Raw genomic sequence first — 72089 nt, 5'->3', positions numbered from 1 at the left:
AGCAGATAAAGATAATTCGTAAAAAAATACCTAACCTTTAAACAAATCAACATCTTGATGTATAGAGTGGTTATGATTAAGTTGTTTTGGACCTTGGCAATGATTACTTCTTTTGGGAGTGTTTACGTTTAGCGAAAAAGGGGTGTGTTATTGGCGCAGATTTCTGCTGGAATACTTGTACAAAACTACTACGAAAGTAACCCAACTCAACTCAGCGCCAATTACCAAGGGCGTCCATATGCAAAATTTTAAGGGGGGGGGCTCAGATATTTTCACCGTGGTTTAGCAGGATATTTTCCCCATAGAAACCGATTTCAGTACAGATTAGAGTTATTAAAGTTTGACATTTTTAATAAATTATTCATTACTGGCTGGAGAAGAAATGTTTTTACATTTTTGCAAAGAAAAAAGTACTAAAAGCAAGGAAGTTCCAATTTCTAAGGTGTGGGGGGGGGCTTGAGCCCCCTCTTGTCCCCCTTTTTGGGCGCTCTTGCCAATTACCTTTCCCTATTATCCCATTAGAGGTAAACATTGTCAAGGTTATAGCTCAACTTATCGGAACCACGCAGTATAGTGTATATAAAAATAGTCAGTAAAACATAGTTCCAAGTTGAGATTTTGTAAAGGTTTTTTGGAGAAAAGGAATTAAAAATTATAAGAGATGTTCAATAAAATTTCTTTTCTCTTTCTCTCTTATTGACAAAAAATACACAAATAAATAAATAAATGACTTTAATAAAATGGGTTCCGTTGCTTATTTTTAGGTTCGAGGTAATGAAGATTTATAGACTGACTTTAATACTTTGCTGTGGTTCTATATTTTTTCAAGTAAGTAATTTTATTTTTGCTTCACCACTACTTGTTATTAAAATTTTAGTATGATTAAATGTAATAGTATTTTTGACGTGCTCGTAAAATTTTTTATCAAAATTCAGCAAATCAAAGTTAGTGAGCTTAGTTCAACAACTGTGAAAAAGTTAATTTACATCATAAGTAAATTCCTTTATTCCATGATTTTCAATTATTATTAGCTTTTACATTACTTAATTCTGATCCGCCCAAGTCATTAGTTTAAAACAGGGCTGCGGAGTCGGACGGAAAATGGCTGACTCCGACTCCTGGATTTTGAAACGTACGACTCCGACTTTTTTTTTTCTTCAATTTTTTCCTTTCACGGGAAGAGGAAAAAACCCCTAAACAGTGATTGAAATATTATAATTTTTTTAATGAAATTTTCGCATCATGCTTTATTGAAAACCTAAGATGCATCCAACGTTAGAAATTCAATTTCAAAACTAGAATTTTCCAATTGTTATGATTTTTAAAGTAAGATTTCTCAAAAACCCATTTTATATATATGAAAAAAAAAAGAGGAATAATTTGCTTTCCTTTTAATGTCAAATACGTAATGTTAATCAACTCGTGGGAATTCAATTCTTGAAAGCTGTAACTTTAGAGAAAGAAGTTTTCTTGCAAAGCTTCCGGTTGACACTCATTTGGGGGGGGGGGGGAGACCCCAAGTCAATTTAAGAGTTTGTAAAAAAAATATAGGTACTTAAATTCTGAAATATTTAACCAATAAATCTGAAATTATATTTCCTCTACAAAATTTCAATGAAATAGGGTACTATGTTGCTGGGAGAGGGTGAATTACATATGCGTCTGGAGCAATTTCACGCAAAATGCGGTATTATACAGCTTTGTATGAATAGCTTCGAAACTATACCTGTATTTCTTCTTCTCACAATTTTGAACTTGCATTTTACTGCTTTAGAATTAGCTTTAATATAAAGATTTTAAGATTAACTTCCATTGAGCATTGTAATCAAGATTGTGTTTCATACCTTTTGATGAGAATCAAGTTTATAGAATAGTCTTTAGATTTAAAAAAACATGCGTTACATTTTATTGAATCTTTTGGATTAGCGCTTTAGCGCAAAAACTTGCTTGAATTTGCCGCCCTCTCAGAAGTTTTCACTCAGGCTACGGGCCCCGACTTGCCCCAGGGATACATTTCTTTTACAATTTTATAACTGAGATCAAAGTAAAAAGTATATTATTATCATCATTTGAATGTGATTACTTCCGATTCTAAAACTGCTTCTGCTTACAAAATATTAGGGAACAAAATCTTTGCTGACAGTTGCTAATTATTATAAAAAGTTATAGGAACAAGAAAACCAGCGGGTGAGTGGAGATAGCTAATACAGAAAGTGAGAGTTCGATAAACAAAGAAGTCATAGCTAGTTGCTAATGGCAATTATTTTCTTATTAGTAGGTCTTTATACAGAAATTGAATCAATTTGTAGTCAGTTTTTTTTCCTTTTTTTTTTTTTTTTTAATGTAAGGACAGTCAGTGAAAATTAGAAAAAAAAATAAGCCGGAGTCGGAGTCACCACGTTTTCCAACGACTCCGACTCCTTTTCGCTAAAATCAGTGCGACTCCGACTCCGACTCGACAGTCCTGGTTTAAAAGCATTTCTTCACCATATAGTTTTATCCTTCAAACAAAAGACATTTTCAAGAGTAAACGAATCAAGTCTGAATCAAGACACAATTAAAATATTTCAGCAATTTGATAAATGAAAGAGTTTCGTGCTCATCACTATCTTAAAAAAAAAATCTTTTTACGTATTTTTCGCCAATTTCTCTCACCTTTGAAACACTTCTTTCATGGCGGTCATGTGCTCACTATGCGTGCTGTGGACAATAGCGAACACAATAACCTCGCCCCTAAAGTCACGTGATTTCTGATACGCCTTTTAAGTTTTACCACACGACCCGAAAAGAATATAATCTCACATAGAACGATAGAAGATTCAAGTTTTTCATAAATGCACGATCTGAAATCTCATTTGCAGAAAGATAAGTTGTGTCTGTGTCCTGTTTCATTTTAATAGACAGAATGAAAAATGAACGCTTTGAAAGCAAAGTTGGATTTAAAACTGAATGAAATTCCAGTCGATGCGTTTGAAAGTCGAAATATTAAAAGTTGTAACAGATTGCTTTTAGACCATGTCGGGAGTACAGTGTGATAAGAGAATAATAAAAATATTCCAATTCAATCAGAATTTTAGAATTGAATTTATCATAGCTTTTTCCTAACTTGTTCGGACGGTGTCCTTTTTCAAGAGTAGCTCTTAATGCAAGAAATGTTACTATAATACACCATTTTGAAGCGTCATATAAATATCGAACTTGGAGGTTCAAGAAGGCATCTAGTTGGTGTTTGAGAGCCCGATAATGCCTAAAATATCCCCGGGAAAATAAACCCAGCCAACACTTACCTAGAGCCGAATTTTCACCGTCGCCCCCACAGATTTAAAATCTGCCGTCTTTTTTTTAACCCCCCCCCCAAAAAAAAGAACGCAATTAAGGCTTCTAAAAATAGTGTTCCCAAACTTAAAACTGTCAAACTTTTGAAGAAATGACGACGTCTTTTGTTACTTAATTTTGAACGTTTTTTATGGTGCTTATAGGCTCAATTACTGTTCTAGGGTTGGTTATTAAACAATTTAAGTAAACTCTATTTAAATAACATTTACAATCAGAACTAATTTGTACCGTAGCTCAGTCAGCTCTCGCACTTTTTTTCAATTTCAAATAAATGTTTACATTTTTTCTGAAATTCAAGCAATGTTCGGCATGAAAATATGTTCAGAAGACTATAGGACTCCAGGACTTATTTTGTTAGAAATAACGCCCTGTTTACAATATGGGTATTTATTTACATATTTATATATTGTTATTATTTTCTCATATCACCATAGTTTCATTAAACTTGTTCTCTTTCAGTCTTTGAAGTTTTAAATCGTTTTCTTATAATGACAACGCAACTGAATTATTGTAAAATGATATAAACTACTGGTCCTAGTAGGGAAAATCTAATGATATTAAATGGGAAAATTAACAGTAACCAAGAGTTGTCCCGAATGCCAAGCATGATTCTCTTAAGAGAGCACTTTCACTCGAATAACACTACCCAACACTAAAAATGCATCCGGCTCATAGTTCCGAAGTATTTTGCCTCGCTAAATTCGAAACTCACGATAAAAAGTCGAGGTTAGCTCTAGTTTTCACTATACAGAGCCAACTAGGGTAGTGAAATCTCACTTATGCTTTTTTTCCCCGGCGGATAGATGCACCTCCCATGGGACTGACCGTCTTCTAAACTTCGAGTTCTGGTTGAGATAGAAAATCTCACTTCACTACATCAAATTTAAATGAACTTCAAGAAACTTTAATTCCGGGGAGAGAAATGCTCAAAATGAGCCTCTAGTACAGGGGTAGCCTCTAGTACAAGTAACTTTATGTAAGTTCGGAACGCTTATTGATTATAGTTTGCTTTGCTCGTTAATCGGCTGGGTTTCGGTACCTTGGTTGCTTGGCGATATACGCGATAAAGAATGGCGTTGATGAATTTTTTCACATTTTAATGCAACTGTTAATGCAATTTAATGCTTTATATTTCTTTGGAGAAATATTTTAAATAGCGAAGGAACTTTTATTTTATTGTTTTTTTTATTATTATTTTATTTTTATTTTTATTTTTTATTTATTTATTATTTTTAATGGTATGCGCGGGAAGAAGAGATTTTCATGTATTCAAGGGAAATTCTTTAAATTCTTAGCACGGGCATCGCCATGCGGGTACAGCTAGTATTAAATACAATCGAGAGACGTATCACGTATTTGTATTCAAAAATCAACGGGAGAAGCTACATTTAAGATCCTGAGATTTTGGGGTCATATTTAAGATAATGGGTTCACGCAAGAAGCAATTTGTTCATGCAAAAAATGGTAACAGGACACCTTAAGTTTTTGAGCAATATTTGTTCTTCAAAAGTTTCCCAACATATGAGAACCTTACATGATAACCAAGTAAATGGCTCAAAGCAATCAATTAATAATATAGAAAACATGTTGAACTAAAAAACTAGAACTTAGAAAACTATTGTTGGGGCAACAGGCCCCACCCTACTCATTGGTTACTACCCAACTCATATGTTTCTATAGGCACGGCTCCTGTCCCTCCAAGCCTGCCTTTCTTCTTGAACGGAGACGTTGTGTATTAGTTGTGTATGTGTAGGCTTTTGTGTGTGCGTAGACCCGTGTGTACGCACGTTGGGCGTGTGTGTATATGTGTGAGTGCGTATGTGTATTAGCGTGTATGTGTGTAGGACATGAACGCCACTGATCAGGATATGTTACCGGGGGACGGAGTTGCGCCTGCAGGTGACGGTGGCGGTATGAAAAAGGCACGGAACATCAAAGACGGTAAAGTGAGAACAATAAGCAATCGTGATTGCTCAAAAAAAAAAAAAAAAAACTTGTCTTGCAAATTCAGAACGAAGTTCTCTAATTGATTCGAAAGCTCCCCATACCTTCCCCTCATTTTGAAGTTTCGAAAATTTTCCTCCGAGACCGGTTTCCCTAATGTTATAGTCTAAAATTTTTCCGTCTTTTGAGTTTCAATTTCGAAAAATTGCCGGGAAAAGTTCCTTCTATCCCATCTCCCCTCCCTTTCCGTAATTTTTCCAAAGATGACCAACAAGAGCGTTTTTAAGACTCTTATTTCAAAAAAAAGTAAAGGGAGAAAACTTCGAATCTTCAATCAAAAAGACTGCCTATTCTGGAACTTCGGATTTCGAAAACGTTCTGGAAGAAAGTTTCGAATCGCATTTTTTCCCCTAATGCCATTAAAGATGGACGGCAATAGCGTTTTAAGATTGAAATTAAAAACAATTTCTGGAGATAAGGCCACTAGACCTTCTCTCTTTATCTTCTAACATCATCGAAGTTAGTCTAAAACTGCATTTTTGAATTACATGAACTTTATTATTGTTGGGTAGAGTCGGTAGGGGTTGCCGTTTGAATGCAGTTGTCTAGGCGTTTGTCAGTGAGTTTTTCTACACTTAGTTTTAATGAATTTCATAGTGGAAAAGTTGAATTTCGTATAGATATGTAGCAGTGCATTTTATAACATAATGACCACTTGACAGTCAATGTCGCCTAGTGAAAAAAAATCTCTCCCAGAAGATGCGAAATCAAACCACTGGGCGACTTCAGAAATTCGGAATGTACTTATTCATTATTTTTTCTAAATTGCCGTTTTTGGCACTTGATTGAAAAAACTAGTGAAACGTGCTTTCCCCCTAAAAGTTTACAAAGATGGCCTACAGTCAAGTTTTTACAATTTCAATGGGAAGTCCACAAAAATCTCTCCTCTCCCAAATAAACAAAAATCGTCTAAAATTGTGTTAAAAAAAAATCCGGGAAAAGGTCATCAAACTCTCTCTCTCTCTCTCCACCCCCCAACACATCACAAGAAATCGTTTACAACTGTATTTTTATGACTTTAATTCCGAAAATTTTGCACAGGAAAGTTCCTCAACCCCCCTCTCTCCAATACCATCGAAGATTGTCAAAACTTTTGAATTTTTGGAGCTTCAATTTCGAAAAAATCGCCGGAATCGAAAACGTTTTCGAAAATGTCGTTAATGAGGGCTTTCAATTACGTTTTTTAGAATTTCAGTTCCGAAAACATTCCAGGGGGAGAGCCCTCAATCTCGAGTCCTTCTCCTAACGTCAATGAAGACCCACTAACTTACGTTTTTGAAGTTTCAATATTGAAAATTTGAGGGTTTTACTCCGGATTCAATCCCTTCATTTTTTGGCTACCAAAGACTGCTAACCATCGTATTTCAAAGCTCCAATTTCCAACAATTTCCGATGGAAAGTTCCAAACCCCATTCCTTCCCCCTACGTCATAAAAATTGGCTTACAACTGCGTTTTTGAGACTTCAGTTTCAAAAAATTTCCGGAGAGGAGCCCCCATGTCTTTCTTTCCGTCTTTCTTTCCTCATCTTTCAACATCATTCAAAGATTGTCTAAAACAGCGTTTTTGGAACTCCTAACATCGAAAAGTTTCTGTTCAAAAGTTCTGAACCCCATGTCTTCTGCTACGTCATCAAAAGATGGTCCTACAATTGCGTTTTTAGGAGTTCAATTACAAAAAAAATTTCCGGGGGTAAGTTCCGAACCCCCTGGTTTTTAGCAACACTAAAATTGCGTTTTTGAAGCTATCATAAAACAACTGGGGAGAACTCATGTCTCTCATCTTTTCCTTCAAGAACACAAAGATAGCAAATAATTGTGTTTTCGAAAATATACCCTTAAATTAAAAAAAAATTCCGGAACGGGACCACTAAACCTCTCTTTTACTTTTTAACCTCCAAATAGTCTAAAAATGCGTTCCGAACAAAAATTTTCGGAAGAAAGCCTGCAAACACTCCTTCCTTTGCGCGAATATTAAACAAAACTCATTCAACAAACAAATCCAAAACTATCTTCAAATTTTATTTACAAATGCAATTTTAGTATTTCATTATGTTCGGTACGTAAACTGGTAAAAAGAGATGCCATTTTGTTGCTGCGAAACCTTTCTTTTATAAGGAAAAAAAAACAATTGAGGACCTGAATAACAACTGAAAAAACTTTACGAGTTTTCAAATGAATCAAAAGTTAAAGGGTTTAATTTAGATAATAGATCCAGAATATTAGTAGAAACTCTTTTTTCAGTTTTTTTTATTCTTGTGTGTGTGATACTCGAAACACTTATAACTTTCATTCAAACTCTTTGAGCAAAGCACATTGCACATTATTCGGGGAAAAAAAAAACATGCTACAAATTTTTAACTTTTTAAAAAATATTATTTTCATTAGTCCACCCTCCCCCCCCCCTTAATGAATTAAGCTAACGCCCCTCTCAACAGGATCGTCTGGATCCGCCACTGATCTCTCCTCTAAAATGATCGTTTATATCCTTTCCGCGATCCCCCTCCCCCCCATTGGCATGCGCCTTCAGAAAAATTGGGGTATGCGCCTTTTTGAGGACCCAGTTCGACCCTGCTTTTGATTTATCAAAACTTTCACCAACTTCAGATGTCACTCGTCAACATCTTTTTAAGGTTTCCACCAGAGTTTTTAGGGTCAACACCAGATTCAAACTTGATTAGGTTTTAAACGTCCCCCAGAAGAGTGGGGTTGGCATTATACTTCATGCAACAGAATGATTCCTAAGTTCATGAAGATTACCTCTGCTTCAAGTGAACTTCTCCAATTAATATCTTGCAATTGAAAACATTATGTGTTTCAAACTGCATCTGTCGTAAAGCTAGGTTCGATTGCACGTCTATGTGTGGACACTGTAGTGGAATGCACTTTAACAATATTTCGAACCAAACCAATGAAATATTAGAAGATGGCCCCTTATATAAGACTTAAAAATAATAACCAAAAGCAATATTAAACGTTAATATCCGCTGTGAGAAAATAATCTCAGTTCAAATATACTGTTCCTGATTTATTTAAAGCTTAAATAGTTAGCCAAGCGTTAACATTGTTTATGGACTATCGTCGACACAAACGAATTATAAACTTTTGTAACAAATAATTGCATTATGGTAGTAAAAACTTTAAGTGAACGTCATTACATTGTTGATCCATTTGAAGAAAATTATTATTATCACATTATTATCTATAAATTTTGTTCAAACATTTATTTCCAAGACGTAATGATAAAAAGCTATTAATTTATTGAAGTTACTTTTTGGTTTTTGTTGTGAGTTTTCTGCATATGATTAAGTTGGTAAAATGGTGAAACTGAGCTATCTACATAAAAAGTGTATGTTTCAGAATTTGTGAATAACAATGGTCCCCAACAATGTTTTCAGAAACCAATTTCTAAATGTTTGGCTAACAATTTGTAACATTGTCATTAATCGTGCTTTTCGAGTTGTAACATTTCACAAAACAACGGGACACACGGATCAGCTTCGCGGGCCAGATACGGCACCTGGGCCGTAGGTTGGGCACCACTGGTTTATAATATTTTTAGGAGTGAAATAAAAAAAGGAACATTCCGGTAACATCATAAATTTTCAAGCTGCACGAGTATAATCATAGTACTGAACTGATCAGTGTGCAATGTTTCGGAAGGAGGGGGGAGCAGCAAGAGGGTTGGGGTCGGGACTTTGTGTTTTTTAGTGTTTTCTTTATTTACTAACGTCCTGTCAAAATTCAGCTTTCTCTTAATTAGTTGCGACACGAAAAGAGTATATAATCGTAGTACTGCTCTTGCAGTGTTTCGGAGCAGATGGAGGGGGGGGGGGCAAGAGGTGGGGGGGTCGGGACTTGGTGGTTTTTTTTAGTGTATACTTTATGTACTAACATCCTGCCAAAATTCAGCTTTCCCCTAGTTAGTTGCGACACAAAAAGCGTATAATCATAGTACTGCTATTGTAATGTTTCGGAGGGGGTGGGGGGAAAGCAAGAGGCGTAGGGGGTCGAGACTTGGGGGTTTTTTAGTCTATACTTTATGTACTAACATCCTGCCAAAATTCAGCTTTCCCCTAATTAGTTGCGACACGAAAAGCGTATAATAATAGTACTGCTCTTTCAAGGTTTCGGAGGGGGTGGGGGGTGGGGGAAGCAAGGAAGATGGGTGGGGGTCGGGACTTTGTATTTTTTTAGTCTATACTTTATTTGCTAACATCCTGCAAAAATTCAGCTTTCCCTAAATTAGTTGCGAACAAAGCCTATTTTTTTATCTTCATTGACTGGGCTGCAAGGGAAACACATGGAGGTGCAATCACGTTTGTTTGGAAGATGACTGTTTGCAGCGGCGGACTGGTCTGCTAGCCGATGCGCCCTCGAACGTCCTCTGTGTGCCTTCGGGGTTTTTTTTTTTTTTTTTTTTGGCTCCCTCAAACCTGTGCGACTTCGTTTACTTTATTTATTTATTTTTGGCGTCCTTGAAACCTGTGCGCCTTTCCTTTTTCACGCTATCAAACGTGTGCGGTTTCGTTTATTTTTGCACCTTTAAAATCTTTGCGCATTTGAACTCAGTTCTTTCGTGCCCTTTGGTAGCTAAGGTTGGCGCCCCTCTTGGGGGACCCAGTGAGCCCCCTGCCTGTTTGTCGATCTTTGTGATTTATAATCCTCTCCAACGAGATTTTTACTCTCTTTTCCCGTCTTTCGATGTCAGCGCCAGTGATAATGATTCGCATGCATGTCACTATCCAGTACTTCGTGCTCGTGCGTCAACAAGAAAAATTTCCTGAGACAAGTTAGAACTGGGGAGTAAAAAAACAAAACAATGTGATGTTGATTTAGTGATACATCCCTAGCTAAGCATCATCTTAATAATAATAATTTAAAAAAAAGGCTTTTTCGATGTTAATGTAGTGTTACAGAATTTGCCGTCCTTAGCAAAGTGCCGCCCGGGGCGAGTGCTCCCCTTTGCCCCCCTCCCCCTGCGCTACGCCACTGCCAGACCCCTCAGTTAATCTCAACGGTTAACTGTGCTAACTGGGTGTTAGGACTTAATGTTTCCCCAAATTAGTCCGACAGGCGTAATGCCGATACTGGAAAATTATAGTTAAGACCTACTCTCCCGTTACCGTGAAAGACGGTCCGAAGCATATACTAGAGGTTATTCAAGCAACAAGACATTTACCAAACAACATTAAAAGAAATTCTTGATCCCATCATTCAAAGAAACTCGCTCTTTTGTCACCCAGAAAATATGATGTGGCGATGATATTGGAGCTACACACAGCACACAAGGACGTAGCCAAGGGGTGGGTCCATGGGGTCCGGACCCCCCCCCCCCCTCCCGAAAGACCCCTGTCATTTTTTCTCAGTTGTTGCATCTCGCATCAACAAAATTTTTCCGAAAGAGAATTTTTTTATAAAACCCTGCATTTTCCCCTTAAATATTCCCATTAATCGGAAAATTTCTCAGTCCTTGAGTCAATTCAGAACACGAAAGAACCTCGTGCACCAACTGCAGGTTCCCAACTTTCGTCTGCCTTTTACTGTCGCGCACTACGTCGGAAACCGGGAAATGTCGGTATCGTCTTTCAAACCAGCTGGGTCGTTGTGACCTTGAAATTCAGCCCCTCTCCTTTGGTCCATCAGATTGCCATCGGCAAAGTTAAAAACAAGCATTTATTGCCCCCCAGTCTCATTGTATCCCAGTCTCATTGTGCCTGGTTTTCTTTATTTCTGTCTCCTTTCTTTTTGGATTTTCGCGGATTTCATTAGACGCATGTTGCACGAAAGACAGCCAGAGTGAGGTGCGGTCCTGGTGAATCAGTAATTGAATTCCGATTTTTTTCTGTTTTAACACGCAGTTTTTATCTACATCATACTTATAGGAAACATATCTTGAAGAAACATATATGCAAAAGAAAATTAAGTTTACCCAAACTAGGTAAGAGCCAGTGCTCCCTTTTAAAGTTTTCTTAAAAATACAAGCAATTTTACGTGTTAATGTGTTTTTCCATTTAAAAACTAATTTTAGATTCTAAGCCAGTAGCGAAAAAAGAATTCTTCTACACATTTCATGTGCTTGAGGATGAGAAAAAAATTATTATTGATTTTTTTTTTTTTCATTTTAACTCTTTATATTTTTGGACATGGTTCATTTCAGATTCATTTTATATTTTGATAACAATTTTATTTGAACTTTTAGATTATTTTAAACATTTCTCTCCTTTCTGAGTAACAAATTACATAGATTTTTTTTTCTGATGTTTTCCCCCAATATTTAAGCATGATCATTGAACATATTAAATGCCCAAAAAGAATTCGTGTTTGAAGGTAAAATAAATAAAATAAATGAATAAATAAAACTTGAAGTTGATGTAACGAATTTTTTGCGGAATCAAAAATTTTATAGAAAAATAATTGAAAATTACTTGAATATTTTTCTGTGATCAGTTTATGAAATTACAAGTTCGGCCATATTAAAGCATGTAATAAGTAATTTATTACGAATTAATACTCTTAAATCTTACTGAATTGTGATTCTATGATCCCAAAAGAAAAACAGTTAGTTTTTTAATTGAAGAAAAGTTATCTCTCTCTCTCATCTCTTATTCGATGTTGTCCCATAAAGCATATTTGTATTCCAATTGTACTGAGAAGTTATTTAATTAGCATCTATGCATCCATCTTTAGTAAATTGTGAAGGTAGCATTAAACGTAACAAAAAACAGGCATATGCATTTAACTATAAATTACTAGGTGAAAATTACCGCTATTTACTGCGTTACAAGCAAAGAAACAAAAAAGGTGAATACGAGATAAATTTTTTTGAGTTTTTCGTTTCTATATCGCTTTTTTTTTAAATTTTTTCGACTCTTATTTTCTTCAAGCTAAAGATATTTGCTATTTCTTGCAATAAAGTGTTTTGCTAACATCGTATTAAAGAAAAAAAAATCATTGCCTGCGTTGTAAAATATGATATGTATTGTTGTTAAAATTAACAACACGTTGTTAAAATAAAATTACACAGATGCTTAATTTAATTCATTAGGTATACATTCCATTAATCGGCATGTAAAAGATCCCTTAGGCCGTTTGACTGTGAATACTCTTGACAAAATTAAATTCCTTTTGCAGTTTCGCATCGAAAAGAGCTCAGGTGTCTCCATCTGGTGGAAACTGGGCATCAAATTTTTCTCTGACATTCACATCCGCGCCTTAATGGTGGCATATGAATGACTGGATGCCATATGGTTGGTTCTCACTTGTTCCGCAAAAGGCTAAAGCCTCTAACACAGCCCCATTAGAAAAAAAAAATGATAAAAAACGGCAATACGCCTTTTCCAATATTTAAAAGTTTTTCGAACAGCTTTTACCCTTTGAGGAATAGTGACTTCACTTGAGAACCCCATTTATTTCTTGCTTCTCTTTTTTTATTTCAGCTAACTGGAATCATTGTGTCAGTTGGCTGAAGAAAAAAAATTATATATATAAAAAAATGGTTGCATCAAAGGAAGCCTCCGTCTCTCAAAGAGTTAATAGTTTGTTCAAGCTTTTAATTGATGAAAAGGAATGATAATTATAAAACGGATAAGATTGGAAATATCATTCTATTTCGCATTATCAAAAGAATATTATAAATGTAAATCAATAAAAACTAATTCAAGCTTTTTAAATGAAACCTTGTTAATATTTTCGTTGAGAGAGTTGTAGGATTTTGCCTGAAATGTTGTTCAAATCGGACAGGGTTACGTTATATAACATTCATATAGTTATACATTCGACTCCATAGATATAGATTCATTTATCCTCATATAAATAATGCCGATGATCGAGTAACCCGCGTGTTTCAACAATGAATTCGCGCCACGGCATGATATGTAATTTGATAATATGTTTTGGTAATGATTAACATTCAGGGAAAGGCTTTATTGTGACAAGGCTGAACTCGATCCGGTAACTTAACAGTTCTACCGATAAGACTGTGTCATCTCAGAGGAATGAAGAAACGAAAACAATGTACGCTATCTACCGGAGTTTAGGGTTAATCCACTGGTGTTAGAGTTAAAATTTCAACTATCAAAATATTACCAAACAGGCAATTGCTTCGTTCAAATGTAGAAGAGTTGAAGCAATTTTCACCCGTCATACCTTGATGGGCTACTTTCTAGTTTTCAAATAAAATGGCATAAGTACAAATGCACATATTTTGTTGAAATATATTACAAAGCTTTAATATTTTATTAAATTATCGCATGCATTTTCCAAGTAATTTCTAGAACAGTTTTCGTTTTCCGTTTTTCTTTTAATGTGCCCTTTTTATTAATAGAAAATATATCACTCATTTTCAGGAGGACAGAGGTTCACCCATGCTTGGAAACTTTGTGTGTGATAGCTTTCAGTTTAATGTTAATTTACAAACTTTCAATAATTAATTTACCACTTAATATAAAATTTTTGTTAACTAATTTTAACTAATGGCTCTATTAATTTCAATTATTTAATTAATTTTAGTTAATTATCATATTTTAATAATCAGTTTTAATTGGATTTATCTTATCTTGTGTAACTATCAGCTACTAATTCTGCTTTAGCATGCCTCCTCTTTTGAAGTTCGTGCAACCTTGGACCCCCCCCCCCCCCCTTAACAAAGTTCTAGCTACGTGCCTGCAGCACATTCGAGAATTAGGCTACATGAGAATACTGTAAGTCTGAAATGCGCCGCCAGTAACGTCACGCTAGATTCTTCAATCTTTCATTAATTAATTTTCAAGCCGCAGATTATCCTGAACTTATTGATCGGCTTAGGTGTAAACTGATACCACTACCATTTCTGTTGTCAAATATGGCAACAGAAGACTTTGAACTTCATTGAAAGTGGCCATAGCTTGAATATTTGATACCGCACTCGATCGGTAGAGATATGAGCAAAACTTGTGACAGAGGCTGCGAGAAACTGTTGCAAGCATGAAAAAAACCCAGAAGGTTTTCATAATATAAATAACAATAAGATCAAGAACATGTGATACGAAGTCAGAATTTAAAGAACTTCAGCATAATGAAGTGGTTTATTGGGTAGGGTGATGAGTTGGATTGGACTCGACTTGGTGCCACCGCCACCTGCTTTAGGCTCATCATTTAGGGGGTCAGGTGGTCCATTGCCCCCCACCACGGCTTTAAGAAATAAATATATTTACATTTGGGTGGGAGGGATTTTTCTGTTTTCCATTGAAACTTTCATTGAATTTGCATCTTTTGACTCCTCCCTCCCCCCCCCCCCCGAAAAAATTTGAAATGACGGGCTGCATATGAACAAACTTTACTCAGCTAGGACTCTGGTAACAGTTTTGGGACTCCTGATTGGGTAGCCGACGCAAATGCGTCAGCCATGTTTTTTTAATCATCCAACTTAAGTGAACACATTTCCTCCTCAGCAGCTCTTAATTTACGTTTGAATGATTTTAATCCCCCTCCCCTTCGAATAACGCCTAGAAGGTCTTGTTTTGAGTTGAAACAATATTTAGAGCATGCAAAACATGATATAAACAAGATGGATGATGTTTTTACTTGGTAGCCAATAAGTAGTCTCCAAGTTTGTGTATATGGTCTCTAACACAGTAAAGGTTGTCTATATGCTGACGGGCCTGCACGTGGTGAGTCCTGAGTCATTTCATCAAAAGACAAATGTATGTAAAACATTAAAACGTATGTTTGATAGTTTATTTTTATAGCTTTATGTCAGCGTAAGAATTTTTGAAATAGTAATATAACTTTTACTTTAAAAATGGTATTATAAGGCTTTCTGCGCAAATTCGAATGATCGATAATGTTCCCCCAAGTTTTTTTTATACATTTTGGTAACTACAAAGTGTATTTTTATACTATTAGAAATGAAGTAAATAATTTTTTGAAAAAAATATTCGTCTTCAAAAATCGCCATTTTTCATTTTTTTTTTTTTTTTTTCAACTTGAGGGCTCTTGTGCGATTTCAAAAATCATTTATATTTTTTTAAAATTATTTTTCCCGTTATTAGGAAGCCAATGCTTAATAGTACACAAGCCAGGTCGGAAAATAGGGGAGTCATTTGACCCACCGGGAATCTTATTGTCAGCCGTAGTGTAGATCATAAAAAGAGTTCAAGCACCACGCCATAAATTTTGGGAGGTACATTCGACTACACCGGTAGCAGGAAGTAACACATCGATGAAGGGTATTTTGGTATAAAGAGGTTTTGTACGGCATATAGTTAATTTTGAAGATAATCAATTTAAAGTCATTTTTAACTCATTGCCGTACAAAAAAATGGGTCAGGAAAAGCCCAAAAGTTTTAGGTTTCCAATTATTTTACGGACTTTTTCAGTGATTTTACCATGTACGGCATTAGTATATTTTCTTTTCTTTTTATATATAATTTCATTGTTTTTCAGCGCCGTACAAATTTATTGGTACGGGGGTGAAAATATGGCGGTGCCAACCCCTCTTTTCAGAACGAAGGTTGCGGGTCATTTGATCCATTATAAATTTTCAAGATTCTAAAACTTCTTCAAAAAACAATATGGTTTGATATAATGCCGTACATTTTGGGTGGTACATTTGACAACACCGGAAGCAGGAAGTGACACATCGGGAAAGGGGTTTTAGGATAAAAAGATCTTGTACGGCATATAATTGCCGGACTAACTAAATAATTAATTTTAAATAATAAACTAATTAATTTTACAGATAATCAAATAAAAGTCATTTTTAACTTATTGCCGTACAAAAAAAAAAAAAAAAAAAAAATCTGATTTTACCATGTACGGCATTAGCATATTTTCTTTTATTTTTATGCATAATTTCTTTTCTTTTTTTTTTTTTTTTCAATGCCGTACCAGTTTATTACTCGACCGGATTATTAGCATCCATATGGATTTTGAGTTTTTTTGTGATGTGATGTTTCCACAGTGGCTTGATCGGTAAGGCGTCGAACTCGTAACCGAAGGATCCCGGGTTAGAAGATTCTCCGTGTTCGTTAATGGGGACTGGGACGCGTTAAATATGTCGTGGTCATAAAGTTCTTCAAGGGAATCAATACCTCTAGGGGCGCTGAACCAGGGATTGCTCGGCTTCTGGTCTGGATAAAAAAAAAAAAAAGTTATGTTCAGGGCACCATCCAACCGGTAAAATCGCAAATAGTGGTAGGTACGGGCGACCCTGGAGTGTGACATGTTTTGTGTGACTAAAATCGAGAAATATTTTTTAACAGTTTCATTGAAATTCAACGAGTTTTCTTTACGAGCCTGCGGGCCAAATATAGACTTTCCTTCTCAATAAAAGTTTGAAAACAGAAAACACCTTTTCAAATTTCAGTCGAGATAAATCCTAATATAAATTATAGCCGATGATCGAGTAATCCGCGTGTTTCAACAATGAAACTCGCGCCACATTATGATAATTTGATAATATGTTTTGGTAATGTTTAACATGCAGGGAAAGGCTTTATTGTGTCAAGGCTGAACTCGATCCGCTAACGTAACACTTTCACTGGTAAAACAGTCATTTCAAGGGAATGAAGAAACGAAAACAATGAACGCTATCTACTGGAGTTTGGGGTTAATTCACTGGTGTTAAGGTTAAAATTTCAGCTTTCAAAATATCACCAAACAGACAATTGCTTCGTTCAAATGTAGAAGAGCAGAAGCAATTTTCACCCGTCATACCTTGACTGCGACTTTCTAGTAAGAAATAACTACCTCGACCTTTACCTATATAATTTGTAAACTCTTTACTCTGTCTCTTAGCAACACTTTAACAGACTTCATAAATAGTACTTCACTCCAGTCTTGGTCCTTAAGCTCTTTAGAAAACTTTCTATTGTAACTGGTTGGGTACCTTACTTACGGCATCGCCTTTCAATCGCCATCAAGCATGCATCTTTCATGCTGCAATGCGTTTCAGATGCACTTTCACAGTTCGGCAAGAGCGGAAGTCTTCGAACAATAGGACAAGCAGTTGTAAACACATGATCCTCTTGGACTTATACCCCACTTCCTGAAGCTATTATGGTGGAAATCGCGGCATCCTTTGCTGAGTTTTATGATTATAATAATACAAATTGCAGTTTTTGGAGCAAGGAAATGTGTTCTTGTGATGTCTTCTTCAATATCACACATAAAAGAACATGAGTGAAGGCTCAATAACAATTTTGAGAAGTCTTGGCGTATGAACCAAACAGCTGAATCAGGTTGTATATAATGTAATTCATTGAGGAACATCATAGAAATTACAAAGATGCAGTGTCCTATCGTTCGCCAAGTTAAAAAAAAAAAAGTTTCGCATTACAGTTGTGTTGCTGCTGGTAACAAAAAATGAAACATTGTAATGAATTTAATGTGCCATAAAGTGACCTAAATCTATAAGGATTAAAATAATCACATTACAACTTGCCTGATATGTAATGATTTTTCAAGCTTGCGCCTTTAGAAAAAAATTACACACACATTCCCCTCAAGATCTCAATTCTAATTACTATGCTTAGCTTCACAAATATGTAATTTTGTTGTATTTCTCATCCCAAGGCTTGCATCCTATGCTTGCACCTGTCAATATCATAGTTAGCAATATTAGGATAGACAAGTGTATGAGTTTTTCTTAATGCTTTTAAATTGATGACTTAGAGGAAACTCTCAAAAACCTGGACTATTTTCGAAGTTTGATGTTTCGTATGTCCATTATCCGCAGTTCTATTAAGTTAAACTTTGAAATTGATTTGTTAACTTATTTACTTATTTCTCAAATGTCAGCTCAATTGACCATTATGTCATTAGACTATGGGATCTCTAATGATTACTGACTTTATTATCAAACTAGTGGTACCCGCACGGCTTTGCCCGTAGTTGAAAATTAAAAGGCCATTCGGTTCGCCTGTATATTTACATATAATGGATGACGAATTTCTCGCCAATTGGTTATGTTCATTCGCTCTCCCATTTCACGTCATGATAATTTCGTAATTTACTCGTCCATCTTATGATAATTTTGCTCCGGAAAATGTTCTTAAAATTGAAATAGAAAAAGAATAAAATGAATTTTCGAAAAATAGCTTCGAAAATTCGATTTTGTTCTTTTTCTATTCCAATTTTAATAACGTTTTATCGAGCGTGGATCATAACGTGGACGAGCAAATTATCATAACGTGGACGAGCAGATTACTATAACGTGGACGAGCAAATTACACAACGTGGGCGAGCAAATTAACGTAGTAAATTGGCGAGAAATTCATCATCCATTATTTGTAAATATACAGGCTAACCAAATGACCTTTTAATTTGCTACTACGGGCAAAGCCATGCGGGTGCCGCTAGTGTTAAATTACGCCTGATTTTACGTCACAATTTTTCAGAAAGTCCGCTTAATACGTTATTCTTAAAACAAATCAAAACAAATTTCCTCAACAAGAATGTTTTAAACTTTTTTTCTGAGAGTCTTTATTTTCATGATCAAGTCTTTTTTAGCTGTTTGAAACCGTTCTGGCATTTTTTCTGCTCAGTGTCATTGTTTTTATTGTCAAAGCGTGAAACTTCAAAACAAATTTTATTCGCCTATGCAAACCAAGAAGCAAATTTGCAAGAAAAAAAGTTAGGTGTTATAAATGAAATTATCGAAAAACAGAAAACTAGACTAAATTTCTTTCATTGGGAAAATGAAATCTGAACGATACAGTGGACACAGGGTAAGTGAATCAGTGGTTAATTGAATCAACTGCTTTAATGATTCAAACTGTCAAAAACAGAATAAAATCCAGCTTTATTGAATTTGTAGCTTTTTGAATCAGTCGCTTTATGGAATACTAGTGGTACCCGCACGGCTTTGCCCGTAGTTGAAAATTAAAAGGTCATTCGATTCGCCTGTATATTTACAAATAATTACGAATTTCTCGCCAATTGGCTATGTTCATTCGCTCTCCGCTTCCACGTCATGATAATTTCGTAATTTACTCGTTCATCTTATGATAATTTTGCTCCGTAAAATGTTCTTAAAATTGAAATAGAAAAAGAATAAAATAGAATTTTCGAAAAATCGCTTTGAGGTGCACACCTCCATGCCACAAACTAACTTGGTGCCAAATTTCATGAAAATTGGCCGAACGGTCTTGGCGCTATGCGCGTCACAGACATTCTACAGACATCCAGACAGAGAGACTTTCCGCTTTATTATGAGTTATGGAATAAAACCTGTTTAGAACAAACGTGATTCATATAAGTGGCGGCTACTGGACCTTTAAATTTGTATTCCTATTCCCGATTTTACGAATGATATAAAATTTTGAAAGGCTGCAGGAATGAAGTAAAAAATAAATAAATAAATCACTCCGATGGGAGCAAACCATCGGGTCCGAAGTAATTTCAGGGATTGTTTATCATTCTTTTGGTTCTTAAATATCGGTTTTCTAATGATTAGAAGAAAAGATATTTGGAAGAGGCCGAATCCTCTGCTCTTTTCATTTGATCCACTGATTGCTTACAATATCCCGATATTGTATCTACCATCCTGTAAAAGTTATTTTTAGTTTTTCTTAAACAGACGTTTTTAAGGATCAATGCAACTGAAACCAGCTTTCATATTAACTCACACAAACTGAAGGAAACTTTTCAACAACTAAGAGAATAACAAAGCAAATGATTCAACAATGACATTCATTTCGTATACTTCTCTTTTCAGTTCACCTTATTTGTAACAGTGAATCCAAGCAATTAATAGATGATGTTGAAAATAAAATTAAAAGGGAATTTGATCCATAAAAGAAGTTTCGTTTTTGTTCAGTGACTGGAAAATATTACAGAACAAAAGTGCTTTTTTAGACGTATAACACTGGTAGAATGCAACGTCTTAAATGAATAGACATTCGAAATAGTTTCGTTGGTCTGAAAGGTAAAACAGTCCCACAATATTGGACTGAACTCAGGAAGCGTTCTAATGTATTGTGTATTTATTTCATATTTTATGCTTCAAGTTTTTGCGTGACCACTCTCTACTGAAATTAAAAAAGAATTTAGTTAAAATTCGCACTTCAACTCGACAAAAATAAAACCCCTCGTAAAAAGGAAAAAAAAAGTAGTATGTGGATACCAACCCAACACCACTGTACTTTCTTTTACGCCTATTAAAAAATAATGTTGCCTCAAGTGCAGAACCTCAAATATTGCACTCCTAGATACAAGGTGATATACTGAATTCATCGCATTCAAAACTAAATTTTCCAGTTCCGTTTGCAATTTCGACATTAAAATTTAATTAAAATTCTGTAAGACAGTTTTCTTATTATTGTTCACAAATATAGACTCTGCTAACAAGACATGAAAATTCAAATAGTACTATTTTAGTTAGTAGTCTGTGATCAAAAGATCATCGCTGTGCGGGCTAGCAGTACCCGCTCAGCGATGCCCGTGCTAAAAGTTTAATGGATGGAAATCCGTTGAATAAACAAAATTGACGCCCTCTTCCCCTCTGATGTAAAATGATCATTTTTCTTTGTATAAAATGCGTACACACCTTTTCAAAAAAAAAAACATATTAAAGTTTCTTTGGAATTTAAAACTTTTCGTCAAATCATTAAATCAGATTTACAGTTGCTTTAAAACTGTATTTAGCGAGTAAAGCGGTTATTACTGCAATTTCATATTTCGCCAAATAAACAAAAAAAGACATCAAATAATATCTTTCAAATGTAAAAATTGCTCCGCAACTTTATTGTTTATCGCCAAACTCGCCCAGCAACCACGCTATCATAATCCATCCGTCTAACGAAAAAAAAAAAAAAAAGTCCAGTGGAACATTCAAAAATTATCGTCAGAAAAAAAGCAGAAAATGTCGTATATTCCACTCGGATAAAAACAATGAATTACATTTACGGTTGCTTTAAAACAATAATCCTAGACTGAACTGCTCAGGGCCTAACGCGCCAAGCGACCATGCTACCGGAACCCAGCCCTTTTACGAGTGAAGCGGATGCTTTTTCTTTCGCAATAATAAATGTTTCGCCAAACAAACAAAAAAGTATAAAATCACATTAACAGTAGCTTTCAAATCTTTATATATTAAGAGCTGCGATGCCCGGCCTTGAGAATAAAAATTGCGTCAAGGGACATATATTCAATAATCAGGCTTAAATAAAAGAAAAAAACACCATGCAAAATTACCCTTCTAAACAATGACGACAGATATTAAAATACTTAAATTAAAATGCGAAAGATGAATTTTAAAAGCGTAACCATGGAAACACGAAATAAAATAAGTTTAAGAAATTAAATGCAAAATAAGAAAAGAAACAGTGGATTCAAAAAGCGTAAATGTGGAAACGCGAAAATGAAATGGTTGACAACCTGAATCAAAATGACATTTCTAGAATTTGATTTAAAAACGCTTGTAACTTTTTTTCCTTTGAAGATAGAAGCTAAGTTTACTCCAGAGTCCTAAGTAGTTCCCAGCTTTTTACTCCACTGGAGTAAAAAATGTCGCTTTTTCCAACGGTGTCAAAAAGAAAACTGTGGGACAATTCCTTCACTTTTGTTGATAGATTTAATGAAGAAAGTAGTGCCTAAATTTCAGCTAAGCATAAAAAAGGTCGAGCTAAAAACGCAAATTACTCCCGCCGTAATTAAGTTAGAGCATTGAAACAAATTGTTTAGAACGTGGAAAATTCTGCCCTTTTCAACGATATATAATATTAATATGTGCAAGTAATTTTTCACTCCCATATTCGGGAATTTATGAAATTTGGGCCTAAATTGGAATAAAAAAAAGAACTATTTACCGGATTTTTTCGAATTATAGCCTATGTTACTCAGTAAGAAAGCACCTTTCATATAGTGAAAGAATTTTTCAAATAGGTGCAGGGGTTTCGGAGATTACCTCGCACATATAAAAACACAAAAATCCGCGATCTCTCTTTTTAATATTAGTATAGATTATGCAATACTAGCATTCCCGTATCCGGCATTGCTCTGGTAATGGAATTAGCAGGGGATAACAGTGTTTGGTGCGCCTAGTCATCAATCCCCTATAATAATTACTTATTAACTATATTTTTTCTACTTTTGGGAGAGTCCCGGGGCCCCTAGACTCCTTATATATATGTCCTTGTCCTTAACTGTCATTAACGGTCCTTTTAATGTATTGATTCTCTTTACCCGAGCAATGCCGGGTACGGGAATGCTAGTATATATGTGTTATCTCAGGACATTGATTTTTATCAATTACTTTTACGATGTGAAATAAAACATAAATGTTTTATGTATTTTATCTGTGATGATGGAGGGGGGGGGGGGACAGACACATATAACATTTTCCTAAAGTAATCCCATGTACTCGTTAAAAGAATAAATTTAAAAGAAAATATAAATAATTCAGTAAATAGGTTCAAAACTGAATGATTTTTTTTTAAATATTTCATCATTATTTATTTATTACTAGTGGTACCCGCATGGCTTTGCCCGTAGTAGAAAATTAAAAGGTCTTTTGGTTTGCCTGTATAATTACAAATAATGTATGATGAATTTGCCCATGTTACGGTTCCACGTTGTGATAACTTGGTAATTTATTCGTCCATCTTATGATAATTTTGCTCGAGAAAATGTTCTTAAAATTGCAACAGAAAAAGAACCCCATCGAATTTTCGAAAATCGCTTCGAGGTGCACACCCCCATGCTACAAACTAACTTTGTGCCAAATTTCATAAAAATCGGTGCAACGGTCTAGGCGCTATGCGCGTCACAGACATCCAGACAGACTTTCAACTTTATTATTAGTCTTCTTTACTAATAATAAAGCTGTAAGTCTCTCTGTCAGGATGTCTGGATCTCTGTGACGCGCATAGCGCCTAGACCGTTCGGCGGATTTTCATGAAATTTATTACAAAGTTAGTTTGTAGCTTCGGGGTGTGCACCTCGAAGCGATTTTTCAAAAATTCGATTTTATTCTTTTTCTATTTCAGTTTTAAGAACATTTTCCGGAGCAAAATTATCATAAGGTGGACGAGTAAATTACGAAATTATCATGACGTGGAATGGGAGAGCGAATGAACATAGCCAATTGGCGAGAAATTCGTCATCCATTATTTGTAAATATACAGGCGAATCGAATGACCTTTGAATTTTCTACTACGGGCAAAGCCGTGCCTAGTATAATATAAAACCATAATGTAATAAAACCATATAAATAAACAAATGCTATTAAACTAGGAGTTATCAGCTTCCCTGGTAAGTCGTTATAGTATTTCTTCGAAATAATCTTATATTAACTTCAAATTCAGCACTTGTTTGCTGCGACGAACGTGGAAGCTTTAAAATGTAGCAATTTTTCGCCTATTTTCCTGTATAAGTTTTTAAAAATGAAAAAAAAAAAAAAAGCATGAAGTGGGCTTTAAATTGCAAAAATATATCCCTAAAAACAAAAAATAAATAATCAAATAAACAGTGAAAAATTAAGTAAACCGAAAGTTTAAAATTTTTTAATATCATTCCTCTATTTTTTTCAACAGTTTTCAAAAGGAGATGGCACATCGTGGAGGTCCGGTCCACCGGAAGGCTTGCCTGAACTCAATAAATTAAGTGTTGATTGTGGGAAAGAGGAAATGACTATATATCTAGAATTTACCTCACCGTATGACGGAAGTATATATTCCAAGACAAACGGACAAATTCCAAGATGTATTCACGTAGCACCACACTCGCACATAACAGAAGCTACATTCACTATCGAATACAACAGCTGTGGCACGCGTTCTGATCCACAGGGACGATATTACGAAAATACCATCATCATACAATACGATGACGTTGTCATTGAAGCCTGGGATGAAGCGAAAAAAATACGATGTGAGTGGCATGATGGGTATGAAAAATCTGCCTATAAAATGCCGATTACAATCTCAGATCTTGATGTAGTCGAAATGAATTTCCAAGGAGATGATGTCGACTGCTGGCTGGAAGTCCAGGACGGAAAGGGTCCCTGGTCAGCCAAAGTAGAAGGTCTAGTTCCACTAGGAAGCCCACTTACGCTAGTAGTAGCAATTCAAGACAGTGAAGGTCAATTTGATATGCGCGTTAAATCTTGCATAGCTCATGATGGACAAAAACATCCTATTCATTTGACTGATGAAGATGGGTGCGTTCTACGACCGAAAATGATGTCATCTTTTCAGAAAACTTCAGAGACTAAAGGCACCGCAAGTGTAATAGCGTTTAGCCACTTTTATGCATTTAAATTTCCTGAAACTGTTGAGGTGACAATTCAATGCACTGTCGAGATCTGTAGGCATGGATGCTCAGACACATGTATGCAAGGTCGAGACGCATATGCCGCAGTTACTGAACACGTTTTCAACGCACCAAACATCAAAGAACAAGAAATACCAACTTACAAAGACTCTCATGCCTTTTCAACTGTCGTTGCTTCAAAGCCAAACCAAAATAGTAACGTGAGCTTGAACAATTCAAAAGATACGTTTAGCAATCAGTCACTTGATTCTCAGGATGCAGATCCTTTAAAAAGTAGTGCAAATTCGCATAATTATTTCTTGAATAATTATCCATACGATTTATTTGATGTGTTAGAGGCTGAAGACCGACAAGACAAAGATTTTAACGATTTTCTGCCTAACGAAAACGAACATGTGAGATATGATGAAAATAAGGATATCTATTACTCACAAATACCCAACATTTTGAGAGATGTGAATGAGCGAGGGAAAAACTTCCCTTCCACTCAAATTATTCATGATATTTCAAATAATACCACAGAGAGTGAAGATATTTTCTCATCAACAATGACGCCTACATCTTCAGAACTAACAGAGACAAATAATGAAGCTTCAGCACAAAAACTACCAATAGCAGAAAAACTGCTGGATGAGAAAGATGAAGTTTCAGATGATAAATTTTCCACAGATAATGTGATCCTAAATGGTCCTCAAACAAACATTTTGTTACATGAAAATATTAGTCCAGAGGAATCCACCACAGAAAATGGCTCATTTGCAGAGAACACACAATCAGAAGTGCTTCATCAACTATTAGATGAAGGAATTACAAATGATGAAAGTGTCAGTGAATCAACGGATATATCTGAAAGTAGATCACCAGAAACCAACTATGAAACTTTTAGGAATACGAATGACTATAACGAAGCTCTCATTGAAAGTAAAGAAGCTTTGACAGATTATTACGAAGTCGTCGAGTCTAACAGGAAAATAGATAATGATGATAGTACAAATGAAAAACTTCATGAAGATCTGCCACATTTTAAAACCAAGGCTAGAAAACCGAGTGATAATTACGAAGCAAGGAGGAACTCCCATCATTTTAATTATCGACCTTTTGTTCCACCAGCACCATTGCCTCCATTAACTTTATACAATGGATTACCATTATATTATTACGGTCAACCTAACACAAATATAGAGTTTTTTGACAGGAATGGCAAAGACTACTTTGATAGTTATCCACAACAAAAAGATTATGTTAAATCCAAGCTTCGTAGACCAGGGAGAAGAAGGGGAAGACGGGAAATTGGAGAAAAAGAGCAGTTGGGCTTGAAGCAAACATTGCGAGTAATTGCCACAACAGATTTAGACTTTATAGCAGGTGATGTAGAAAATACAAAGCCAACCTTTGTTGGAAAATCTGACGATTATCCTGATGTATGCATAGCAACATCCAGTTTTGCAGCTGGTTTAGGGTTATTGCTATTGGCTAATGTTTGTGTTCTATGTGTTGTTGTGTTTTTAGGGTATCATTATTATATACATAGAAAAGTAAATGTAAAAAATACCGAGCTTCTTTGCACAGAAATGTCTTAAAAATACACCATTTTTGTCTAAAAGAAATCAATGGGCTTATTATAGTTGTCAAAATTGAATTTATCATACACACTTCACCATGAAGTCATTTAAGACACAGAGTAAACAAAATATTTTATTTCACTATTAAAACAATTACAACATTTTTAACAGCATTTAAAGAGGAAAACAGGAAGCAGTATGCAAGATGTAACACAAAATATTTAATGCCTTTGAAACAAGAAACACTCTCATTAAAAACTTATGATACAACCAGTTTCTTTTCTTTAAAAATGATACATTTTGATTTAAATTACAGTTAAGGCAAATTGGAACTATATTACAAAATATGTAAATGTATATATATTTTCAAACCTTATTTTTAACTTAATATTTGAGCCATTCCTACACAGTTATGGTGCAAATGAAATCGGAGAGAAATTTTAAAGACAATTGATACAAATTGTTTTAAACTCATATTTAGCAGATAAATTAATAAAGAGAAAAGACAAATTTGAATTAAAGGTGGAGAACCAGTAATGGTAAAAAAATACATTTCAAAATAAGGAATGTAGTTTAAAATACCACAAAGAATAATTGACATTAACAAAAGTACAAAGATTAAAAACATTGCATACATATACTTTGAAAAAGATTCTAAGTAAAACCTGAAATGGGAATGTATTAGGACTAAAAAACATATCATGCTCACAGAAATACATTTAACAATTATATAAAATATGTCATAGATAATCATCCATAAAATTTATACAAAAACAATTTCTCAAATGAGGGGCAAATATTATGAAACAGCAAGTCAAAACATTACTTAAAAATACTATTAAGTGGTAAAAACAATGGTTTGGCTGTAAATAATACAAAATTAATGAAAATAAACTGTTTATCTGTTAAATTCTGGAATGCTTAGATAGCTCTGAAGAGTTGAAAAATAATATGCAAAATATTGCTAGGTGGAAAAAAAAAACTTGTTACACAAGTAAACATCATTGTATTTAGTATTTGTGTATTATTTAAGAAATAATTCATTTTAATAAACTACCATTTGCTCTTTAACTGTGGATTTATATAATTACACAAAATGAATAATGTAGTGTATCAACTTAAAATCTACTAGTAATTTTTATCAAAAAATGTATATTTCTGCTTAGCAGTTAAAAGAAAGACACTTAAAACAAATCTAAATGCAAGTCGGCATTTAGATTTGTTCCCCCCCCCTCCCCACACAGTGTGCGGGAGGGGGGTGGGATTGACAAAAAAGCTCTAATAAGGCATGGAAAAGTAGTTTTATTACCTTTTCATGAAAAAAAAAGAAATGTAAGCAATCACAAAACTAAATGAAAATAAACATATTTAAATAAGTCAAAATACGGAATTTATATACCATCTATATAATATATTTTGGCTTTTTTCTCAGAACAGTTTATATCAATTGATTTGAAAGAAAATTAATGCCTTTTACCCAGAAATTTTTTAAAGAAAGTAGTGTTTTCAACATGAACTGTCTATTTGTCATAGTTGCATGAAGTAAAAACCTTTTAACAAAAAAAAAAAAAAAAAAGCATGGTCAAATTATCAAAATGTTCCCTAATCATCAACTAGAGACAACATTTCCCCCCTTTAAAACAAGCTACAACAAATATCCTCTCATGGCATGTCACCTTACTTGCAAACTCCTCCACATTTCACTAGTAGAATTTATAATTAAGGAATACAATTTATGACACAATCCATACCATGAACACAAAATAGAACATATTAATTCTGATAATTACAAATAGAGCTCAAAAATATGGATTTTATTTGTTGTGCAAGAGTAATTTGCATGGCACAGTACACAGTTATTTCGGAATACAATGAGCACGCCCAAAAATAATGAGCAATACAGTCATGAACGGAAACAATGGGCGCATCAAGTATAAATGAGTAACAGAAATGATCTATTAGTTGGTGATACTCACACTCCAAAAAGGAATACATTATTCCAAATTTTTTCTCCTTGACCTTAAAATAAACTAATGACTTTCACCCTCGAAGATTGTTCCTTAGAACATCAAAGAAACACACACAATTCCTTGTAAAAATTTCATTTACTCTTGAGTTATTGGCCCCCAACTATGCCAGTTTAATAAAAGTCATTTTGGGATGCTTTAATTGCTAACAACGCTCAAATTCCAACACTTTTCTGTCCCTTTAAAAACAGCTTTCTAAAATGATCCAAATGGAATTTTCCAATTTAAAAGTTGCTTTTCCTAATAGAAAACAAATTTTTAATTAAAAAAAGCTATATTTTGTTAGCGCAAGCTTAAAAATGCTTGAGATTTGCATAACACTTCCACAAGTATAATTGTGAAACTACTGCTATTCAAAACAGAAAGTCTGAGTATGTGTGCAAGACAAGAAGTGTCCCACATAAAAAAAATGGTCTCTGATTATCTCAATAACTTTGCTCATGGACTCATCATAATGAAAAGGTCAGGAAAATCAGACGAAAATTTCAGACAGCCTATTTGGATAGAGCATAAAATGTTGTTCTATAGGCCTTACTTACGCAAAGTCTAAACAACCAACTAATTACTACGACTAAACTTTGTATTTCATACCATGCTTCACAATGGTATGATTTCCAACCCAAACTTTGGTTGCCAGTAATTCAAAAAGCAAATGAGATCTTTGATGTCTTAAGGTAGCTACAGGAAAAAATTTTTGATTTTCAATGTGGTTGCATGGAATTGACAAAGAAAGAGCCAGAAATATTAAAATAAAAACAAAAATAACACATATGAAATATAATAAAAAGCATATAAACTGCAAGGAAATTTTGTTTAGTCTCAAGTTCAAACATAAATGCCTTCTCTGTTCAAAAAAAAAAAAAAAAAAAAAGAAAGAAAAGAAAAAGCAAGTGAGAAATTCATAAAAGCTTTGTTAACAAAAACATATTTCAAAAGTTAAAATGGCAGTTTATCTATTTTTTGTCAGAACCATTAATGGTTTCATCTAACTTTTTTCTAATATTTTCAAATGAATCTCTGCCCATGTAGTCTATTTGTCCATGTTCCCATGCATATAATCTTGTAGCAGCATCAGATGCACGTCTCTCATATACGGGACTAGATGTTGAAGCTTCTCTGGCCGGAGAGGATAAAGCCAGATCAGAAACAGATTTTGTGATCATGGACTAAAAAAAAAAGTTACAAGAAATCTTAACTATTACATCATGTTTAGATTATTACAAAAAATTCTAGTTTTAATTCATCCTTCCTTTTCAAAATAAGGAAAGGCATAAAAGAAAAGTTCCTGAAAAGTTACAAAAAATGGGAAAAATATTAAAAAGTTTTCAATTTGCCATTCTGACTCGCTTTATCCTCCTAAATCGCAATTGAGATATTGACTGAAATCTGAATGTGCAAACAATTTGTAACTGTTATAACCAAGTCATCTAGGTTGGTGTTAAACTTGGCAAAATATTGGCAAGTGTGTCGATATATTGCTGGTGTGTTGATTTGATATACACCAACCAACTGGAGAAGGTAGCTGTACCAAGAGGGAGCAGCTCATTTTGCAATTGCAGCGAGCAGAGGCAGGCCCGACAAGATGTCAACTCAGCCTAGTCGGAAACAAAGGCCCAGGCCTTGAGGGGTCCCGGCAACACTGACACAAAAAAAAAGAAAAAAAAAGAAGGAAAGAAATTTAAAAAAAGAAAGAAAGGATGAAAGATAAAGGGGGGAAACTACGAACATAAGAAAACGTAAAGATTAAGAAAAATTTACTTTTTTGATATCTACTGTTGTGGCACTTAAAACATACAAATACATAATACAAATCATGTTAATGTCTGTAACAATAAATGAGGTAAAGTAACACCTGAGCAGGAGACTTTAATTTTCGCATTTCATTCATTTACCTCCATTTGAACACACAAGCAACTTTTTAACATTTAATTATGTAGTAAATTGGCATAACAGCAATCACTTTTGCTTTAGAATTTATTATAATTAGAAGTGTTTGAGAGTGTTGTGAAGGTTTATAACAACACCCTAATTTTGTATAAGAATTTGACTCCATTATTTTAAAAAAATCGACAAAACTTTATTTACATCACATATACTTCAAGAAGTCGTCATTTTTTATTTTCTCAAGACTAAATTCGTGGAACACGATCTCGTGCATCTTTTTTACTTTTTTTTCTTTACGTGTTGCCATTCGGCAGTTTGTGTTAAATAGAAATAAAATAATTAAATTTAAGAATTAAAAGACATTAAAAATATGGATGAAAATATAATACTAGAGAATTATCATTACGTGGTAATAATTTTGACTGAGAAGGGCACTTCAGTACCCCCTTCCCAGTAATGATGATAATAAATGCGTTGCCGAAAGTCACGCATTAACCACGAATGACATGTCCATAATTCTTTGGGAAGTGAACTGTTCGTCTATATTTTGTCCTATATGAAGTTTCTTCATCTTTTTTACGCATTTCTTCTTCTGGTTGGTTAACATTGTCCTTGTCAGCAGACAGAAATGCTGGTTTTAGCCTGTCTACAGACACAGTGACATTTTTGCCTTTTATCATTACTTTGAACACTTTCGCGCCGCGCTTGATGACTGCATAAGGTCCGTTGTATGGCGGCTGAAGACTTTTCCGCACCCCATCATTTCTGATAAAAACATGGGTGCAAGTTTTTAAGTCTTGTGATACGAAAGGCTTAATATTAGAATGTGATTTTGTCGGTAAAGGAGCAAAATCGTGAAATATATCTCTTAGCTTCTGTATCATAGTTTCAGGGCTTTTTATAACCGAATGTTCATCGAAAAAATCTCCTGGAAGTCGAAGTGAAGTTCCATAAACAAGTTCGGCTGGTGAAACATTCAGATCCGTTTTAATTGCTGCACGGAATCCTAGGAGTATGGTGGGAAGAACTTCGGTCCATTTTTCATTTCGTCGAGCTTTTAAAGCACATTTTAATGGTCGATGCCAGTTCTCAATAAGACCATTTGATTGAGGATGGTATGGTGAAGTTCTTATCTTTTCGGCACCAATGAATCGAGTTAATTGTCGAAATAGCTCAGACTCAAATTGACGACCTTGATCTGATGTAATTTTTTCTGGACAACCAAATCTTGAAATCCATTCAGACATCAACGTCTTAGCGACAGTTGGTGCTGTCATATCACAAATAGGATATGCTTCTGGCCATCGCGTTGCCCTATCAATTACCGTTAAGCAGTAATTCTTTCCTTCAGATTCTGGTAGTGGTCCTATTAGATCAATGTGTATATGGGCGAATCTAGATGTGTTAATATCAAATTTTCCTTCTTCAGTTTTAGTGTGCCTGAAAACCTTTGATCTTTGGCAGTTTAAACACTCTTTAACCCATACTTTGATATCCGTAGCCATTGAAGGCCAAACAAATCTCTGCTTAATAAGCTTAGTCGAACCTTTTATACCTGGGTGTGTTAAATTATGTAGGTTTAAAAAAACTTGTTTACGAAAAGTTTTTATTAGAAAAGGTCGTGCTTTTCCTGTAGAAATATCACAAAATATTTCAGTTTTTGAATCAGGCATAGTAAGTAATTTTAATACTAAATTAGATTCCTTATTTTCTAAAGCAGATTTAAGTTCTAAGTCAGATTTTTGTTCAACACCTAACTTAGCGTAATCTAGCGAAGTAGGAAATTTAATTGTACTTATTCGAGAAAGGGCATCGGCTGCTTCATTTGAGCTACCTTGCAAATATTCATTGTCAGTTGTAAACTCAGAGATAAAGGATAACCATCTACTTTGCCTATTTGTGTCGGTATCTCGTTTCTTTTGAAAAGCAAATTTTATTGGTTTGTGATCAGTGTATATTATACATTCTTTCGCCTCGATGAAATGTCGAAAATATTTTACTGATTCATAAACGGCTAATAATTCCCTATCAAAAACCGAGTATTTTAACTGAGCAGTATTCAGTTTTTTTGAAAAAAATGCTATTGGTTTCAACCCTTCTTCAGTCTGCAGACTTAAGGTTGAACCAATGGAGAAATCACTAGCATCAGTGTGTAATGCTAACTGCCCATCCTGCGAGGGAAAGACCAATGCAGCGCCAATCAAACTTTGTTTAGCTTTCTCAAATGCGTCATTCAAAATTGGAGACCATTCAATCGGAGTGCTATCATTCTTTTTACATCCTCTTATTTGATCTGTTAAAGGGGTAAGCAGTCTCGCTGCATGTTTAACAAATCTTCTAAAATAATTTATTAATCCAATGAATCGTCGAAGCTCTGATATTGTTTTTGGCTTAGGATAACTTTGAATGGTTTCAACTTTTGATTTTAAAGGTTTAATTCCTTCAAAAGAAATATCATGTCCTAAAAATGATACTTCAGTTTGAGCAAAAACACTTTTGGAAATATTCACATTTAAACCATATTTGGCAACCCTACCTAATACAATTTTCAAGTGTTCTAAGTGTTCCGTTTCATTTTCGGAAAAAATTAGTATGTCGTCTAAATAAGCAACAGCGAAGTCTACATTTGAAAGTGCCTCGTTAATAAATCTTTGGAACGTATTTGCTGCACATTTTAAACCGAAATTTAAATATAAGAACTCAAAACTACCAAACGGTGTGGTAACTGCAGTTTTTTGAATATCATCTTTGAAAACTGGAATGTGAAAATATGCCCTAACAATATCGAGTTTAGAGAAAATTTTCTTGCCGTGTAAAATGTTCGTTACATCGTGTATGTGTGGCACAGGGTAACGGTCAGGCACAGTGACCGAATTTAACCTTCGATAATCACCACAAATACGGTAAGATCCATCCGCTTTTGGTACCACGTGAATAGGAGAAGCCCAAGGAGATTTTGAAGGACGGCATATTCCTTGATCCATAAGGTATTGAAATTCTTTTTTAACTTCGATTAATACCTTTGGATGTAAACGTCGAGGCTTAGAAAATAAAGGCGGTCCTTTTGTTTCTATATAATGGACAGTATCGTGACTGACTGGTTTTTTGAAATTTGGGATAGGATTCAATAACTCGGGAAAATCTTTAAATAATTCTTTGTACACCATATTATCCGAGACTAATTTAATTCCACTATATTGAGTTTTAGTTAACTCTCCCTTCGTTGTCAAACCAGTGACTGAATCAATTAATCTCGACTTCTTTAAATCTACTAGTAGTGAAAAATTTTGTAAAAAATCTGCTCCTAGAATTGGGCAAGAAACATTTGCTACAACAAATGGCCACTGATATATTCTACGCAATCCCATGTTGATATTTAACACCTTGTGGTCGTACACAGCTATTTTTGAATCGTTCGCAGCATACACGTAAGTGATGGGAGTTTTTGCTTTGAATGAAAAATGGGCAGGAATGCAAGAAATATCACTGCCACTATCAACCAAAAAATTTAATCCCGTACTTTTATCCATTATGTGTAATCTACACTGTTTATGTGCTGCTATGTCAGGGTAAATATCGTTATTAGACATAGCAGCTATGGCAAGTTTTTTTGAACTGCATCATAACTGCATGGTTGGCGACATTTAAATGCTTTATCGCCGAATTTTTCATGATAAAAACAAAACTCAGATGTATTTTGATTATCTGAGGGTGTTGGAACTCGTCTACTCCTAGATTGGGACCTATATCTATGATTACTACGACCTCTTGAAAATGAACGTTTTGATACCATTTTAGTTAATTCAGAAACTCGCATGGTTAAATGCTCAATTTGATTTTGCAAATTTGATATTTGCGTCGTTTGTTCACTATGTTTTAGTGTTTCTGAAATTTTGCAAACTGATGGCTCCATTTTTATTTCATGAATTTTATCAGCTAAAATGGACAGTTCAGTCAACTCTGAAGTTGATGCTGATAAAATGGCTTGAATATGTGTTGGCAAACGCTCTAACCAAATGGTTTTTAAAAATTCGTCAGTAATTGAATTTCGTGAAAGTTCTTTCATTTGCCGAAGTAAAACAGATGGTTTTTTATCACCTAATGTAAGTTCACACAAAAGTTTCTGTATTTGGCTTGATTGCGAATCGGAAAACTCTTTAACTAATCTATCTTTTAAAGCTTGATATTTATTTCCCTCTGGAGGAGCTATAATTAAATCCGAAACAGCGCTAAGTGTATCTGCGTCAATGGCAGATAACAAGTAGTTATACTTCGTCTCATCATTTGTTATACGTGAAACATTGAAATTAGCCTCCACTTGAATAAACCAAACTGTTATATTACTTTTCCATAGTGGAGGTAATCTGGTTGCAACTCTCAAAACTGAGTCACTTTGTACAGTATTATTGGTAAATTCAACATTATCTAAACTTTCTACCGACATTTTAAAATTTAACTAAAAATTTACAAGTAAAATAAACAAATGCAATTAAATTAAAACAAAGAAAAATTAGTCAAAGATAAAATTTATCTTTACACGAAAATAAAATTTAGGCCAGAGCATTTCCCTTCAAGTGAATGACTTAAAGTGAAGAGCATACCATAGAATAAAGCATTGTCCGTCTTCTTTTCTTTTCCTTTTTTTTCTTGTCCAAAACGTGGGTCACCACTGAGAGTGTTGTGAAGGTTTATAACAACACCCTAATTTTGTATAAGAATTTGACTCCATTATTTTATAAAAATCGACAAAACTTTATTTACATCACATATACTTCAAGAAGTCGTCATTTTTTATTTTCTCAAGACTAAATTCGTGGAACACGATCTCGTGCGTCTTTTTTACTTTTTTTTCTTTACGTGTTGCCATTCGGCAGTTTGTGTTAAATAGAAATAAAATAATTAAATTTAAGAATTAAAAGACATTAAAAATATGGATGAAAATATAATACTAGAGAATTATCATTACGTGGTAATAATTTTGACTGAGAAGGGCACTTCATGTTTTTCTTCCTTCAATAATTCAGATTTTTCAGTAGTCTTTTACTGCTCTCCATCCCCCCCTTTATATAGGATCATGGGCGCCTATATGCAAAATTTTAAGGGGGCCTCAGATATTTTCCCCCACGGAAACAGATTTCTGTACATATTAGAATTATTAAAATTTGATATATTTAAAGACTTCTTCATTAATAGCTGGAGAAGAAACGTTTTTACATTTTTGTAAAGAAAAAGTACTAAAAACCAGGAAGTTCTAATTTTGAAGGGGGCGGGGGGGGGGGGGGGGGGGCTTAATGTCACCCCCATATAGGCGCCCATGTCTAGGATACATGAACCAAGTTTCTCATCATTTTCCTTAAAATTCAAATTTTAAGATTGATATACGGCATAAAAAAATACACATATTTATCGCACATGCCACTGAATGCAATTTTAGTTGTTTTCCCATAGCATTTCCTAAATGAATGTTGCACTAGCAACATAAAATACAAGATATTCTTTTCAGTAGTAGCAAGAAGTCAGGATAGAAAATGAAAAAACAGGATGAATTTTACTTGAATCATATAATGTAGGAGGTCTTTTTGCTGTGCAGTGGATAAGTTTACAAAATAGACTCTCTCCTTAAATCATAGTATATCAAGCAAAAGAAAAAAAAAACTATTTAATAATGTTTCTCATTGAACTCCCAGAGTTCAATCTATTAAAATCTGATGACAGACATTTGGTGAATTTAAAAACTAAAAATTCTAAATAAACTATGTAAAAATATCTCAAACTAAGCAAAAAAAGATAACAAAAGGGCAATATTTTATCCAATTAACATATTAAAAGTTTAACAACAATAATCTTTCAAAAATCTTTAATTACTTACTTCCAAGTGCTCATCTGGCTCAACATGTTGAATATAAATGTCCCACCAAAGTTTCAGATGTTCATATGCGTGGTCGCAATCGGAGGTCTCAACAGTCTTACTTTGTTTATTATAACTATACATCCATGGCTTTTTGTTTCCCAAAAAATGGACAATTTTGACATTTTTGCCAAACCTTTGAAACAAAAGCAAATTCATTAATTCAAAGAAGTAAAAAATATAATTAAAATTACTCTTCATTTGTAAAAACCAAGGAAAATTGAAAAGTTGTTGACTGCTCAAATAAAAGGTTTTGTTGAATTAATGGAAAGGGAGCTCCAAGCAATTATTATGCCTACTGATCTTTAATAGCAATTCAAAAAATCTACCAATATATGCTTAGCTAGTGGTTGAATTTTTTAAATTAATTAATTTTTTTTTCAAGAATGAATTAGTTTATAAGCATGAGTAAGGAGTAAAATATTTCTGCATTTTTTTTTTTTTAGCGCAGTCAACTATGGTTCTGAGGAAAAACCAATGCAGTGAAATTAAATTACAACGAATACCAATACATTGCCCGCCGCTTATTAAAATCACATTCGTTCTGAGGACACTTGATTTTATAAAACGGCTGATTTTATAAACCGGCATGCCTACTCTCACTTAAAAAATGAAAGGTTTTGAAATTTAAATACAACTCTAAAAAAGAAATAAATTATTTCATTAATTTTTGTTTGAAGTGTTCCAAAATACAGTTGACATTTTAAATAAACATGAGGTACATATTTCTTTTTATTTGCACAAGGGTTTTAATTAAACAACAGTACAGTAATACTTTACCACAATGGAAAAGTTAAGATTCAATCTAGTTTGAAAGTTAACAAAATGTTCAAAATGTCTTGTAACTTTATACCTTATATTTTCCTCTTTGCTCTATAGTGCATTGGTTAACATGAAACACTTTTTTTGACGTCTATTGAGAGGGCAAGTTTGACACTGAGATCTCCTCACCTTCTGAGATTCCTTCACTTCTTGGTGATTCTTTATCAAAATTTTATGTATGACGTCTAAAAGTTTGATTTTATAAAACGGCTATAGTGATTTTATTAAAGATGGTTTTAGCATGTGTTTGATATTGCAATGACTCTGTTCTTCCAGTTTTGGTTTTAAAAAGCGGCTGATTTTATAATCCAGTGATTTTATTAGTGGCGGGTACTGTACAATGAAATATCCATTTCAACAAAGTAAATTTTAACTTTAGATTTAATTTCAAATAAATTGCTTGAATTCCAATACAACGAAATTCCGGTTACAACAAGCAAACTTTGTGGTTGCTTCAAGTTTGTTGTAAGGGGATTTCACTGTATTACCTAATATTCAGGGTTGGTAATAATAACATTAAAAAAAAAAAAAAAAGATTTGCAATAATGCAAATCAAATGTGGCAAAGTATTTCACGAAGTAAATAGCAGTTGCATTGTTGCAAAGTAAAAGATAATTATTAGGTAAACCTTGGAGCAGAATTGAAAAATGTCTAAATAAAACTAATTCCAAGAATTTATTGCTTTTTTGGCAAAAGTTGTTTTGGCAAAGCACTTCAGTAGCACTTCAGTATTCCAGTTAAGAAAGAAATAAAACAAATAAATTTTTTTTAAACAAAATCAGGAATATCAGGACAAAATGCTAAAAATAAGGACAAATTGACACAAAATATTTTTTATCGAGAAAATCAGAAATATAAGGACAACTACGAAGTCAGCCAGTGGCGTAGCAAGAAATTCCTAAAAGGGTGGCCTTGAAGCAAAATAAAGAGAGCATACATGTCCAAGAATTTAAATTAAAGCAATCAGAAACGTTTTAATTTCATATCGATATACACAGATTTTTTACGAGTAATTCAAGTTTTTAAACACAAACCAATAACTTTGATCATTAGAAATTGATTTTGAGTTTCATGCGAGATGCCTGGACTCACGGAATCATTTCCTTGCCTACGCCACTGTTAGTTACATTGCTGGCGGTGTATTTCATGTACTTACATTGTTGCAGGCACTTATAAATTGGTGACGGGAAAAAAGCACTTACTGTTTATAAGCAGGCAAATAGGTATAAGTTGCATTAGTGTTCATATTATAAATAAATGAAAGATGTCGAGAAATATCTTTTGTAGACCAATCATTAAAGTATGAATTTAATAGTCCTTGATCTCCACCTGTTTAAAAGAATTTAATGTATGAACAAATTACTTTAATCAATTAAAACTACAAGACGTACATGCAAAATAACTGGACAGCTTAATATAAAAATGAAAAGTGCAATTCTGAATACATAACAAATTTTCCAACTAAATGCAGGAGCCAATATTCAATTTTTTTTATAGAAATGAACAAAAGCAGCAACAGTGACTGTCTTCTGATTATTTCCACATAGTAAAGCTTTACTGAACTGCAAACATGTTTTCAGTATCATCACAAATTTAAACACATCACAATAAAAGCAAATAAAATACTGTTGACCAAATTGGGTTTATATTTACTTGCATCATATTTAACTTCTAAGAGACATGGAGCACACTTGTAAGAAAGAGCAATTACCAAGCGTTATGTATTTTATTATGCTATTAAATATTCCAATCTGTAAAACACATTATCATGTGTAGAAAGTAATGTGGAATTGATCAATTGAAAGTCATATCAGAAATGATTATAAAGTAAGATTTTTAAAAACAGAGAAATGAATGATTAAGTTACATGAGCAAGAAAACATAAAAAGAACAATCTGTAAATGTGTAGTCTCTAAAGTTAAAAATAATGTTTTATTGTACAAAACTTGAAGATTACTGCATACATGTGTCTCAGCACTACAAGGAACACCTGTTTTGATGTAAAAGAAGTGAGCTTATGTATGTTGCATTAAAAAAGGCATTCCTTGTAATGCCAAAACATGTGTGTGCAATAATCTGCAAGTGTTGTGCAATAAAATGTCGTTATTTTTAATTTTACTTTTCTGCACAAAGATATCTATTTATGTCTTGTGTTGGTCTGTAATTTGAGAGACAATATAGGAAGAATGTTGATAATCGATGTCAATGTTTAAGGTGATATGCAGCACAACTTCCAGAAGAATGCAGTTTGAAAATAGTTTTTATACATTTAAGTTATTTTTTATAAATATTTTTGAGTCATTAATATAGGATGATAAACACTATCAACAATCAACATTAAAGGGGATCTTCAGAATTGTGTTCAGAATATATAAAAATTTTGAAACTAGTTTCTATTTGTTAAATCTATTTCCGAAAATTAATCATCAAAGTAACTGAGAATCAAATAAAACAATAGTTTAAAAAATTTCAAAAAAAAAAAAAAAACACGCTTTTGTAGCAAAAAGAACTAAAAAGTAAAAAATAATCTTTGGATGATAAGTATATAAAGTAACTGACCAAACACTTTATTTTAAAGTAATAAAAAAAAAACGTGGGGTGTTGTCTATTTACAATTTTGCATGGACAACAAATGGAAGAAATTAGAGACAACTAATAAGAATTGATTAAAATTGGAATAAACTAACAGTTAATTAATTTGGTTATAGAATATTGCATTGCCATTGGATCTGAGGTCGCTTGCCAAAATTCAAAAGAATTCGATTGCAGGAAGTAGGCAAAATTTGAGTTGCAAGATTCTGTAACAAGATATATACATACATACATACAGGTGAAGCTAATAAAAGTGAATTTAAAATGATTACAGTTGTGTTAATATGTTGTTTTGTACCTGATATGTAGAGTTAAGTTGTGAATGTGAGAAAACAACAAATGCAGAGCTATATATGACTTAAAATATTACGATATCAAGAAAGTCATGTGCATGCATTTGACAAAACAAAAATTTAACAAATTTTTTTTCAATGGAATCCAAGATAATCATCAACGTCATAGTTACCAATTTCGGAGCTTTCCAATGTGTAAAAAATGGATGTGGCTTTGGTAAATAGGAATCAAGTAGAGACGTACCGAGTACTCGGTAACTACTCGGTACTCGTCTTACTTGGCCAATTTCCAAAAGTTTTTGGTACTCGGCCTATACCGAGTAGTTGCAAAAAATTGAATATTGTTCAAAAGCAGATTTCACAATTTTAATAAAAAATCGCAAGCATATAATATACTGCAATCATTTACAATTCAAATTTTGAGAATAATGAAGTTTTTTATGCTTAAATGGAGTAAGTCTTATATTTTAATATCCCAAAGTTATAAAACTTATTTATTAAAAATAGGGCAAAAAAGGTAAGTACAGAAAATGTGAAATGTTTATAATATTAAACAGATTTTTGCCACTTCCAAAATTATTTCTAAGAAGCATAAAAATAACTTTTCTTAAAAAATAAAACAACGTTAAAAAGCACAAATGTGCAGGAACACTGCAGACACGTTTTTTGGCATTACAAGGAATGCTTCTTTCAATGCACAAAATTTGAGCTTACGGATTTAAAGACATCCGACAAATATCCGATTTTTTTACATTCATTAGTTCACATTTTATGCACTGAAAAAGATGTTTCTTGTAATACAGAAACACGTGTCTGCAGTGCTCTTGCACATTTGTGCTTTTAACATTGTTTCATTTGCTTTAAAAAATTATTTAAGTTTGACGGACTAGAAGTATAGATTGATATGATTTGTTTTGATTCCATTTTGATTAATCCTACCTTTTATGCATTTGTTTATTTTTACTTTAAAATAACTTATTTGTAAAATTATTGACTTAAGCAAAATCTTTTAAATAATGCATAATTAAATTTCAGCTGGAATTTTGTTTTAAAAACTATTATTTGGATATGGAGGTCTATACTACTATTCCAATGAGTTCATTATTCGTCACATGTGTGTTGGTGGTATTTCTTGAAACATAATTGGAACTCGGCACTCGGCCGAGTAGTGAAAGGCTGAGTACTCGGTACTTGGCTACTCGGCCAAAGTGCTACTCGGTACGTCTCTACAATAAATGTTTCCAAATCGCAATTTTTTGCCCTTATTGCTCATCAACTCCAGCCAAACCATATCAATACCAGTAGGTTTATCATTTATGACCAATTCATTGCAAATGAAAGAGTCTCTAACATAAAATAAATCCCCACCACCTCTTTTGCCCACTCTATCTTGTCTAAACAAATTATGCTCAGCAACACATAATAAATCTGTATCAAATTTGGTAACCCATGTCTCTGTTATTTCAATAACATCCAACTTCTCATCTATAATTATGTTTTTTAATTCATCCGTCTTATTCCTAATACTGTGAGCATTGGTATGGAAAATTTTCAGCATACCTAAAATGCTTTTATAGTAATATGCAAATAATTAACACCCTCTCCATACCTGATTCTTGATCCATGCGCCACATTCAAACTTAGTTTTTTGACTCTGAAGATCCTAAAATTAAACTAACCATTTTGACCCCTGTAGAGCTCAGATGCAGGCCATCCCTAGCTATCCCAATCATGTTTACAAACACTCCACACATTAATGAATCTGATACTGCGCTTTTCGCAAATTGACTTAAGTAGCAGGTTCATACACCGTTGATTTAGCCAGCTCTTATGTACTCCATACCTGGGAAGCAAACCAACCATTTGGACATTTGTCAAACAATTAGTTTTTTTGTCCAACAGGAACCCCCATTCCTTTGAAAACTCCTCATTATTGCTCTGGCTTACATCATTCGCTCCCACCCATAAAGTAACCATATCCTCCTTATTTAATACCCCCTTCTTTTCCACAACTTTATTAACGTCTTTCACCCGAGCCCCTGGTAAACAACACCTAGCCACCTTACGCTTTACTCTCCCAACTGTATTACCCACCTCCCTTACCATAGAGTCCCCCAAAATTACACCCTTAGTTTCCCAGTCTAACTCCTCATTTGAAACATCTCCCTTTATCTCTGGAATATTTATACCCTCTACAACAACCCTTTATATCTTTGGTAAGTCGGGTAAGCATTAAGGCAAAATTTTGCAAATAGTTTGGACTAGAACTCACTAAGATGCAACAAGATACAAATATTCAAATGGGCATGAAAAAAAGGTGAGCATGCAAGTTATCAGCAAAAATATAATTTTGGAAAAGTTGAAAATAATGATCAACACAAAGTTATTAATATCTAAGCAGTAGAACTGCGTAGTAGACAAAAATGAGTGAGTGATATGGAAGAAGATGCAACTGAATTTCATAATGCATAAAAAATCAGGACCAACACAAAAAACGTAATTCTAATGCATAAATTTTATACCAAATGCGTAAAACTTGACAGGTATGCAACATTTGACCACTTATAAGAAATATTGCATTAAATTTATTTGCAAATTTAATGTTAAGTTTCTAACAGTTTGTATCAAAGCTGGGAAACAAGCTGGAAGAACCTAATTTGTTTATAATTTACCATATAAGTTGCAATTTTTAAGATTAATTAAATGTATTTTTGAAGGCAACTTTTAAAAGAGATAGTTATAAACATGAATTACACATTATATGTTTGTAATTAACACTAGAACTGTGGATGGGGTCATTTTGACTCAAAAGCAATTTTGTTTCCGATTTCCTCAAAAAGTTACGAATGAAATTGAAAAAGAATTCGTGACTTTTCCTATTTTTATACCAATAATAATCTGTGAAATTATGATACGTTAAATACTTACCACTTTTTTGTTTTTAATACTTATACCTAAAACCGCAGAATGGGTCATTTTGACCCCATTATAATCACAAGCACTAAAGTTGAAGTTCAACGTTTCCTAGAATAGGAAAAGCTATTTCAGTCCTCTCTCCATTTCCCAGATGAAAACAGAACAATACTTCAAGGTCAGTAAATTGTTACTGATAACAGAAGTGCGGGTGGGGGGGGGGGGGGCGTCTGCAGTAGTAGTAACAAGTATTGCAGACGCCCCCCCCCCCCTAACGTTATCGTTCCTTGTGGGAAAAATGCGTCTGGTTAGTGTATTCAAGGAATGTTTTCTTTCTGATGTTTTTTGTTTCGGCATGAAAAGTGGTGAACTGGCGCACATCCGGTTCTTTATGACTTCCAAACTGGTTGTTTGCATTGCCTTGGATAGTTTGATTGTACCAGTCTGTTCGATTTTTTGGCGCCTTGTTTACACGGAGATAAAATTGATCTGATGTGAAAATGGCTGAAAGAAATAGGAGTAAATTAACAGTTAGCGAGGCCCTCGAAAAAATGTGACAATTATTGGAAAATTAATCCGAAAATGATGATGACGAAAAAATTGTTTTCAGCGATGATGAATATGTGCCCCCAGATGAGGAAAATATTTCCTCGGATGAAGATACCGTATCTAATTTTTCTGGAGAATGTACTAGCAGAAAAACTACTTCTGGGAGGAAAAGACAATATGTACATAAACGAAAAAAGTTGTCAAATTCAAATCCAGATGAAATAAAATCTGGAACTTTAGTTACAAACGGCGAAGCCCTCGAATATTATGCGACAATTATCGGAAAATGAATCCGAAAACGATAATGATGAAGAAATTGTTTTCAGCGATGACGAATATGTGCCCCCAGATGAAGAAAATATTTCGTCGAATGAAGGTACCATATCTAATTTTTCTGGACAATGTAATAGCAGAAAAACTACTTATGGGAGAAAATTCACACTACAAAGTGAAATGAATAAATGATTAATGGGAGAGAATTTTATCTCTTACTATAATAATGTATAATCTTAGTATCACTTTTGTTCATCAAAAATATTTTTTTTACCTCTTTCTAAACATCAAAGAACCTATTTTAAGCTTTGGGTCAAATTGACCCCTGCCCGTGGTTTTAGGTATACGGAAATTTCCGCAGTTCTAGTGTTAAACTATTTAACAAAACCCCAACTTCTACTAAACAGCATTGATTTTTATTTTTTTTAACGGCAAGTTTAAAACAAGCTGTTTTTAACACTTTATACTCCTATATCCAATTTGTTGATTCATTACAAGAAGTTCCATCTAGAACTAAATGAGCCTACTTTCCCGTATACCCATACTACTTTCTAGTATCTGATCAATATTCTCAAAAATAGCTAACATTGTAAATGGTTTCAAACATATTTTTTAAATATTTTAAAATGATTTCCAGGAATAAAATATTCCTCACTGATCTAAAAAAAAAAAAAGAAGAACGAATAAAATAGCAGCACCTTTTAAACAAAGCAGCTAATACACTTTTCCATTAAAAAAAATTCTTTAACAGCTTTCAAAACGAAAAAATAATAATTAAAATTAATAAACTCATTAAAATAAATACATCATATCAACAACAAAAAAATCATTTCTTTTTCCCCTGTTGCCAAAAATAATTTTTTTTAATGAATTAATGCACTTACCAAAATAAATAAAAACAATAAAATGTCAACTAAAGAAATAATTTACATTGTCAAAAAAAAAAATCGTCTGCGCATATTTTTATGTAGAAACATAAATGACTTCGAGTTTATTCACCGAAAACTGAATACCTAAATTAAAACTTTAGCGTGAAAATAAAAACATGTCATATCAACAATAAGTATTTCACAGTTGAAACCATAGCTGAGGAGTCAGAGTCAATCTCATTTTGAGATAAAGGAGTCGGAGTCAGTCATTTGTCCTCCGTGTATAGTGTATAAATTTTTGCCAAAGCTACGAAGTCAGAGTCGAAGTCGGGGAGTCGGAGTCCGATTAATTGTCGGGCACAGGAGTCGGAGTCAGGTGCAATTAAATTCTCGGAGTCGCAGTCTGGAGTTTGCCGTCAAGAGCTATTTCCAACAAAATTGGTTTGAAGTAAATCCGCCTTCAAGTATGGAATCTACATTGACTTTCAGTTTCGCCGTAGGCGCTAATGTTAAGGGATTTGAACTGTTCAAATTTGAACGGAAAATTGTTCAAATCAAAAAGATATTTTATATACAAGTTTTTCATCAAAAGTTTTTTCCTACAAAGTTTGTTTGAAGCTAATTCGCCTCACAGTTCGGAATTGCCTTTAATTTCCCTGTAGGAGCTAATGTTAAGTTTTTTTTGAACTGTTCAGAGTTGAACAAAAAATAGTTCAAATCAAAAAGTGAAATATGGGAATAAGGTGTCCTCGCCGAGATCTTTCGAACAAAAAAAGTTTGTTTGAATCGGACTATTCATTCAAAAGTTATTAAGGGGGAACGGACAGACAGACCAACAGACATTTTTCCCCATCTCAATACCCTACTTTCCAATTTTTAATTTTTCGATATTGATTTAATTATTTTATTTATTTTTGACTTTTTTTTTGCGATATTTTTAAGATGCATTAAGCCTTCTTTTATGCTTTTTTCTTCTTTTTCTGACTTTTACTGGGAAAGTAGGCTAAAAAAGCACACCATGAACATTCATGAGTATCTTCAAACGATAAGATTACAATAATGTACCATCAAAGCTGCCATCTTTCGCAGCCATTTCCATAAGACCTTTTAAAGGTATCCTTTGAAGGCTTGAATACAAAGACACCAGAGTTGAAGCAATCAGGCCATCCTATATCTGGTACTGCAGAAAGCTCTTCTCTTTCAAATAGCTCATCGCAATTTTTAACCACCTAAAAACAGCAATAATAATAAAAGTAAAACACTTGAGTTTTTTCTTTTAATCAAGGGTACCCTTTTAATTACAGTCATATGAATATGAATAAAAAACAAAAGGGAAAAAAATGAGGAAAGATTCCTTTCACACCATCAAAATTCTCCAACTAGCACTGAGGTCCCAATTAAAATTAGATTTTTTCATTTACTAGCAGACTTCTACAACCATCTCATAGGCCTTTTAACTCTCTGATAGTTTTGAACGTCTTATCACGCCCTAGTGAGCATAATTCAAAAGCATTTTACACTTATATTTCTGATGCTAAATGTTTGTTGTCAAACAGTCGGAGGCACAAGGTGGTAGCTAGGCATTAATAGAAGGTAGGGCACTTGATTTACATGGTAAGACAGACTTACAGGTGTATAATTCCCAGCATTACCTTTAGATCCTTTCTTGAAAAGCGGCATTATGTTAGCCAGTTTTCCAGTCCTCTGGCACTGTCCCTGAGTTTTAAGAAGCATTGAAAATATTTAAAATAACATCCACTAATTCCTCTGCACATTCAACTAAAATTTTTGGATAGATATTATCTGGTCCTTGAGCTTTAGTTGCTTTGATTTTTTTTTTCAAATGAAATAGAAGCTCCTCCCTGGAAAACACAAAATCCTCAAACTGCATAATAGCTTGTGTCTTGCTAGTGTCAACTGTTGAGATACAGTTATCGTTCAACACACTGGAAAAAAAAGTTTAAGAACATTTGCAATATCCCTATTGTCTTAGATAGAGAGGGGAATAGATTAGAATAGATACATAGGCTCAGTTTTTAATTATATAAGATATTTTTTAATTGAAGTTATTGAAATGTAAGACAGTCTAAGTATATTATTAAAATTTTCAAGAATAAAATAACTTATTTATTGATAAAATTCCATGATTTATGCTATTTTATTTATTGTTTTATCACTGTTAAATCAACTAACAAAGTATGCACACATGAAAGAAAACATGTCTTCCAGTTTATATTGCTGAAATTTAGAGTTGTCAGATAATCTTAAAACCCACACCCTAGAACAATCGAAATAGTTTTTTGTAAACAAACAATAGGACAGGTAAGGAAAGAAAGTGTACATTTCCATGCAGTTAATGAGAAATTTTCCTTTATTTCTAAGGAGGAAGACATAACATGTTAACAGGTGGTTCAGTTTTTGATGCGACAGATAGAAGGAAACTAGAAGAGACTTAGGCGTTCAAAGTTCAATGTTTTTAACTAGACAGTCACTTGTTATTCTGGTTTTATGACAAGGAGCCCTGAAGAGAGTAAATAATGTTCCATCTCTACTCAGTATTTGAAACTGAATTATCTAAATGAAACAAAAAATACAGAAGTTAAAAACTGAAGCCTATGATCAAACTGAAAGCGGGTGTTACATTATACTGAATGGAAATTCACAGGAACCATAAAATAATAAAAAATGTAGAGGGATTTGGTGTTGCATTAGATATTGTTTTAGCAAAGTTTAAAAGTATCAGTAACTTATAGGATTTAAGGGTCTTTAAAATAATCTTACTATTTTACACAACAATTTTAAATTTGGGATTGGCAGACAACATCTCAAAAGTAGAGTTTGGAATTTAGGTGACTTTTAGTTGAAAATTAAAAATATAGATTGAATCTAATCGTAATAACAAGACTAATAGTTAGTACGGAAATAAGAATCTTTATCAAATAAATAATATTTACAAATTGTGAAATAAAAATTAGAAAACCATGTACAATTAAACAGAAACAATTAAAATTTTAAAAAGAAATGCAAATATGTTTTTTTAAAAAAATAACAATAATAAAAATAGAAGTGATTAAATGAAAAAAAAAAAGTTTTTCAAGAAAAAACCAATAACCCTGCCATCAAACTGCATCTACTAAAACACTAAAATATATATAACTTTTTTTTTTTTTCAATGATTAAAACAGCACTTACTAATGTATCAGCATCAAGAAAGACACATTTTGTAAATTGTGTTAATTTCCAACAGTGTAGCTTTGTAAATGTAATTCCTAACTCTGGACGCTGTATCAAACTCAAGCTAATATCATCTTTGCTATCCAATACATTAACATCTTCCACTAAGTCAAAATATTTGTGCAATTTATTCCTGAAAGATCACATAGAAATAAAATAAAACAACAATTATGCATATTGATTAAAAGGTACATAGCACAATAAGAACATATTAATAATGTCCATAAAAATAAATAAATAAAACACTAAAGCTTATATTTTTAAGCAATACCCAAATACTAAATATTTAAAGGTGTTTTAAATTAAACACATGCAGAGAAAAACTTAAAAATTTGCATTATTTTACAACAGAAAAGTTATTTTTGGTTTAAATATTTTTAAACAATATATATATTGATATATAAAGTCGGATCTCAATAACTTGAATATTCCTTTATCTCAAAGTTTTCTTTGGGTCCCAAAGACTTGAGACTGTTGTGGAAACTTCCCCATAACTCGAACTACTAATAATTTGAATGGTTTAGCCAGTCCCTTGGGACTTTGTGTTATCGAGAGTAGACTGTATATAATGTAGTAAACATAAAATGAGCAAGTGAGTCATGACGTACTTTAAGAAATAATTAAAAGCAAAAGATTACCTAAAAGGTTCAGAAATTCCAGGTGTGACCAAAACAACTAATTTATACTTTGTTCTCACAAGTTTCAAGGAATGGGCTAAAACCAGAGCTCCACGGGTGTAATTGTCATTTGTAGCCAAAGTAACAAAAGCACAATTTTCTAAAAAATAACAAATAAATAAATGAAGAGAAATAAGGAATTATGCAGAACACAATAAAAGAAACTGTTTCCGAGTTAGTAGAAGAGCACCGGGGGGGGGGGGGGGGGGGTGAATTCAGAGAGGGGGATGGTACAGACTGTGCCATTAAAATTTGTAGGGGTGTTTTTGAGGGGTATTTTTTCTCTTTAGGGGGGTCTTTGCAATATGTAGGTTGGGGGCAGCCTTGCTCTTACAGGGAAGCAGTCCTGAATCGCACATTTTGACACTGTAACTAGCTGCATCACCTGGCTTTGGACCGTCCACCTCAAAAGTAAAAGTTATGTCAAGTGAGGTATGATCAACAATCAGGCTTGAACAAAAAAAAAAATCAGTAAAATTTTGTGGCAGATCGCGGAAAAAATAATCAAAAAGTAAACATTTTAAATCCCCTGATTACAGAAAAACCCTTTAAACAAAAGCCAGAATTTTATTTGTTCATATTCGAGAAAAAAAAATGACAACAAATCTTTCTTCTCAATTACTTTCTTCACGCTACAAATTTTAATAAAGCATTGTTACAAAGTTGAGATAAAGCACTGAATAATAATTTGAATGGAGGAAAGCCTTCGGAAAATAGCGATTTTATGTCAAAATCTAAGTGCCATAATTAATAGTTTTTAACTGATATCTCTACTAACTAATCCAAGGATTACGTTAAATAGCCAAACATGAAGACAGGAAGATTACGAATCCATCGATACTGGTTCGATGGTCAGTTCACTGTTGTTCTGGAGAAGAAACTTGGACGTAGATGACTGCATAGATACATACAAGGGCAGGCATATAGGGGGGTAAGGGGGGGGCTCAAGCCCCCCTTAGAGATTAGAACTTTCTAGCTTTTAGTACTTTTTTTTGCAAATATGTAACTGGAAAAATGTAAACACTGTCGTTCAGGAAAAGTAATTTGGACATAGATACATAAATATGCTCAATTTTTAATTTAACACTGTAATACTAGTTCCATACATCGTAGACCTATATCAGGGGATCAAATTCAGGGCAGGGTGTTAGGATTCCTGGCAAAATTTTTCAGATCTGCTCTTTGAAAACTGACCAAATGTGTTAATAAAGCTTAGAGACTGATCTTGCATATAAATATTATAAATCCTAAGTACAGTAAATATAGCACCCATAATATAATAATATTAACATGAAACCATGGCCTCCACATGGGGAGCTACAGGTGCCACAATAATAGTGCTCAAACACAAAAAGGGCCCAGGAAGGAAAAAAAATGATTAAAGCTTATATTCAGTAAGTTACTGCCCTATAGCCAGGGCTAAGTGTGGAACAGGTTGTTCCAGGGACCAGGGACAAGTGACCAAAACAATAATTCAGTTCCACTCGAATACTGAAGGCTTGAACCGAGCCATTGTTTCGGCCACTCTTCTGGTCAGTGCTAATTACCGTATTAGCTACCAGTTTGTTTGGCCACTCTTGGCTTCCTTAAGAGGTTTTCCACCTCCAGCTCAGTCACTCCTATGCCGGGCTGATGAGTGCTAATAAGCACGAAACTGCAGTCATCGGCTGGAATTGACTGAGCTAGGGGTGTATTTCATGTATTTCTGCCTTACCCCTGGCTACAGGGCGGTAACTTACTGAATATACCTGCCTTCCCTTCAATATTCGAGTTGAACCGAAACAAGAAACATTGTTTCGGTCACTCGTCTGGTCTGCTAATTTTGTATTAGCTACCAGTTTGTTTGGCATTCTTGGCTTCTTTAAGAGGTTTTCTGGACTGATGAGTGGCTAATAAGCACGAAACTGCAGTCATCGGTTGGAATTGACTGAGCTGGCGGTGTATTTCATGTATTTCTGCCTTACCCCTGACTACAGGGCGGGTAACTTAATGAATATACCTGCCTTCCCTTCAATATTCGAGTTGAACCAAAACAAGAAACATTGTTTCGGTCACTCGTCTGGTCTGCTAATTTTGTATTAGCTTCCAGTTTGTTTGGCATTCTTGGCTTCCTTAAGAGGTTTTCCAGGCTGATGAGTGGTTAATAAGCACAAAACTGCAGTTTGCAGCTGCAGTCTGCTGGAATTGATTGAGCTGGCGGTGTATTTCATGATTAAAGCTTATTTTTGCAAACCTACTCTAACAAAAATGGGAAGGACCCATGGCAAGATCTGGTGAAGGGGACTCTAGTAAATGTGGGGTCCATGCATGCAAAAGTATAAAGTTCAAGCATAAAAATAAAATGAGGAGGCAGTCTAGCTTTTGAAGTAAACGCGAATCACTTTCGTTAGCATTCATAGATTCATACTCATGATTGCAATTTACACTGGGTTCATTTTTGGGATCGCAAATTTTTTGATGAACAGCATTTTTTTTAACATATCCTAAAATTTAAATATTAATTCTTCTTCGGATGGCACAAGTCATTGTTCAAAAGTACAAGTTTGTTTCAAGATTATTGCATTTAGTAGAGGCTGTAAGCTTACTTTTAGAAACCAACAAAAGCTGGAAGAATAAATGATAGATAAATATAAATCTTTATGAATGTAGAATAAGCAACATATATCACGAACTTTCAAACCCGAATAGCCGTCGGGATACATTTTCGACTTAACATTAAAAAATAGAGAATTTTTTGAGAATGTCATTATTGTAATTCCTTCTTGAAATTAAAAATTAAGCAAATAACTGCTAAACGATGCCTATTTATGATTTCTACATCGAGGTGGATCATAAATATCTTTGATAAAAATCCTAACTATAATGTTATAATATGGATGAATCGAGTAAAATATTATGACACACGAGTGCACTATGATTTGTTCGTTTGTTTTTATCCTTTTTTTTTTTTTCAGATTATTCTAAAACAAAATCTTTCCTTATGTCCAGAAATAAAAGTTACGGATACCTTGATCCATTTCTTTTTCAGTCTAAGAAACCTTTTTACTCAATTGGAAAACAATTTAAATATTACTAGAAAGTTTTGGATTTGACATTGAGAAATGTTTTCAAAACACGAGAGAAAAAACATGACAAATCTCATTGCTGCCAACTTTTATTTCATTAATTTCATTATACATTTAATGCGCCACCTAGCGTTTTGTCGAGACGGTACGGAAAGGACTCAGATAGTTTTTATCTGGTGATAGTCCCTACTTTCAAGCGAACGAGGATCTTGTTTTAGGGGGATGAGGAGCCAAAAAACTCTAATGGGGGGGAGGGGTGACATATTTTTTCTCGAAGAGAGAAAAAGCGGATCCACCCTTTATTTTAGATTAAAAGGTCTTTTGGTTCGCCTATATATTTACAAATAACGTATGGTGAATTTTCTCGCCTGGCTTGTGCCCATGTTACGGTTCCACGTGAAGATAATTTCGTAATTTACTCGTCCATCTTATGATAATTTTCCTCGAGAAAATGTTCTTTAAATTGGAATGGAAAAAGAACCACATCGAATTTTCGAAAAATCGCTTCGAGGTGCACACCCCCATGCTACAAACGAACTTTGTGTATATTATTTTATTTCATTCCACACATTGAAGTCTCTATAGCTATTCTCAGAGAAGAAGCTTTTTGCCTCCAATAATGCACATCGTTATTCCAAATTTCATTCTGAGGACAATACACATGAAAAATTTACAATACATGAGAATGAATGAACACCCAAGGTGAGGTGGAAATCAAACCTACAAGCCTCCGGCTTAGCAAACGCAACTTCTACGACAGAAGCCACAGACTCGGATCTACGTACCCACAGTGAGGGGAGGGGGGAGGGCATGTCCTTAAAGGGTCTTATTGTTTCAGAAATTGAAAAAAAAAAAAAAAAAAACTTAGCCCTAAGGCTTGTTAACGTTGCAAATTTTCACTGCTATGCCTCTGGGAGAAACCCTACAGATTTTGTTGCAGGGGAGCCCAAAATTTATAGATCCCGGGCCTGGCCACAGAGGCCCCAATCAGGCGGATTTACGGGGATGCCAGGGGGTGCGCCGCACCCCCAAAAATTTTGGTTGGATTTTCAAAGAAAATTAAATGAAATATATTTTATCAGGAGAAAATATATATTTATCTCCTCAGGAATTTCGTAAAACAACTTATATTTTTCTACAGCTAAATGCAAGTTAATTTACTTGAGAGCAAACTCAAAAATACGATAATAGGCAACTTTTATTGTGTGACCCGGTCACGTCGATACACTGACAGTGCGAGAGAAATTGTGCTGCACGAATTAAAAAGAAGTATATTTCTCCACTTAAAAAAGAAAGATGATAAATAATTACATAAATCAAATAAAAACATTCCTTTAATTATTTTTCAGGGCTGTATTATATAATAACTTTATACTCTGTAATTGGGTATGTATTGATTGGTATAATATTACAATTTTCTTTTCCTTTGACACAACCATGGCTAATAAAGTCAAAAAATATGGCTATAGTGATATACTTCCTCAAAAACGATATAAAGACCTTACACACCATTCCAGTAAACAGTACAATAAAATCACTCTGAAATCAACTACAAATTAACATTTCCGCTGTAAAATTTCAAAATTTTCTGAAGGGGGTAGGGAAGTCCTATCACTGAGTTCCGCTACGTTGCCTTTAATAAGAATAATAGTCTCCAAAATAGTTACCAGATACAGAAAATAATTTCTAAAATAGTCTCCAATAAAAAAAATCATTTATATCATTTTAATGCCATGAAGCAGTGGCGTAGCTAAGGAGGGGCGGAGGGGGCGGTCCGCTCCGGGTGGCACTTTTTGGGGGGCGGCAATTTGACACTTTTGATGCGAAAAAAATTAACGCGTTTTTTTTCAACAAGTAAATTATGCTTTTGATCTTTTTCTGGAGTCAAAAAAAAAGGTATTTGAATTCTAAGGTTGTGGTACGACTATGATAATAAAATTATTCAAATACAAAACATGTGTTGCTCTTGTGGACACCTCAGCATTATATTGTTTGTTCTTTCTCCTCCTTCGTGTGAAGCGATGTGACTGAGGGCGATGTCACATTTCTCGGAAAGAGCAACCGAACCTTCCTATCCCTTAACGTCACCAAACAGCCCAAAAGTGCAGTTTTAGGCATTGAGTCTCGAAACATTTCCAAGGGATAACGCTCACCCTATCCTTTTACATCTCGTCTTTTAGCATAATATTGAGTTTTTAAAATTTCTGAAGGCGGTCCAACAAACTCCTGAGGGCGGCCAAGCCCTGACCCTTCCTGTAAAGTGATTAAAGATAGTCTAATGTGTATATTAAGGACATCAACTTTGAACCTTAAAATCCCCATCCAAAAAAAAAAAAAAAAAAAAAGCTTATAAGTTGGGTTTTTGAAACTTAAATTTCAGAAAAATTCTAAGGTAGGGACCCCAACTGTGCACTAAATCACCTAACGTCATCACAGTTGGCTCCAAATTCCGTTTTTAGAAATTTCTGAGGGAAGTCCGCAAAGCGTTTTTTTTCTCAGTAATGAACAGCTTAAAATGAGCAACTGTTTCGAAAAAGATCCCCCCCCCCCCAACCGAACTCTCTCTCATGACGTTGTCCGTCAAACAACGGCTAAAGACGCGTTTTTAGGACATCGTTTTCAAAAAGTTTCATACAGAATAGAGAAACGGGAAAACCACCTGACTTCAACATTTTTAGAAATAGTTGGAAACTTGGGCCTTCAAAGATAGCCTATTACTACGTTTTTTAAACTTTGCTATCGGAAAATTTCTAGAGAGCTCCCGAACGTTCCCTATTCCCTTTAATGTCATCAAAGATAGACTAAAATTGATTTCAAGTCTGAAAATATTTCAGGAGGAAAATTCGGACTTTGTTGGAGTTAGGGAAAGCCCTTACACCACTAGATACAGCCTACATTTACGTGTTTTTTGACAAGCTTTCTGGACAGTGCCGCGGAACCTTTCCCAATATCTTCACACATCCAAAGATAGTCTAAAATTGCTTTTTTAAGACTTCAATTTCGTCACATTTTCTTGAGAAGTCCCAACCCCCTAACGTCACCAAAGAAAGCATAAAACTGATTTTAATTTAGAAGAAAAAAATCCTGTGGAGGAGCTCAAAGCTTCTTTTCTATAAGCGTTACCAAAAATTGCTTAAAATTCCGAAATTTGGCTTAACTTTTGGAATTTTTTGGTGGGGCTTTGAAATCCTTTTTTTTTTTAACTTCTGCAGGAAAAATAAGAAGTAAAAATTTTATTTTATTCTTTATTAAAATCTTATTAAAACACTTTTGACTTTTTAATGTATTAACTATTTCCCATCAAAAGGGCGGCAAATTGAGGAACCGCCCCGGGCGGCAGAAAGCGTAGCTACGCCACTGCCATGAAGTGGGACAGACCTACGTGGGGTAAATTTTCTCCGAACAACCTTTAAAAAGGAAAACTTCAAAAAATATTTTCCAAATTTTAGCCCAACTCTGAATAAACACTAGAGAAACCAGCACTGACACATTCTAGTATTTTTTCTCCCTATCTGACTGTTAATTAAAGACAACAGTAAAATACTGACTTGATAAAAAGAGCTCGAAGCGTCATATTCATATTTCCGATCGAAAAAAAAATTAGCTCTCGCAAAAAAAAAAAAAAAAAAAATGTATAGTACAAATAAAAGAAATTAAGAACAAAAAAAAAAGTAGTTGAGAAACAGAAATTGTGATTGCAAAAACTAATCCTTTACAAAAATCGCACTCACAAAAACGATACAGTTAAGAAAATTGCGATCTTTTACGATCGCGACGAAACTTTACGAAACTTCTTTGTCATCAAAATAGTCACCTTTGCCGTCTTCTAAGCTCCTGCATGATCTAAAAAGATAGTACTTATTTAAAAAAAAATATTCTCTTATTTAAGGTGTCAACACACAACTTTATTTATTTATTTATTTTTTTCCATTGAAAGTTTATCGAAAATATACATTTTTCGCTCCACTCTTCGCCTGCAAACGTATTTTACGCAAATCGCAACTCCAGTAAACTATAGGGTGCGCTGCAGCCACTGTCTAATGGCGGATGAAAAAGGTTAAACAAACAAATGCCGTAACTTTGAAATTGCTTTGACGCTTAGTGAATGACAGTAATTTTTCATCGTTTTTATGAGAAGCTTTCTTTTTTCTTCTTCTGAAATTACATTACACCACAAACTGTTGAAGCCTGTAATTTACTCCAAAGAAAACACTTGGAATGGAATGTTGTACCTTTATCGGTAGTATTGTTAATCACCGCAAGGTAGCGTATTCGAGCTCTGGAGTTGCGAAATGAAAATCGGAAATACCAATTAAAAATTGAGTCGAGTAAATTTTTACTTTAGTATTTTGTATAAAATTTTAGCATGTTCGAAAATAGGAAAAAAAAAACACGCATACACAACATCCAGCATTCAGTCCCTGACATTTATTCAAATTTTTACGTCTTGAATTCAAATTAATGCTAGAGGCTGGATTTTGTGTGCAGGAGGTTGGTTTTGTCTTTTGAGGATTGTACATAGTTGAGAGAGTAGGATACAAATCTGTTCCTCAAAGTCAGAAGAACATAAATCACAGTATGATAATTTCACAGTAAAGAAGGAAAACATTTTTCTGGCGCATGCAAAGGATGGTAAACGCGCTCTTTTAACCCTGGTAAAAAAAAAAAAAAAAAAAAAAAAAGAAAGGAAAAAAAAAAAAGAAAAAATGAAAAGTGTTTTTTTTTTTTTTAATTTTTTTTAATTTTAAGAATTACGTTCACATAGCTCGATGCGGAATGGGCTTCGACTTATAAACGGAAAAGCGCAATTTTTGGACTTACGTCCTTCTGGATCTGAGGTATGAATGAAGGAATATAGAAATGAGGCAGTGAGAAGAAAAGGGATGTAAGTGGACATTTCCAAGTTTTGAGTAAAACGCGAATAAAGATAACTTCCTTGGTAGGCTTTCATTGATTTTTTTTTTCTCCTGAATTATGCTTTACAGCAGCAGCACCTACCAGTGCTGCTAGTATACTATATCTTGCCCTATGACAGAGGAGAGGTTCACCTACCACTTGTTCTGATCATCTCCAAGGCCGTATCCAGAAATTTTTTTCAGGAGAATTCGCACATTGCCCTAACACACACACACATATATACATATAGACACACATACACGCATAAAAATATTGACATAGAAGATGTTTTTTTGTCTCGATTTATAATAATTCCACTGTTGGACTGTTGTTATTTTTGTTTTAATTTCTTATTATTTTTTTATTCACCTTGTAGTGGTAAGGATAACAGGAGTGTCCCTTTAAGTCGGTTGTAGAACGTCCATAATTTCAGGGGGTTCGGGGGTTCCTCCGCTGGGATTTTTTTAAAAAAACAGATATAAAAATCTGTATTTTGAGGCATGGGCGCCCATATGCAAAGTTGCAAGGGAGGGGCTCAAATATTTTCCCCAAGGTTTAACTGGATATTTTCCCCGTGGAAACTGACAAATTAGAGTCATTAAAATTTGAAATTTTTAATAACTTATTTATTAATGGCTGGAGAAGTAATGTTTTTACATTTTTTGCAAAGAAAGCTACTAAAAGCAAGGAAATTCTAATTTCAAAGGGGGGTTCGAGCCCCCCTTGCCCCCCTATATGGGCGCCCTTGTTTTGAGGCCTTATATGGGGTAATTGAGACTACAAAAATTTGAAGAAAAATAGGCAAACAAAGTCTTTTAAAAGTTATGCATTCTTTTGCAAATCAAGATCAATCAAAATAAAAATTGCTTACTCGACAAATCGTTGACATTAATCGAGAGAGGAAAAACGAGAGATTAGACGAGAGAGAGAGAGAGAGAGAGAAGCACATTATCATTTGCTCCTATCGGCTTTTAGTGTGGTTTATTTTTCAATACTTCAACAACATCCCCCCCCCCCTTTTCATCAAATGCCCTACGGTGTAAAAATTGTACAAAATGGTTTAAAAGAAATGGTGTAGAGATTCAGAAAATAAGAACGAAAGCGCAATAGTCTGGCCATTTGGACAGTTCATACTTGATTTCCTTGATAAGAGAGAAAATTGAAGAACTTTTCAAGGAATTTCAAAAACGTAAATTTTCAAAGACTCTAGAACAGTTGAAATTATTTTATTTGCCCCTATCAGAAGTTGATTGTACAGTCTTACAAAATGATTATAATTTTGTAAGGCACACCTGTTTTAAATTAAAAATAAATGCAACGAAATATTTCTGAAAACAAAAAAAAATTTTTTTTTCAATCACAACTAGTGTAAGTGTTATTTTTTTTCTCATGATTAAGATATTAGCAGTATGCAGTAGAAGAAAGATAAAAACAAGCAATAACAAAAGAACTTCCAAAATACTGAATTCGGTATTAAGTAAATGGCAAGACATGGAACATATCACTCACAATAATTGATCTTGAAAAATGAGAATCATGATATTTGGATTTTTTACTCAGGATGTATCATAGAGCTGAATTTGGCACATCTCGGTAACCAGATACCAACCTAATCGGAAACAAGGGGCCCGGCCCTTGGGGAGTCCCCGGCTCGAAATTGGTGCTGCGGAAGCTTTATAAGAGTTTTAGGGGAAGGAGGGCACGGGCGTGCACTAGGGGGAGAAGGGACACCTGTTGAACTCTAGTTGGCCCAGTCCCGAGCCTGAAGGGGGCCTAATATTTTTAAAATTTGGTTTGAAAATAGGGGAAAATTGTATGGAGGGGGACCGAAAAAGTTATTTGTGACGGGCCCCAAAATTTCTGTGCACGCCCCTGAAGGAGGGCAAGCCTACCAAACTACAAGGGGTCTGCCTTCGCCCTGGACGGTCCTGAATTGGATTGGGAACGAGAGCAGGAAGTCCTAATTAAGGATCTAAATTTCAAGTGTGCTTTGCAGCTAATGAGAACTAGAATTGCTTTTTCTGTATTTCTTCAAATTTTCACTCGTGTAATAGTAACAAAATTAAGAACAAAAAAACTTTGTTATTTTCCATTTTTGACATTAGCAATTAAAAGAAAAAAAGAAAACTTTCTTTTGATTTACGGTACAAAACATTACGGATTTCGGGGGGGGGGGGCTCTGAATACGGCCTTGATTATCTCAAAATTTTTAATTTTGCCACTTACATTCCTTATTTGCTTCTCACTGCCTCAAATAAAGTCGATTCCGGAGGACATGAGCGCCACCGCTTAGGAAGAGGAACATGCTTGTGGAGGCCCATGGACAGGAGAAGGGGAGGTCACGGTGACCTCCCAAAATTTTCTTTATTTGGCGAATTTTGTCTGATGATTTGGTAAAATCATCGTAACATCGGCAAAATTTGGAATCTCATTCGGCAAATTAAGAATTTCCACACGCCCCAAAACTTTAGTTCGCCGGAACGCCCCCCCCCCCCCAGACAGCACAGATCTTCCAATATTCGTTGTTATATCGTTGAACTGGTGCTAAACTCATGACATATCACAAACGGATATCGACGCAATGTAGATTTCCTCACGTAGTTGGGCTTTTCCAAATATGGTTGACAAAAGTGCGAAATTGGCACAGGTTTCAAAATAATTCCAAAATATGTTTGAAAGTTTACATTTATAGTATATAGCGTATCTCTAATTTTAGTAATCATTTTGACGAGTTTTACATGTCTGAAAACTGTTTAATCTGCTCATGCGCAACAATTTCAGTTTAGAAAAATGGTTATTTACTGACTGTAGTATGTTTCCACGTTGTCAGTTGTCGGGTTGTATATTGTTGCGAGCGTGAGTGTGTAAATGAATTAGCGATTTCTTGTATTGTGCATTCATGAGGAGAAGACACTTCGGCACGCCTTCCCGAAAGCAGAGCTAATTTTAGCGCGGGGGTGATCGCTACCGCTTGCGATTGAGACAACCCTAACTTTGGCGGGCATTTAAATTTGCGAAAATTTCTTTGTGTTCTTTCCTCCATCTTTTGTTTCCAAAACTTTAGCGAAGATGGTTTGCAACTTAGCATTTTTAGGATGTTTCATTTCCATTTTTTGAAAAATTAGAGAGCATCTCCGATTCTCCACTCTCTCTCCTTCCACCCCTTCCCACCATGGGCGGATTTATGGGGGGTCAGAGGGGGGCAATGCCCCCCCAGTTTTGAGAGGACTTTATATAGTAACAACACATCTTCCAAAAATTTAAAAAAAAAAATCATTTTTTCGTTTCTGAATAGTTTAGAAGAACATGGGTGGATTTATGGGGGGGGGGGAGGCAAAGGGGACAATGCCCCCAGTTGTGGGAGGCGTTTACATAGTAACAACTTATCTTCCAAAATCTTATAACAAAAAAAAATCATGATTTTTTCTTTTTTGAATAGGAAATTAAAGTTTATTTTTTCTTTTAAACTTAAAATAGCCGTTTCTTACAAAGTTTGAACAATACTGTACAACTGCATAATCTACTACTCAATTTCAGAGACTAGAAAGTGCAAATTATTGATAGGTTCTAAAATCCCTGAAAAGAATTGGCGCAGTATAGCCTACAAGGGCTCTTGAGCCAAAAACCCAATCTAACCAACCAAACCTTGAAAATAATTAAACAAATCTTTAAAAATCTTAAGCAAAGTTTGCTTCAATTTTATTTCTTATCAAGTGTATAAATTAAGAATTGTTCAAGTGGGTAGTATGTTACTCTCTTGATACCTATTCTCTAAATCTGTGCACCATTTCTTTTAAAGTATTAACTTGCATCACAAAGCACTTTTAAAGCGCAAAAATTAAAAAAAAAAATTATTTGCCTATTATTTCCAATTAACCCTTATAAGACTTCAAAATGCAGAATTTTATATCCATTTTAGATAATTTCCTCCGGGGGAGTAACCCCCGGGCCCCCCTAAAACTGGAGATATTCTATATCCCACTTAAAAGGGAGCACTGCGTCACTCTCTTAATACCAGCCCCCTCTCTTTTAAGGTTAATTTAAAAAGGACAGCATGATTACACAGTAATGAAAAGGACACATGAAAAAGTAAAGAATGGCCTTACGCATCACAGAAAACAGACAAAAACATGGGAGGGGGGAGGGCAATTAAATATGTTGCTCCAAAAAAAAATCCTGCCCCCCCAGGAACTCAGTCCTAAATCCGCCTATGCTTCCCACCCCTCCTTTCCTCTTGTTAAAAATTGTCAAACACTTCATTTTTAGGGCTTCAATTTCGAGAAATTTTAAAGGCGGAGTCTATGAGCTTTAACCCTTCATAAAAGTCCCTGAATATCTCCTCCTCCTAACATTACCAGTGTTCGTGAACTATAGTAGTTCCGAACATTTTCCAGAGAAGGAGGACCTTCGCGAATATTACACTTATGAGTTATGACTGTAGGTTCATATGATTATTTTTTTCCCCGCTCATCGCAATGCTCTACGGAAATTTAAGGAGTTCAGTTCTTTAAATTGAGCTGATTTTAACAACCTTCAAATGCTAAGATTAAATTTGAAGCGTAGCAAAAATGATTTGAAAGAAAGCCTTTTTTTCCGATTCCTTTGACGACAATTTGGAAAATTCAGAAAACATCTCAGTTAACATGACGCAGTATATTAGTGATGTTTCTGACTACGCTGGATTTTTTGTCTGGCAAGTGCACTCTGTTGTGAACTGCGACGACTGCAGCGCAGTCTTAACTACAATAAACTAAAAAATAGGCATAATAAAATTTAAGAATTTTGAGACACATTCAAGTATGATAACTTATTGCAAGATTGCAACCATTGAAATATGTACATTTGTGAAGAACAACTGAGCGAGAATGTGAAAAAGTTTTGGGAGTAAAACACAAAAATATAATGTTACTCATGAAGCCACAAGAGTTATGAGAAAAAATTCTAATTCCGTTTTTCTAAGTTTAAATAAGCATATGTTGGAAACAGAAGCAGCAGATTTTCTCGTTAACAAGTTTATAAAATTAGTCGTTACTAAATATTGAAGCGTTGGAATGTATCGCGCAGTCAATTCAAACAATGAAAATAATTCACAAAGACCAACAAGTAGGAAAGTGACAAAATTAATATTGTTGAGGGACAATAATCACTAGTTTTCTTCACCCTCGAGTTTAAATTGTCAAAATTGTCATATCCTGCTGGACGAAAAAAAAAAAGAAAAGAAAAATTGGGGAGGGAGCGGAAGTCAAATGACCATTCATGTAGTTTATAATTGCAAATGAATTTATTTTCTGAGTACTTAAAAAAAAAAAAAAAAAAAAAAAAAAAAAAACACTGAAGTTGCTTAAAAATCAGGATCAAACCAAAGTTATTTGTTTGGCTAATAGAGTGTTGGTGCGAAACGCATGCGAATCTTAGAATGTTATTTAATTGAATTAATTGACATTCGATACTATTTACATTTGTATTTCTAATTGGTTTATGGTTTTAGATAGGGTTTTATGTTAAATTGTTGCATTGGCTTCAAAAGTTGTGGGAAAAAGCACGCATTGAAACCATTTATCTGTATTTGAAAAATTTGATTGAAATAAAAGGAAATTTATAAGGTCAATTTTTGTTTAAGATTTTTGAAGACGTCTATTTCTACTCAGTATTTAAAGCACTTGAAAAAAAGTTTAAATAGCTTGTGCGCCTGCTTCAAAAATTATGATTGGGAAAATATCTAATGGACCATTCCATGAAAAAGCTGTCATTTTGTCCCACATTTCATTAAAATGTAATAACTTAAAAAGTAACAAAGGACATTTTTTGCAAAAATACAACAAATACATTTGCGATTTCTTAATGAAAACAAAATTGTTACCTTTTTTAATTATTACTTTTAGTGAAAAATATGAGGTGTTACGTGAGGGACAGAGTGTTCCCCTTTTCTTTAATAATGGGTTAAATGCTTTAATTTAATCCATGCTTAAAGCATTTAACCCATGGGTTAAATGCTTTAATTTCCCTTAATTGTGCAAATGATCGCGGCGCAAAGTGATTCTCTTCGATAGGGGAAACAGTTTCTTGTGAGAGGTGTCCCTTGATCACGTGATGTCCAACGGGGGATGTTGACGCGCGCTCTGAGGAGAAAAGTGGGGAGAAGGCACATCTATTCTATTTTAAGATCTATGATGACGCCTAGGATTACTACATAGCAGCTGTCGAGGTATAGAAGGCGCACTTGAGAATTGCGCATTACTGAAGTGGAACTAAGAGATATGAGGGCGGTCAACAGGATTTTTTTTTTTTTTTAGTGGTTGGAGGGGGTCCCGCAAGTCACTATTTTGCCCCGGGGCCTAGGTCGAGCTCTGGCGGCCCTGAGTACAGTAGAACATCAAAAATCCAAAAGCTCTCTCATGAAGTTTTAATCAACTGCTTGACAATCGCTAAGGAATAGATATATTTCGTGAAATAAATCTTAATATATATAAGAATCTTCTGTGCGGACGTTTGTCACCATAAGGCTTTTAAACGGCTGGACCGATTTTGATCAATTTTTTTGTGTGTATTTAAGTTGTAGCAAGCATGGTTTCGAAGCGCGATGGATCAAATCGGAAACGTTTTAGTTAATTAATTAATTAATTTAAACATTGGATGACATATATCTCCCAAATGATTAATATTTATTTTAACCTATTGTTGAGCGAGAATTGAAATAAATATTTAACACGTTGCCAAAGGACAATAAGAAAGCTAGCTCTGCTTTTTGTAATGAAATTTCCTACTGCGTCATGTCAATTGAGAATAGATAAAACGTAGAGAGAAAGAGTGAAGCCTTCATTTCTTGAAAGCAACGATTTTAGGTCCAGTGATATATTTTAAAGTAAAGTACTGGAAGAAATCGGATTTCTTTCACTAGGTTCACGCCAAACGCGTATTTTTCGTCGTTGTTAAACCATGTGACCGGGTCGGTGCTTTAGGTTTTCCTAACCAAATGATCGAATAGTACCGTACATAACAACATTTGTTTCTCGGTTCAAATCCATCTGAGTTTTGGCACCAATAGCAAAAATACTTTAAGGATTATCAAACTAATCAGTACATTATTAAAGGAAAAGATGGTGGAATTTGAAGACGAAATAAATTTTATTTTCGTCCAGATAAATTACAACAGGGTAGTTCTATACATACAAGATCAGTGTAATGGAAGATTTTTTATCTTTGGTGGAAAGAATAAATTAAGCAAATATATGAAGTTTTCGTTCAAAAGATGGGACCGCTAATCGGTCGGAGTTCGCTTCGCTCACTGATCGGCTGGATTACAGGAACTTGGTGGCTTGGCTACCTTGGCCATAACAATACAATTGCGTGATTATTTGGTTAGTACTTATTGTTAATGTAATTTATTGTATCTTTTGTTCATTTGGTGAAATATTTTAAAGTGCAAAGGATTGTTTTTGGTTTTTAAAGAGTGTTTAGTCTATTTAATTGAAGAAAGTGTTTATTTTACATCGGAAGGGGGGAGGGGAGTGATTTTCGCTTATTCAGGGAACTCGTTTTTACATTTATCATTTTTTAAACGATATCCATTCGATTGTTTTATTCTTTTTCATATGGGGGACGTTGCAGCGGGATTTCCCGTTCTTACGAGATGGGAAAGTTATTTTTTTCTACTTAATATCTGAGGATGATTTTTATCCTTTGAGTATGGCTAAAGGAACAAACCATACAATCTCTGAAGATCTTTGAAGTACGTGAGAAAAATAAGATGATAAAACAACTGCTCAACGGGCACTAGATAAATCAAATTGTAATAAATATACGCATTCTGACACCAAGCAGCTTTAAACATTTTTTATTTACTTAATTTTTTCAACAAAACGGTTGAAACACTTGATAGTTTATTGAAATTTTTCAATTTTTCAATTGACAAAGTTTGAACAGAACAACGTCTGTCGGGTCCTCTAGTCTTAATATATAAAAATCTTCTGTGCGGACGTTTGTCACCATAAGGCTTTTAAACGGCTGGGCCGATTTTAATCAAACTTTTTGTGTGTAATTAAGTTGTGACAAGCATGGTTTTGACGCGCGATGGATCGAATCAGAAACGTTTTTGTTAATTAATTAATTAATTTAAACATTGGATAGTTATATTTCCCAAATGATTAATATTTTTTTAAACCTATTGTTGAGCGAGAACTGAAATAAATATTTAACCCGTTGCCAAAGAACAATACGAAAGCCAGCTCTGCTTTTGTAATGAAATTTCCTACTGTGATATATCAATATTGAGAATTGATAAAACGTTGAGAGAGAGAGAGAAGCCTTCATTTCTTAAAAGCAACGATTTTAGGTCCCTTGATATGGAAGGTTCACGCAAAACGTGTGTTCTGTCGTCATAGTTGAACCATGTGACCGGATCGGTGCTTTATGTTTTCCGAACCAAATGATCTGAAAGTACCGTACCTATAGCAACATTTGTTTATCGGCTCAAATCCATCTGAGTTTTGGCACCATTGTCAAGAATACTTTAAGGATTATCAAACTAATAGGTATATTATTAAAGGAAAAGATGATGGAATTTAAAGATGAAACAAATTTTATTTTAGTCCAGATAAATTACAACAGGGTAGTTCTGTACACAAAATATCAGTGCAGTGGAAGATCTTTATCTTTGGGGGATAGAACAAGTTAGGCTATACATGAAGTTTTAAATGTTTTTGTTCATAAGATCGGACCGCTAATCGGTCGGAGTTAGCTTCGCTCACTGATCGGCTGGATTACAGTAACGTGGTGGCTTCGCGACTTTAGCTATAAACGATAGAGTTGAGTGATCATTTGTTTACACTTTAAAGCTACTGTCAATGTAATTTATTGTATTTTTTGTTTGTTTGGCGGAATATTTCAAATTGCAAAGAATGGGTTTTCGTTTTTAAAGAGTGTTTAGTCATTTTAGTTGAAGAATTTGTTTATTTTACATCTGGAGGGAGGCTTTGCTTTTCCAGAGAACTGTTTTTACCTTTATCATTTTTTAAAACAATATCCTTTCGAGAGTTTTGTTCTTTTTCATATGGCGGACGTTGCAGCGGGATTTCCCGTTTGTTCTGGATGGGTAGTTAGTTTTTTAAACTTAATATCTGAGGACGCTTTTTATGCTTTGAGTATGGCTGAAGGAACAAGCCATCAAGTGCTGGAGAAAAAATAGTTAATAGAACAACTGCTCAGTGTACATTAGAAAAAATCAAACTGTAATAAATATACGCATTCTGACACCAAGCAGCTTAAATCATTTCCTTTTTACTTAATTTTTTAAACAAAACGGTTCAAACACTTGATAGTTTATTGAAACTTTTTAACTTTTCAATTTGCAAAGTTTGAACAGAACAAAGTCTGACAGGTCCTCTAGTAATTATATACAATTTTTAAAGAAACGCTAAACTAAGTAGTAGGGGTGCGACATCGATGTCGATGTTTTGGAAACATCGATGTTTTACAAATACAAATACAAAAGTGTCGACCAGCAACAGGCTCTGGGCCCAGCTAGACTGGTCCTAGTCAATTTACAATCCCCAGTGAAGATCAATGGCCCTCTTAAAACTGTCTACTCCTTTGCTCATTACCACCTCTTCCGGTAAGCTGTTCCAAGGTTCCACTACCCTGCTAAAATAATAATTTTTCCTAATATCCATGTTAGCCTGAGATTTAAATAGCTTAAAACAATGACCCCTTGTCCTGTTTTCAGTGCTAAACTTTAGCCCCGTAACATCTTTGGTTTTAATAAATTTAAACAGCTGAATCATGTCCCCTCGGTCTCTTCTTTGCTCAAGACTGTACATTTTTAACCTTCTAAGCCTGGAATCATAATCTAAGTGGGAAAGTCCACTTATTAGCCTTGTAGCCCGCCTTTGAACCCTTTCCAATACATTAATGTCTTTCTTAAGATAAGGAGACCAAAACTGAACAGCATACTCCAAATGGGGTCTTACCAAACTTCTATATAAGGGCAGAAGAACTTCTTTAGATTTATTTGAAATAGATCTATTGATAAACCCAAGTATCTTATTGGCTTTGTTGCTAGCAATGCTGCACTGTTGGCTAAACTTTAAATCCTGACTTATTAAGACCCCCAGATCAGTAACTTTGTCTGCCTGACTAATGACTGAACCTTGCAAATAATAACTTGTGCACTTATTTCCATGCCCTAAATGTAGCACTTGACATTTCCCAACATTAACAGCCATACCCCATTTATCAGCCCACTCCGTAATATGATCTAGATCCTCTTGCAGCTGATTTGCTTGTTCTTCATTTTCTACAGTCCCCATAACTTTGACATCATCAGCAAAACAATTCATGTTCTCAGAAATATTTTTGTGAATATCGTTCATAAAGACAATGAACAAAACAGGCCCTAACACTGATCCTTGAGGAACCCCGCTTAAGACCTCACTCCAATTAGAATAATTTCCCCTTACAACTACTCTTGGTTTCCTTCCGGTCAGCCAATTTTTTAACCAAGTGAAAGTTTTCCCTCCTATTCCTATATCAGCTAATTTGCTAAGTAGAGCAACATGCGGTACCTTATCGAAAGCTTTTTGAAAATCAATGTAAGCAACATCTACAGGCTTCTTATTGTCCAAAGCCATGGTAACTTTGTCATAGAAATGTAATAAATTAGTTGCACAAGATTTACCTTTCCTGAAACCGTACTGAAAACTAGTCAATAGATTATTAGTCTCTAGAAAATTTACTATCTTAATTTTCATCAATGTTTCAAAAATTTTGCAAACCACCGAAGTTAGACTCACAGGTCTATAATTTCCCGCACTCCCTTTAGACCCTTTCTTGAAGAGCGGTGTAATGTTAGCCAGCTTCCAGTCCTCTGGCACTGTCCCCGAATTATAAGAAGCATTGAAAATGTTTGCGATTACATCTGCTAATTCCTCTGCACATTCAACTAAAATTTTCGGATAAATATTATCTGACCCCAGAGCCTTAGTCTCTTTAATTTTTTTCAAATGAAGTAAAACATCATCCCTGGAAAATACAAAGTCCTCAAGCTGTACTATAGCTTGTGTCTTGTTGGTGTCAACTGTTGAGATACAGTTATCGTTAAAAACACTCGAAAAAAAGTTATTAAGAACATTAGCAATATCACTATCGTCCTGAATTAAAATTCCGTGCTCATCAACCAGTGCCCAATATGACTATTTCGAACTTTCCCCGAATTAGCGTATGCAAAAAACCTCTTGGGATTCCTGTTTATGTTATCTGCCAGTCTTTGCTCCAACTCTCTTTTCTGAATTCGTACCAAATACTTAAATTTACGCCTTGCCTTACAATATTGGAGCCTATCTGCGCTGTGACCTGTTTCTCTAAACCTATGAAAAGCAGCTTGCTTGTAATTTAGAGCGTCTTTAGTTTCCCTGGAGAACCACATTGGCCAAATTTTAGTGTTGACACCCTTTCTCCTAAAAGGAACATGATCCCTAACCGTATTCGCTAGATTTTCCTTAAACTCTGCCCACTGAAGATTCACATCGCTATTGTCCAATCCAGAAGAAAAAACTGCTTTCAAACTCTGCCGAAGTGCCACAAAGTCAGTATTTCTGAAATTGGGCACAAACCTAAAATTCTCTACTTTGTGCATATCAAATTTAATCCCAAACCTAATACTGTTGTGGTCACTATCTCCAATGTGTTCCCCTACACATAACCCCTGAACAGAGCCTTCTATGTTGCAGAAAACTAGATCTAAAATCGCGTCCTGTCGAGTACCCTGAGTTACAATTTGATCTAAGAAACAGTCACCAATTACTTTCAAAAATTCCTCTTCTCTGCTATTACTATGGTAAAAAATTATTCCAATCAATTCCTGGAAAATTAAAATCTCCCATTATGATGACTGACCCCTTGCTAGAAATGTCACTAATAATACTAAACATTTGTTCGTCTTGACCCTGGCTTAAGTTGGGTGGCCTATAAATATTCCCCAAACGTAGTTTTTTGCCCTTATTACTAATCAACTCCAGCCAAATCATATCAATATCATTAGGTTTATCATTAATTACCAATTCATTGCAAATTAAAGTGTCTCTGACATAAAATAAAACCAGACCACCTCTTTTACCTACTCTATCTTGTCTAAACAAATTATACTCAGCAATAGATAATAAATCATCATCACTTTCGGTAGCCCATGTCTCGGTAACTCCAATAATATCCAACCTCTCCTCTATAATTATGCTTTTCAATTCTTCCATCTTGTTCCTAATACTACGAGCATTTGTATAAAAAACCTTAAGTAAGCCCATCTTACTTTTATTTAATGCTGCACGATTGTTTGAATCCCAAGTGTTAAAATCTTTTCTCTTATTAGCCACCCTATTTCCGTTTCTACTAAAATCCCGATAGTTAGTACCCTTTCGAATTCTGCTCCTTAAACCATGCCCCCCATTCCAACTTAGTTTTTTGATTCTGAAGCCTCTAAAACCAAACCACTAACCATTTTGACCCCTGTAGAGCTCAGATGTAGGCCATCCCTAGCAATCCAATCTCGTTTACATCTACTCCACGCATCAATAAACCTGATACTACGCTTAACGCAAATTTCCTTGAGTACCAGGTTCATACACCTAGCTCGTTGGTTTAACCAACTCCTATGCACTCCATACCTGGGAAGCAAACCAACCACTTTGACATTTGCCGAACAGTTGGTTGCTTTGTCCAACAGGGAATCCCATTCCTTTGTAAACTCATCATTGTTACTATGGCCTACATCGTTAGTTCCCACCCACAAAGTAACTACATCCTCTTTATTAAATACCCCCTTCTTTTCAGCAACCCTATTTACATAATACTGTAAGGTTGCAGTAAAAGAAGCAAAATCTTAATGTTCTTTTTTCAGAATGGAAGCAAAAATCGCAATCACGGCCGCAAATTCGTTATGAAGATCGTAATTTCGAAAACTGAGCATTACAAAGTTCGTGAACTCAAACACAGACAAATCTCTTACTTGATTTAGTAAAATTTACATTTCTGTTGATCCTAAACTCGTTCAATTACATTATTTCTCTTCCTTAAAAAGCTTATTTTTAAGTTTTGCGCTACTTTTTAAGCAACACGTTTCCAAAATAGCGTCACGTTTTCAAAATGGCCCCGTGTTGAAGATTGTTCAGTTTCACAAGTCAGAACAAAAATGCTCCTTCCAAAATGAATAAAAAGCAATACAATGGTATAAATTTCTTTTGTAATATATATGAGCAAAAAAAAGGGCACCCTTGCATCAAAAGGAGTCTAGACATTTTGGAAGGAATAAACCGTGGAGACCTTTTTTTTTCCACAAAAAAAGGGGAGGCTATAATCGATAGGGGGGGTTACTTTCAGGATTTTAAGGTATTTTTAAAAAAATACCAAAGTTGAAAAAAAGAGCCAAAAATAAACTTTTTTTTTTCCAAAGAGACGCCATTTTGTGCAAAAAAACTTTTTTCTAAATTGGCCAAGTCGAGACAATTCTACATGTTTCTTTAATTAGAATCAACTTTAATTTCATATTTCAGATCAACAGGAGCATTGGAATCTTGTCAACCAGTAGACACCTTTTTCTTCTGAGTCCCCACATTGCCGGCTTCTACTACTTTCTATTTTGATTTTTTTTTCCACTATTATACAATTTTATTCTCAAGTATCAATAAAAAATTGATAGGAAAATTGTTTACATTTCTTTTTATTATGCCCGCAAAATCGCCTCAAAATTGAGTCTCTAGACTAGATACCCCTTTAATTTTATCAAAATGAAAGATGTTAATGGGTTACATTTTTGCACGGAAAGCAGAACAAAAGGTCATTGTTTTAAGCTGTTTAAGTCTCAGGCTAACCTAGAAATTAGGAAAAATTACTACTTTAGTAGGGTCGGGGGCACTTGGAAAAGCTTACCAGTAGAGGCGATACCGAGTGAGGGGGTAGATAGCTTTAAGAGGGCCTTCATTAGAGACTAGTAAACTGACTAGGACCAGGCTAGCTGGGCCCAGGTAGCTTGGTTCAAATCTTACGATTTGAATCTGGGTTAAATAAATAATTAACCGGAGTTATTTAAACGGGCAATTCAAACCCCGATTTTACGTTGTTCGTTTCAAATGTTATCCCGCTTCTGACGTCAATGCCTGCTGGTTCCTGGAAAAGGCTGATAATGTTGCAATATTCTTAATTTTACGTTACTCTTTTTCAGAAATCCGCTTATTTTGCTTTTTAACGAGTAAATCAAAATAAGTTTTCATCTACAATACTCATGTATATTTTTTTTCTCACGATAAGTTTGTTTTTTAGCTGTTTGAAGCCACTCTGGCATCTTTTTTTCTGTTTAGCTGTCCTTTGAGAGAGGGATTTCCTCTGGTATTATGACAATTGAGGACTAGACCTACTACAACTATTCATTGAAAGTTAATGTAGAAACAGAACAAAATGCTTTAAATTCATCTTTTTCTCCATGGCACCATGTGCTGATCTTGATCCATTTCTATCTGTTTTTTCTAACCACAAGGAAGAGTATTTTATTTACAAAGGCATTTTCATAAAACAAATTATTATTTACAAATTAGCGACTAAATTTAAAAATTATATGGGCAACAAATAATCCAACTTCACTGAACAGAAACACAAAGCAAAAGGAGACTCTTCAGACTGGAAGAACAAGCTAATGAATAAAGTGAAAAACCAACGTAAATAAAGCCCAAATTCTAAAAAAGCATTATAGCTATTTCAGGCTACAATGGAGCCTCTTAATCAGAGTGAAAAACTCGCCAAACAACCAGAAAAGTCGTGAGAGAACTGGAAATAGCTAAAATGATGTATTTTCTTGAGAATTTGCTTTATTTACCTTAATTTTTACTTCATTCATATACCTGATATGTTTATTCAGCTAGCTATCATTCACCAACAGATTTTGATAGTAAAGATTTTTGACAGGTTTTTGACAGTTGAAAACAGCATTATATAATTGTCATGTCAAAAACCAAACCCTGATTCAAAAGCTCAATGCTCTAATATTATTTGTTAATAAAACCAGTGGTCGTAATTGGTGCGCTACCAGTAGTGACGTTACTGTAGTAACTACATTTTTAAGCAGTGGCAGCAATTTGGGGGGGGGGCAAACAGGGGGTCTGCTCCTGCACATTTTTCATCATCAAAGATTGCATCAACGTTAAGATTTCAATTTCAAAACATTCTGGGTGAGATTACCCGAACATTAACGTCACCAAATATTGTTTAAAATTTCAACTTTAAAAATTTTCCAGGAGAAAATCCTGGAAAATTTTCCGAGTGCACTCCCTCCTTTCTTTAAATTTAAAGATGACCTACATTTGCATTATAAAGACTCCAGTTAGCGGAAAAAAATTCAAGAAGAGACTCAAAGAAAAATTCTAGATAGCCTAAAACTGCATTTTTAAGACTCCAATTTAGAAAAAAAAAATCCAGAGATATTTCTCTGAAGTCTACAAAGAAAGTTCAAGATTGAGTTCATCAGTTCAAAAAAAAAAAAAAAAATACTATGAGAACCTCCGAGCTCTTTCATTCCAAAACATTTATGAGAGAGAACACTCCCCCCCCCCCCCCCGCTACACACTCAAGATAACCTAAAATGGTCTTCAACTACCTAAAAAAATTTGCCTTCGCACTTATAAGCCTCACATGCCGCTTCTGTTTTTAATTAATTTGTAGTGTGTGTGTGTATGCTTCTTTTTTTTTTTTAAAGCAGCAAAGTAGCGACTACATTTCAAAAGTAGTTTGTAGCCGCAACATGTAAAAGAAAGTAGTGGTAGTTAACTACATTTGTATTAAAGTAGTCGTAGTTGTTGCAATGAAAATAATTTAATTTTTCCAATCACTGAATAAAACACATTCAAAAATATAAGAATGTAATAAATTTTCACTATCACAGTAAAAGAATTTAAGAAAA

The 72089-nt window shown here is 34.3% G+C and overlaps 1 protein-coding gene across 1 annotated transcript; it reads right to left on the bottom strand.

Moving 5' to 3' along the window:
• Positions 1-26278: 26278 nt before the first annotated feature.
• Positions 26279-51330, bottom strand: LOC129217093 (glycogenin-1-like). The gene is given in 8 exon segments (XM_054851342.1): positions 26279-29346; positions 35934-36108; positions 37997-38123; positions 45349-45391; positions 45393-45512; positions 47476-47650; positions 48156-48294; positions 51202-51330. Coding segments are annotated over 8 exon segments (1002 nt in total). The 5' UTR covers positions 51212-51330; the 3' UTR covers positions 26279-29133.
• Positions 51331-72089: the final 20759 nt, after the last annotated feature.

The sequence above is a fragment of the Uloborus diversus genome, chromosome 2 (genome assembly GCF_026930045.1).
Source record: "Uloborus diversus isolate 005 chromosome 2, Udiv.v.3.1, whole genome shotgun sequence".
NCBI lineage: Eukaryota > Metazoa > Arthropoda > Arachnida > Araneae > Uloboridae > Uloborus > Uloborus diversus.
The sequence above is the reverse complement of the archived record's forward strand: the minus strand, read 5'-3'. Positions and strand labels throughout refer to the sequence as shown.